Source organism: Nannospalax galili, unplaced genomic scaffold (genome assembly GCF_000622305.1).
Source record: "Nannospalax galili isolate Female #2095 unplaced genomic scaffold, S.galili_v1.0 scaffold54, whole genome shotgun sequence".
Taxonomy (NCBI): Eukaryota; Metazoa; Chordata; class Mammalia; order Rodentia; family Spalacidae; genus Nannospalax; species Nannospalax galili.
The window spans coordinates 5,078,226-5,148,445 of record NW_008341028.1 but is presented as its reverse complement, the minus strand read 5'-3'; the positions used below and the strand labels follow the sequence as shown (position 1 = coordinate 5,148,445).

The window sequence follows — 70,220 nt, the reverse complement described above, 5'->3', positions numbered from 1 at the left end:
AGTGCTGATAACTCCAGTTCCAGGGGATCTGACACCCTCTTCTGGCCTCTGGACACCTGCATGCACATTGTATGCATACAGACAAGCAGGCACACACACATAAACATAATAAAAATACATCTTTTAAAAAAAATTTTTTAAAAACTAAAATTTCTCTTACAGAGAAATTGTCAGAAGCTAGGAAAAAAGGAGATGGAGATGGAAATGAATTTTCAAGCATGAGTGAGCTAGGGGGGAGGGGGAGGGGGGAGAGAGAGAGAGAGAGAGAGAGAGAGAGAGCGCACATAAGAGAATGTTTATACAAAGGAATGATGATGTTTGAGGATACAGAAATGGGAATCATTCTGATCTGATCATTGCATATTACATACATGTCCTAAGTCTTCAATTATGTGTTAATTAGAAATTAGGAAAGTTTTAGGGTTGAGCTGTAGCTCAGTAGCAGGGAGTTTGCCTAGCATACCCAAGGGCTTGTGCCTGATCCCAGCATTGCAGAAAAACGAATACATTTAAAAACTAAAAAATATATTTTTTTTGCTAAAGTCAGGTTCACATATAGCCGAGGCTGATCTGATCTCAACTCAGACTTTGAACTTCTGATCTTCCTGTTTCTACCTCCCAAGTACTAGATTAGAGGTATAAGCCCCCATACGCAGCTATAAAATTTAAAGACATATTTAGTGCTGAAGAATGAAGCTTAGTTGGTAAAGTGCTTGCCTGGCATGCCGGAAGCCTTGGGGCCATCCCCAGCACTGCATAAACAAGTGTATTGGGGAGACAGAGGCAGGAGGATCAGTAGTTCAAGATCATCTTTGGCTACATAGTGAGTTTGAGGCTAGCCTGGGATATAGTAGGCTGTCTCAAAACAAAAACAACCTCCCCGTGGTTTAGGTGTGGACGTGCTTTGTAAACTGTAAAGCACTTTCATAGCTCTGCCTTGAGGCTCCTGGTTATGTGATTTGCTGTTTCAGTTCTCAGGAATCCAAAGGGGAAATGATACAAAGGAATAGCTTTAGTGGTGAAATTTCAGGCAAGTGGGGAGAGCCTCAGAACCAGAGGGCTCTGCCATACATGGTCTCACCCCTTCCCTAAATCATACCCTGAGTCATGCTGTTGGAGACAGAATACCTGCCTTCATGATCTGGGTGGCTTGGACGTGACCCCTCACCCCAACCCAAAACAAGAAGTTGACTGGGGAAGCATCACAACTTATGAAGGCTTGCTTCCCTTTTAGATGTGATTTGTGCCTTTTATCTTGGCAACTGCTTTGGAGCCAAGGGGGGATGAAAGCTGTTTCAGATGTGGCTACCCCGCTGCTGCAGGGTAGCACCTGTGGTTCCCAGGAGGGCATTTTTAAAGCATTAGGTGTCTTAGGGGCCTAGTGTGACCTGCTATAGTCATGCAGGGTTAGTCTCAGAGGCCTGGATATCTCATTCCTGCTCTGCCATACCCAAACTGTTGTGTGGGGAGGTCACTGGTCATCTCTGGGCCTATGTCTCCTGGACTGAAGCAATCTAAATTCAGCAAGGTCTTTTGCACGTGACATAAATGCCCACAGTTGGCTTAGTTGCCAGCCAGCCTGTCCATCTCTTTGTACCTGCAACTACTATTCTAGAACTTACAGTGGGGCAGGACTAGAGGCCCAGAAAGATTCCTTTCTTCCTGGGACGCTGACAGTATATCTGCATTTGCATTGCTTTCCCCCAGTGGGGAAAGCAGAAATCTCCAGGCCCTGCCAGCCCTTGCCCCAGAGTCTGTATTTCACAAGTACCAGGTATCTTTTGACTTTTTGTTGTTTTTTGTATTTGTCTTTTTTTTTTTTTTTTGGTCTTTTTTTGAGACAGGGTCTCCCTGTAGCCCCAGCTATCCTAGAACTCACTATGTAGACCAGGCTGGCCTTGAACTCCCAGAGATCTACCTGCCTCTGCTGCTGGGATTAAAGGTGTGCACCACCATGCCTGGCTGTATTTGTCTTTTTAGACAAGGTCTCTTATGCTGGCCTCCAACTTTCTAAGTAGCCAAGGATGATACTAAATTCTGGGTGTTGGGCCTACAAGATTGAGCCACCACACCCAGTCTTATGCTGTCCTGGGGCTCGAACCAGGGCTGCATTGCATGCAAAACAAGCACTTTAACAACTAAGTCACATCCATAGCCCCATAGATCTTTTTTAAAAATGAATGCTAGCCAGGCATGGTGGCGCTCGCCTTTAATCCCAGCACTCTCGAGGCAGGAGGATCTCTGTGAGTTCAAGGCCAGCCTGGTCTATATAGTGAGTTCCAGGCTAGCTGGGGCTATTGGGAGACCCTGTCCCAAAAAAGACCAAAAAAAAAAAAAAAGAATGCTAAATGTCCTGCCAAACCCTGAAACTGCTACCACAGCTGTATTTCAGGAAGCCCAAGCCTGTGAGGTTGCCATCCCCCACTAGGGAGGGGTGATCAGAAAAGACAATTCTCAGCATCACCTGTTTCCTGATTCCAGGCTGGGACACTGAGCTGGATAGAGGGAACAGCCTGTTGGTGTCTGGGGCTCTTCTCACCAAAACACAAATGACAGGACTGGGCTGGTGTCCTGAGGGGAAGAGGGTGGGGAGAAGAGAAAAATGCAGCCTGTGGATTCAGCTCCTCCCTGTGTGACCTTGGCCAAGTCCCTTCCCTGGTCTCTCCTTGTGTAAAATATGGTTTGCCTTCTCTTTGTTTTCTTTTTCCTTTCTGACTATTTTTCATTGCTGGGTCTGAACCCCAAGTTTGTGAGGCAAGTATTCTACCACTCAGTGTTGTACTTGGCTACATCTTCAGGCCTAAAATGCAGGTTTCTGAGGTCCTGTTTCAGACTTGGTTTGTCTGGTTGGTTGGGTTTTGTTGTTGCTGCTGTTGTTATTGTTTTGAGACAAGAGTCTTCCAGTAGCAAACATAGTCCAGGCTGACCTCAATCTCACAGAGCTCCTCTAGTCTCTGCCTCCTTAGTGCTGGGACTAAAGGCCCAGCTGTCTGTTTTGAGGTCTCATCTTGAACCCCTGATCTTCTTACCTCCACCTCCCTAGTGCTGGGATTACAGATATGTGCCACCTCTATACCTGGTTTTATCTGATGCTGGGGATAGAACCCAAGGATTTGAGCACGTCAGATAAACACTGCACCAACTACACTACATCCCCAGCCCCAAGACTTTCTGTCTTAACAGTTACAGAGAGGGACTCCCAGAAGGCATTTTGAAAAAGAGTCAGACAGGCTCTCCTGAGAGGTGCTATGATAATACAATGGGAACAAGATAGCCACTGGTCCCTGAAGGCCTGCTGAGAGCATTGTCCAGATGCAGGTCATGTATGACCTCATTTCATTATTCTCTCATTCAAAAGAGAGGACACAGGACCAGAGAGGTTAGGTGATTTGTCAAAGGTCACAGAGCTGGAAGGTCTATGTCAGGAATCCTATCTGTAGAAGAACTTAAGTATTTGAAAAAGGCTAAGAACTCTAGGATACCTCCAGGGCTCCAAAAAAGGGCAAAGTCCAGAGCTTCACTCTTCCTAGAGGCACTGGGGGACTGACCCTGCTCAGGCCTGATAGGTGATTCTGAGTTGAGTTCCTCTGAGCCGAGCTCCTCTCAGGGAAAAGAAGAGGACTGTTTGGCCTAGGCAGTCCGTCCTTTGCCCACAGACCAGCACGCTTCAGTGTCAGATCACTCATGGGGATTCTGGGGACAGGCCGGCCTGGGCCTCATTGTGGCCCAGCACTGGCAGCTCTTCCTTTCAGACCCAAGGCCACAGGCAAGGAAGGAAATGGAGGTGGACGGACCCCAGAATGCTGACTCAGCTGTAAGGTTTCATGGAGGGAGGGGCAGGAAAGGTTGACTCTGTAGATTCAGGGACACAGAAACCCAACCTTGGACACTTAGGCCAGCTTACAAACAGGAGGCTGTGGGGAAGAGTCCTGACTAAGTGTCTGTGAAAACTGTCCTGAACCCGGCTCCACTGCCCACACTATAGGCCTTTCCTGTTACTGAAGCTATGGGGTGGCTGGTGGGCAAAGAAATGCTTACATTTATTTATTTATTTCATTTTATTTTTTGGTCTTTTCTTGAGTCAGGATCTCCCTCTAGCCCTAGCTGGCCTGGAACTATGTAGACCAGGCTGGCCTCGAACTCACAGAGATCTGCCAGCCTCTGCCTCCTGACTGCTGGGATTAAAGGCATGCACCACTACGCACAGCTGTATATTTTTTTAAGATTTATTTTTACCTTTTATTTGTGTGTGTGTATTTGCAGATGCCCTCAAAAGACAGAAGAGGGTGTTTGATCCCCTAGAATTGGAATTTCAGGGGGTTATGTGCTGCCTGATGTGGGTGCTGGGAACCAAACTCAAGTCCTGTAGAACAGCAAGTGCTCTTAAGCACTGAGCTGCTGAGTCATCTCTTCAGACCTGAAATGCCTATCTTTTAAAATCTTTTTAATGTGTATGTATGTGCATGTGTACATATGTGTGCATGTACATGTGGAAGCCAGAGGAAAAAAGCAAACAAGGGAGCTGGAGAGAGTTCAGTGGATAAGAGTCCATACTGCTCTTGCAGAGAACCTGAGTTTGGTTCCCAGCACCCATATTGGATGGCTCATAATCGCCTATAACTCCAGCTCCAGAGGATCTGACAACTCTGGACTCTGAAGGCACTTGTACATATGTGCACATACACACATAGAGACACACACATATACACATAATTAAAAATAAAAATAAGTCTTAAAAAAGAAAGGGCTGGGCATGGTGGCACACACCTTTGATCCTAGCACTTGGGAGGCAGAGGCAGGTGGATCTCTGTGAGTTCAAGGCCAGCCTGGTCTGCATAGTGAGTTAGTTGCAGGACAGCTGGAGCCTACAAGGTCCTTTTTTGGACCCTGTCTCAAAAAGACAGACAGACAGGGAGAGGGAGAGGGAGAGGGAGAGGGAGAGGGAGAGGGAGGGAGGGAAGGAGGGAGGGGGGAGGGAGAAGGGGGAGAGAAAGAAAGAAAGAAAGAAAGAAAGAAAGAAAGAAAGAAAGAGAGAGAGAGAGAGAAAGAAAAGGAAGGAAGGCCTCTTTGCTTATGTGTAAGAGAGGAGCTGGATCCTTTTGGGGACAGGTGTCAAGGTCTCAGTGACAAGCCAAGTCATTCACTCTACAATCTGACCAGTTATGGTAAAGGGAATGTACATTGTTCATCTAGGTCACAGTTCTCAACTTCGGCGTTGCTGACATTTTGGGCCAGAGGTTGTGGGCTGATCGACACATTACAGCTAGACTGGCTGGCTACCATGTTTTGCCTTCTTATTAAAAGCCAACTTTTTAAAAAAATTTAAAGATTTACTTACATATTTATGTGTATGAGTGTTTGGCCTGCATGTATCTAAGTGCAGCCATGTCATACAGTGCCCATTAGAGATCAGAAGAGGATGTCAGATCCCCTGGAAGTGAAGTTACTGATGCTTGTTAGCCGCCATTGTGAGTGCTGGGAATTGAACCTGACTGCTGAGCCAGCTCTCCAGTCCTTTCCCCAGGTGGCCTGGAACTCACTATGTAGACTAGGCTGGCCTTGAAGTCACAGAGATCTGCCTGCCTCTGCCTCCAGAGTGCTGGGATTACAGGCGTGTGCCACCACAATCGGCTCTCTTCAGTCCTTTTTAAAAAAAACTTACTGGTTTTTTTGGTTAGGTGATTAGTGTGTATTTGCATACATATACACACAGAGGTCAGAGGACCTTGCTAGGGTCAGTTCTCTCCATCTACATGTGGGTTCCAGGAATACAACTCAGTTTATCAGGCTTGGTGGCAAGCGCCTTTACCCACTGATCCACCTGGCTGGACTGAGAAGACTAAATTTGTGCAAGAGACAAATGGGCTTGGCCTAACTCCCTAAGATTCCAGAGTTAGACTTAGAAGAACTCTGGACATCCTGGCCTCTTGCCAGTCACACTGTAGCCCTAAGTAACATTCAAAGCAAAACTCAGTGTGTTGTTAACAACTGTCTAGATGCTTGGGGCTGTCAGATCTGCCCAGAGCAATCCTGATACCACCAGACCCTCCAAGTAGTCACCACCCTCCACAATTCTGCTTCATCCCCAGAATCCTCATCCCAGGGAAAAAAAGTACCCCACATCCTCTGACTTTACCCTTTCTACATTCAGGAAGTATGCAAGGCATCCATTCCGCCTTCTAAGAGAACCTACCTCTTTACACTACCTGAAATGTCACCGTACCACTCAAGTCTTTACCACCCCTCACCTGGTCCACTGTAACCACCTCCTAGCTGGTTTCCTTGTGTCTAGGCTCCACCCTCCCACCCTTCACCTCCCCTTCTTAAAGCCCTCCAGGGCAAAGAGCAAACATTCCAGTCAATATCCTGACCTTCAGCTTTCTCCCACCTCATCTCCAGGTTTCTATCCATCCCTTTGCACCTCTCACTACAAGATACCTCACAATTTACCATAGGTCTAGATTCTCTGTTCACTTTGCCTCAGATGTCCTCCCCACTCCTGTTCTGTAAACACTTATCCCATAAGTCCCAGGCAAAGGTCACCTCCTCTGTGAGGCCATGTCTGGTTACCTTGGCAAAAGCAGCCAGGGATCTGTCTTCTGCTGCTGTAGAACTTGCCCAGAGCTTGTCCCACCATGTTTACAGTCTCCAGAGTGGCAGTGAGCAACATGGAAGAGGACTTCATGTTATTGCAGTCAACATCCAAAGCACATGCACATGAATGCTAGTACAAAGTAGATACACAGCAAACTATCACTACCCATTTACTAAGTCCCTACTATGTGACAGGCCCTGAGCTAAATGCCTTACCTAATTTATATATCTCATTTGATCCTCAAAAATCCTCCCTGAGAGACAAGACAGATTCAGGGAGGCCGAGTAGCTGGCCTAGGCCACACAGCTTATGAACACTGATGTTAGAGACCACTTCATTGTTACATGTGACTCTTAGGATGTGGCCTTGAATCAATGCCAACCCCAGGTGTAGTCTCCAGGGAAGCATCAATCCCATACATAACTAGTCCTGTGCAAGGAAAAGTCTTACAAGTTAGCAAGTTTGGATTTCCTTTCCTTTTCTTTAGCCCTCTTTTTTTAAAGTATCTCTCCCTCCCTCTCCCCCTCCCCCTCCCTCTCCAAGTGCTGGGGATCAAACCCAGAACCTTGTACATACTAGGTAAGCCCTCTAACACTGAATTGTATTCCTAGCCTGTTGGAGATGGACTTTGTGTGTATTTTTGGTCTTGGTTTTGTTTGTTTGTACATTTGTTTTTTTGAGACAAGGTCTCTGGTAGCCCTCCTGTAGCCCTGGCTAGTCTCCAACTCACTAGATGTCTGAGATGACCTTGAACTCCTGATCTGCTTGCCTCTACCTCCCAAGTTCTGGGACTACAGGCATGCAGCACCACGCCCAGCTCTGGTTTGCAATTTCTTAAAAAAGAGCTTTTAATAAGAAACCAAAGAAAAGCCAAATATATACCCATACTACACACATTTTTAGGAAGGCAGATAAGTAAGTTGGGGGTCCTCTCTTGAGCTGTTACTTCCTCCTCTAAAGCTAGTAGGTGATGCTTATCAGTCCCTATATCCTGTGATCCATAATTGGCTTCACAGCTGGACAGTGGAATGAATTCAGAGGACAGGATAGTACCCTAGTGCCATGAACTTCAGGACCAAGACAGAGATGCACTGTCAAATGATCTGCACCCACCCCCTCTTCAACTAGGAGCCTCCCTTAGGCCCCAGTCAGCTTAAACATCAGTAGGCTGCTGCCAGCCAAGCCCAGAGCTTGAGGTCTGGACCTCCTGCTACATGCTTCAAGATGGTGCCTGTCACTCTCTTCATTTAGTTTATGTCTGATCCCTTCTCTGAGCCCCCCACCCCTCTGGACCCTTCTCTGCAGTCCTGCCAGTGGGACCTTCTGGAAAGCCCCACTCTTCATTGCTGACACAGGACCACAGGACGAGGACTAAGGAGGCTTGTGGGTGGGTTCCTGCCGCTCTCAGCTGTAGCCCTTGGAGCCTCTGTCATTTCCCTTCCTCCGCCCACCCAGCTGGGAGGCCTAGAGCTTTCATCACAGCTAAATTGTTGTCCTTATAAGGGAAAGCCTCCTGAGCCACAGTGCAATCTCTCTGGCTGTGGCCTGCTCCTGCAGATGGAGAGCCAGATCCAGCCTCAGGGCATCCTCCAGATGTGGAAAGTGGAGATGCCCCAAGCCCAAGTCCCTGGGCTGAGCCTCTACCTGAAGTTACAGACCTTCCAGAGAAATAGCACTCTGTTGTGGGCCCATACCAAGCGCCCCTGGGGGTCAAATCCTGGGTCCAGATACTAACTTTTGTCTCCTAGGCAAGTTGCTTAAGCCTCAGTTCCCAAGCTTTACACAGAACATTCTACCTCTCTCACGAAGTTTCTGTGACAAGGACAGTCCAACAGGCCCAGCAAACAGATACTCTGTGAGGTAGAGTGCTGGCGTTTATCAACCATTCTAAGAGGTAGGTGGTAGGCAAAGGTACCCTATAGAATCAGTCCACTTTACAGATAAGAAAAACAGATAAGAAGCACAGTTGGCCTTGAATTTCTGATCCTCCAGCCTCCACCTCCTGAGTGCTGGGATTACCAGGGTGAGCTACCTTGAAGCGTTTTATGCAGTGCTAGGCACAGGAACAGAGCTTCATGTATGCTAGGCAAGTGCTCTATCACTGTGGACATCTTCAGCCCGACTCCTGGGATTTGAATCTAGGTGTGCCAGCTTCCAAATCTAAAGTCCCGTTTTTTTCCAAAGGTGAGTATCTGACTTAGTAAATTTTCTGCTGTATTTTTGACAGACCTACTGTCTGGGACCTGAGGAGAGAGGAAGGGGAAGATGAGACTTGAAGGAGGTCCAAAACACAGTGCCCCAGACACAGGGGTCTTCCGTGGCCCAGGCTCTGGTGGAAAGGAGTTAAGAGGGATGCCCCTTCTTACCCAGGCCTCATTGTTGAGTCCTGTCTAAAAGCAACCATGGTGTGGTTTGCAGAACTTTTTGCTGTCAATACCCACAGGACTTGGGACTCCTAAGGCGACAGCAGCATGTGTTCAAAAGGACCTTTTCTGTACAGGTCTCTAGTCCCCAAAGCCAGAGGGAAAGAAAGTTCTTACCACATCCTTTCTCAACCCTGTGGCTGGCCACCAGCACCATCCCAGCAGCTAGTTCCTGGGTCAGGGTTGAACAAACACTCATCAGTAAGGAAACTCAGATGAGGGCACCTCAACATATCAAGTGTCATCTGAGGTCCCCTGATTTCTGTAGACCACTTACCCTGTATGGATGTCGCACATCAGACTGGTGGCAGGGGAATTCACAAGGGTCATGGCCACAGATGACATCCCAGGTCAGGTGCTTCCTGTTATGTTGGCCACAGGGTCTGTCCAATGGCTTCATAGAGGAAGAAGGGAGCCAGGGTTTGGCAAGCACAGTGGTGCTTTCCCACACAGGGTACAAGCACAGCAATCTCCTACTGTGGGTGAGGAAACTGAGACATCTCCCCTGACTGAGACTTACAGGCAGTTCTTAGGTAGAACTAAAATCCTGGCATACTGAATGAACTGCACTGTCCACTGCCCCACAGCTTTCTGTGACCCCTGTGGGGCTGTGTCATCACAGGTCCAGGGTTATAAAAAAGGATCCAGATTTACCCCTAACCAGGCCCAAGCTCTTATGGTCAAACATCTAGAATCACCATTTTAGAATCATCATAGTAAACAGCTGTTCAACAAGACAAAATCTGAAGCCTTAAAAGAGGAATGGTCTTTGAAAAATGGGGGAAAGCCGGGTGTGATGATACATGCTTGTAATCCCAGCACTTCTGAGGTGGAAGTAAAAAAATAGGAGGTTCAAAGTTATCCTCTGCTATATGCTGAGTTCAAGCCAGCTTGAGGTACTTAAAGAAGGCGGAGGGAAGACAGGTGTAATCACACATACCTGCAACTCTAGCACTGAGGAGGCTGAGGCAAGCAGACTGAGAGTTTAAGGGGGTGAGTGGGTGGAGGAAGGACTGTATTCATCAAGAATGTCAATGCCAGACCAGCATTGTGAGGCAGGCCTTTAATCTCAGCACTTGGGAGGTAGAGGAAGGCTGGTCTACATAGTAAGTTCCTGGCCAGCTGGGGCTACAGGGAGACATTGTCTAAAAAAAAAAAAATATATGATGGGCATGGTGGCACGTGGTCCCAGCACTTGGGAGGCAGAGGTAGGTGGGCATAGCTATGAGTTTAAAGCTAGCCTGGTCTATATAGTGAGGTACAGGCCAGCCAGGGCTACATAATGAAATCTTGTTTCAAAACTAAAAAGAATTCAAAGTCATTCTCAGTTACATATGGTGAGTTTGAGGACAGCTTGGGCTACGTGAAATAACAAAAAAAGTCAATGTCATGAAAAATATACTGTGGATCTATTTCAAATTAAACGAAAGATAAATTACAATTAACTGGGCATGATGGCACTTTATGTAAGCCTGGCACTCTAGAAGTTGAGGCAGGAGGACTGCCATGGGTTTGAGGCTACCTAGGACAATGTAATGAGACTTTTTCTCCAAACACAGAGAAATGGCAATTATATGCAATACTTGACCCTAATTTAGAAAAGAAATCCAATAAAGGCTATGGGACCACATGAATGACAAAACTGAAATATAAACAATATGGGTCTGGAGTGACAGCTCATTGGTTAAGAGCACTTACTGCTCTTAAAGAGAACCTAAGTTTTATTCCCAGGATCCACAAGGCAGTTCACAACAGTGTGTAACTCCAGTTTTCAGTGGGTTTGACAAACTCCTCTGGTCTCTGTGGTTCCTGTATGCACATAGTGAACATAACCCATGAAGGCAAACCCGAATATACATGCATAAATAAGTAAAGATTAAAAAAAAAGAAGAAATAGAGGGCTGAGTGTGGTAGCATGCACCTTTAATTCCAATACTTGGGAGGCAGAGGCAGGCAGATTTCTGTGAGTTCGAGACCAGCCCTGTCTACATAGTTCTAGACCAGCCAGAGCTACATAGTGAGACCCTGTCTCCCCATCTCCCCACACCAAGAAAAATAAGAAATCATGATAACTAACTTTCCAATGTGCAAGCAAGTACTCAGAAGATAGTCTGAAGAGAGTGTACTGGTGTCCTTTATACTGTTTTTAAACAATGTGTTTTTGTTTTTTGTTTTTTCTGTTTTTTTTTTTTTTTTCTCTTTGGTCTTCTTGAGACAGGGTCTCCCTATAGCCCCAACAAGCCTGGAACTCGATGTGTAGACCAGGCTGGCCTTGAACTTACAGAGATCCATCTGCCCCGGTCTCCCAGGTACTTGGATTAAAGGCATGTACTATCATGTCCAGTTTAAACAATTTTTAAATAACTTATTTTACATTTACTTACCAGCTCCTTTGTATTATTTTTCACTCTTGCAACTTTTATTTTTTTAATATTTTATTTTTTATTATTATTATTTTTTAGGTCTTGAGACAGGGTCTCCCTGTAGCCCCAGCTGTCCTGGAACTTACTATGTAGACCAGGCTGGCCTTGAACTCACAGAGATCTGCCTCCCTCTGCCTCCCAAGTGCTGGGATTAAAGGCATGCACCACCACGCCTGGCTTATTATTTTTATTTTATGTTTATGAGTGTATTGCATGCATGCAAGTGCACCTGTATTGTGCAATGCCCATGGAGGTCAGAAGAGGGCGTCAGATCCCCTGGAACTGGAGTTACAGGTGGTTGTTAGCCACCATGTGGGTGCTGGGAATTAAACCCAGGTCCTCTGCAAGAGCAGCCAGTGCTCTTAGCCACTGAGCCATCTCTTCAGCCCTCTTCAGCCCCTCTTGCCCCCTTTTCTTAAGTTCAACCTATAATAGAAAGGGGGCCCAGAACTGGATTTTGGGGGTTGATGATGCCACTGATCAACTCCTACCAGCCCTGTGCTCCTCTAGAGCTAGCTCCTATACCAACACACAGGCCTGGGGCAAAGAAGTTTCATAAAAGGAGATTTATTGCCAAATTTCAAGACAGATGCTTTATATGAGGAAGACATGGAATGAATGCCTCCTCCCCTGGTGGCAAGCAGGCAGTCCTGTGAAGCCACTGTCCCTACCACCCCACCAGCATGGGAAGCAGTGACATTTGGCCATGAAGGCGGCCCTAGGACCACCTGCCCAGCTAGTTGCTTGATAGAAGAAAAAGGGGCTCTAATCCTGGCTGAAGTCCAGGCAGCCCTGGCTGCTGGTAGAGGAAGGTTATTCCCAAGGGAAGATGGCAGGGGATCACGTGACTGGACACCTGAGGCCATTTTTGCTCTTGTACAGGAGATGGAAGGAAGGGCAGGCTAGCATAGGAACTCAAGGAGTGTGGTTTGGGGAGGCTGATGGAAGGTGGGGGCTCACGAGCCAGGTCATTTCTATTTACTTCTGCCCAAGCTGGCCCACCTTCTTCAGCAAGAAAATGACAGTACAATAAAGGCATTGACCTGTGCTGGCATGCCTTAGTGGGCACAACTAGAGACTGGGGATGGGATGAGTGGAAAGGCCAGGTGCTGATATGACCGGCCCTTCTTTCCCAGTAAATGAAAGTGCACTTGCAGAATCCTCAAGGCAGATCCTAAGGGTTCCCTCTCCAAGTGCCTGGCCCAGGCTCCACCCTCAGTCCAGCTGCTGGTGGGTTAGAAACTGGGGAAGCTCCCAGAGCAAGGGACAATGGGAGAGGAGAGAGGGATTGGAACCAGGGATGAACCACTAAAGGGAGGGGAGAAAACACTCCTCCCGCTAGGAAGTTAAGGAGGGGCAGCCCACCAGGGGCCTGATGGAGGTGGGATGTGGTCACAGACTCCAGCATGTAAAGTAAGGGGGTAGGTACCAGAAGTGTCCGGCTGAGGAAGAATCACAGAAACCCAGATAAATCCCATCTGGGAGGCACAAAAGGTGGGGACTCTAAAGGTTGATTAATGTAATTACATACAGGGTTTTCAAATGCTGACACAGGGCCACTCTGGGGTTAACCTCTTCAGGAATGTGCAAGGGTGGACAGAAGCTGGCCCAGGAGCAAGAACTGCACCAGGAGGCCCTTTGAGTTCCTCTTCTGCCCTGGAAGCCTCCAGATCTGAGCATCTAATCACAGCTCACCAAAGGCCAGGGGGCGCTGCAGAAAATGCTCTTGCTTTGAAGAAAGGGAAACAAGCCACATAGCAAATGGCTCCTTCACAGATGCTTATCATCTGTCTCTAGGCTCCAGCTGAGGGCCAGATTTCACTCAGCTGACAGATGACTCTACAGCTTGGACCCAACAAGGCCCCTGCAGCTACTCAGAATAGGTGGGAGTGGCTGGATGGAGGCTGCAGCCTGGGGACCTTGAGGATAAGAAGCCCCCACCACCTCCACCCTCAGGCAGGCTCAGCTGTGCTCTACCCGGAAGTCGGAAGTCAGGAATGTAAACTGCTGGGGTGAGAACAGAGATGATGCCATCCTGGAAACCCCAAGTACAGTGCCAAAGCCCTGGGGCAGTTTGGAACAACCACAGAGCCCACAGGCTCCAACCCAAGCCCAGAGCCTGGAGGAGAGGTCAAACCAGAGAGCCAGACAGAAGCCTCTGGTGACACCTGGCACAACTGGCCAGGCCAGGGTGGAAAGGAGATCAGGAGTCTCAAGTCCTGGCCAAATCTGGTATGCCCCATGGCCCTTCTATAGTATGAGCTAAAGCTCATTTCTTAGCAGGGCTAGGCAGTGATACATGGGGGTGCTTGAGGATCAGACTCGCTCCTCAGGCTTGGCAGGCCTAGGGTGCACTTCTACGGTAGAGGGTCACCAGCTCCTTCCGTTTTTCCATTAGCCCAGGGGGTTCCTGGTTCAGTTCTCCCAAATCCCTCATTTCCTGCAGGACCTGGGTGGCCTGCCTCAGCTGCTCCACAGCCTGGCTGAGCAATGTCTCAGCACACACAGGGGGTGGTTCATTGCCCAGCACCTGGTTCAATAATTTCTCTGTCTGTTCTGAGGCCACTTTCACCTCCAGCTGGGCCCGATACAGCCGTTCCTTACGCTGGGGGCCTTCTCCAAGTAGACTCCCAAGGGAAGATGATCGCGGCTGGAACTGAGGTGGCAGGTCCCAGATGGGCAGTGCTGGGGACGCTGTTGCATCCTCTGGAGCAGTTCCTGGGGCGCCCACAGCCTGGGATAGTATGGCAGACTCAGGACTTTCATCCATGCCATTCACAGAGACCTGTGCTGAGTCTGGAGCAGAGGTCTCAGGACTCTGGACTGGACCAGCAGCCTCCATCCCACTCATACAGGCCTTCATCTTCTCTGTTAAGATCTTGGGTGGGGGTGCAGGGGGCTTCTTATTCTCCCAGTGGGCAGCCTCTGGAGTCTCAGAACCAGGCACCTCGGGCGGCTCTGCACTCTCAGAAACAGGAGGCTCCTCTGGAGTGGAATTCTCCCAGCTCACCTTCAGTTTTTCCGACAAGGGGGTGTTAGGGAGCCTCTTAAAGCCATTGTCCTCCTCTGCTGGGGTCTCTGCATCCTCTTGATTCTCAGGATGGGCCTCTGAGCTTGATGAAATGGGGGCTGTGGCTCTCTCTCCTGCAGGAGTCTCCATGCTGTCATCGAGGCTGGTAGTCTCTGGTGCTGGGGAAGGCTTGACAGGAGGCATGAGGGCCCGAGGTGTCTCCCGGGGCTGAGCTTCACTGACATCATTGCCAGGGGCAAACACAGGTGGCCCGCTGTCTGGGACATCAAGGTCTAGGCGCAAAAGCCCATCAGAAGCTGCACTGGCTACCTAGTGTTGAGATAGAATCCAGGTGTTATGTTGGCTGACTGTCCATTGTGTCAAATATAGGTTCCCCCCAAGTTGCCTCAGGTCTACCCACTTCTGTTTGCCTGGAGGCCTCTGTCTTGCCTCCCAGTCCTTCTTCAGTCCCTGCCCCTCACCTGACTCCAGGAACCCACAGAGATAGCATGGGGATCTTCCCAGGGAGCCTCAGAGGTCCTAGAGTAGGGTTGAGCAGGAAGCCTCTTCCAAGGTCCCTCAGATGATACTGGGTCCTGACTGGGATTCTCACTCCCTCTTATATACACAATATGGTCTAGCCAACACCACTACTGAAATAGGCTTGATTTCAGAGTCTCCTCTCCAAGGCTAGACCTCACCCTACTCCCATGATCTCCCTCCTGGATATTCCTTTCTGTTTCTCTTTGTGGCTCCTCTCCCCCAGATGACAGATAAGAACAGGTTGCTTAGTATAAAAAACAGACCTTCCAATGATCTTGTGTCCTTCCTGCCCTGTGGTCCCTCCCTTTGGAGGCTTATGCAGCTCTGTACCTGATGGCAGCCCTAAGTTGACTCAAAATATGCTGCATGCAAATGTGACCACCTACTTTCTCCTCAGTGCTGCCCTTGCTACTTGTGGCTGTCAGGTCTTGTGCTGATGCTCCCCAAATCCTATCCCCAAGTTATATCAAGTCTACCCACTTCTGTTTGTGCTTCTTAAAGACTTCTGTCTAGGCCACCAGCCTGCTCCTCTTAAAAAGCCCTCTCCTCTTCCTCTGCTGTTGCTGGCTGCCCCCAACTCCAGTCCCTAAATATCACTTGCTGAGGATTTTTCTGCCTCTAAAATCTCTCCCCATCAACTCTACTAGTCTTTCTGAGGTTCCTCCTTTCTTCTCTCCTCCACCCAAATCTTCTTCTATACTGCCTGTGTCCAGGGCCTCCTCCAACATGTGACACCTCTGGCCATCTTCCTGACTTTCCACACATAAGCCTTTTGCTTCCCACTGTCTCCCATCAACCTCTTCTTCCACCCCTCCTAGAACTTGGAGTTCCCTCTCCCCCTGATTCATTACAGGACCTCAGCCTTTCCCTTACCCTATCCAGGGCCTCAAACTGACCTCTGGAACACTCCCTCCTATCCTGTCCCCAACTCCAGCATTCTAGGACTCTATAATTTCCTTCCCACCCCACTCCTACCTTCTCAGCCTAATGACCAAGCCCAGAGTCCCTCAGCACACCCTTCTGTTCTGCCCAGTGTCTCAGCTCACACCATACCCTCCAATGGACTACCCCGACTCCTGTCTGTGAACTGAAGCCTGTGCTGTCCTTCAAGGGTCAGCTTAAATGCCAGGGACTCCTTCACAGTCCCTCCTGATCCCTGGCTTAGCTGACTTCCCACTGTCCAAGCTGAGGGAAGGCCTTACCTCTTTCAAATGGATTCTGGTTGGTGGCCGGCGCCGCTGGCCCCCTCGCACCCGGTCCCGTGTTACATGTTCCAGGGCATAGGTCTTGTCTACCTTTACCTGGGAAGGAGAAAGAAGCAGATGAGTCCCTGCCAGGTCTGGGGAAGAGTGGGAAACAGCTACTGCCCTGACTCACAGGGTCTGTACCCCCACATCCTTGCTCAGCAGGGCCAGCCCCTGATTACTGCTCCTTCTGAGATATCTCCATATTGTGGACCTCCTCTCTGTGCCTACACTGTCACAGGTGGTTCCTCTGCCGAGTCTAAAGCCCTCATTCTTAGCAACTATCCTCTGCCTCAGTCTCCCTGCCCAAACATGGGCTCTCATTTGTCTTCAGTCTAGGACAAATATCTAAGCAGGCAAGAGTTGTCTTTGGAGCTCAGTTGGGGTAGGAGGTGGGGTGCCAGACCACTATCCTCTGGCACTTGCTTGCATTAAAGGCCTATCCTGGCCTCTGCCACTCTCCCAAGCCCAGTCCAAGAGCAGAACCTCTGTAATTGGGCCTGGCTGTGGAGGCTTGTGGAAAGTGGCATTGCCTCTCTGAGAGTCAGAAAAGGGAGTCAGATCACATAGGAAAATCTTCCCAAATCTGAACTCTGAACCCCAGAGCTGCATGTTCCTATGAGGGGCAGGGCTCTCACTCCACTGAGGAACAGATAGACTCTGCTTTGCCAAGACTCTCAACTGACCTGTTAGACCATGGCCCCTGTGGCCTCCTTAATACCCACAATGTGGCCCAAAATCCTTTCCCTCAAACAGGAATGTTTTTCTCAGGTAGTGAAAGGCTAAAGATGACACAGTGACATGAGAGAACACAGGACCCACAGTTGGGAGTCAGGAGACTTGCTTGGGAAGGAGGATTCCCCTTATACTGGATAGCTTTAATGTCAACACCCGGGTTGAGGGAGCCTCAACTGGGGAATTTCCTCTATTGGACTGGCCTGTAGCCATGTCTGAGGGGCATCTTCTTGATGAGTGATGTGGGAGGGCCCAGCCCACTGTGGGTGGTGCCACCCCTGGGCAGGTGGGCTTGTGTTACATAAGAAAGCAGGCTGAGCAAGGGCAAGGGGAGCAAGCCAGTAAGCAGTGTTCCTCCATGGCCTGTGCTCCAGCCTCTAGGTTCCTTCCCTGAGATTCTACCTTGGGCTCCTGGATGAATTGTGTGACCTGGGATATGTAAGCTAAATAAACCCTTTCCTCCCCAAGTTGATAGCAGTCACAGCAATGGAGAGGCAAACTAGAACACCCCTCAAGTCTCCTCTTCTGCCATCCAAGGTTGTTTGCAAGTATATTTTAGCCCCAAATAGCAAAGGGCCCATGATATCAAAGACAGATCTCCCCTAGGAGATCCTGGCCCCAGGTGGTATCCTGCCCAGTCACTCCAAACCTGACTTTTGTGACCACTGCTGTCATAGCACAGGGACCTCAGAACTAGAGCTTCTTCACAGACAGAACCAACCTGGCCTGGACCTAATGGGGCAAACTGAAGAAGAAGCTTGAGCTCTCAGCTCACTCCCAAGCCTTTCTGGCTTAGAGCTGCTGCTGTTTGCCAACTGAAGCTATGCGCTAGAACTGAGGCATGGATGAATGGCTAAAGCCAGTTAATTAGTCTACTCTACCATACATGTAGTGCTAGAGATTATACCCAGGACCTATACAAATGCTCTATCACAGTTATGCTCCCTCACTTGCTTTTTTTTTTTGGTCTTTTTGAAACAGGGTCTCCCTGTAGCCCCAGCTGACCTGGAACTCGCTATGTATACCAGGCTGGCCTTGAACTCAGAGATCAGCCTGCCTTTGCCTCCTGAGTGCTGGGATTAAAGGCATGCATCACCATGCCCAGACTCACATGCTTTTTAATTTAAAACAAATTACTCAAGGGCTGAAGGGCTGGGGGTGTAGATAGAGTGTTTGTCTAGCGTGTGTAAAGTCCTGGCTCAATTCCCAGTACCTTACAAAACCAAGTGTGGTGGCATAGGCCTGTGATCCTAGCATTTGGGAGGCGGGAGAATCAGAAGTTTAAGGTCATCCTTGGCTATATAGTGATTTCAAGGCCAGACTGCATAATATGACATTCTGTCTCAAAATAAATAAAAATAGGAAGAGTTGGGAGTATGATCAAAATACATTGAATGAAATTCTCAAAGAATTAAGCCAGGTGTGGTGGCATATGCCTTTAATCCCAGCACTTGGGAGGCAGAGGCAGGTGGATCTCTGTGAGTTCAAGGCCAGTCTGGTCGACATAGTGAGTTCCAGGACAGCTGGGGCTATAGGGACCCCCTGTCTCAAAAAAAAAAAAAAAAAAATCTCGAAGAATAATAGTATTGTTTTTAAAAAGAAAATAATTTACTTAATTTCCTCATGTCTCAGTTTCATCCATAAAAATGGGATAGCATCACCCATTTTAAAGGTCTTTTGAGGGATTAAATGAAATATGACCAAGTGCTTGTAGTAGTGACTTAACTGATAGTCTGGGGTGATGTGGGCAGAATCCTTTCCTAATCCACACATGGTGACCTGGAGAACCAAGAACCATCCACAGGACCACACCCTCATACCTCATCAAAAGCTTTATTTTTGCCTCGGTTGATTCCTTCATTGAGGGCTTTGATCCAGGATTCCTTCTCTTCCCCACTGGGGGCCTGGAATTTGATGTCACTGACCTGTGAGAGAGACAGGTAGGGTGGATGGCAGATATATTTAGGATTCACATTTGGGGTCTTTAGGAAACATTCCAAATCAGATTCCAAAGTGAAACCAAAATGACCCACAATAGTTCTAAGGATGAGAAGGCAGGGGGCATTGGTGTGGGGGGGGTATTGGTGAGGGGGTGGTGTTAGATCCTACAGGAAAGGGGGCCCCTCTCCAGCCTACAGCTTTCAGAGGATTAGATGGAAAAATCAACCTTGCCCTGTGGAAAGATCTTGGATCCCATCCTGCTTCATTAGACTCTGTCTGAGGATTAAATAAATAAATAAAATAAAGCTACATGGAATAAGCCAGACACAAAGACAAAGACTAGACTCAGCAGTCGAGCACTTGCTGGCCTAGCAGAGGACCAGGGTTTTTAGTTCCTGGCACCTACAGAGTAGCTCACAACTGTCTCAGAAGAGGGATCCAACACCCTCTTCTGATCTCTTTGGTCACAAGGCATGCGTGTGGTACACATATATACGTGCACGCAAACACTCATACAGATCAAAACAAGTAAATCTTAAAAAAAAAAAGACAAAGACTGAATGTGTCCACCTTCAAGGTACCTGGAATAGTCAAAATCAAAGACAGAAAGTAGAATGGTGACTGCCTGGACTGGGAGAAGAGAGAATGGGAGCTGGTGTTTAATGGATACAATTTCAACTTTATAAGATGAAAAGTTCTGAAGGACAGTGGTGATAGCTGCATACATTATGAATTCATTTAATGCCTCTGAACTGTTTGCTTAAAATGCTTAAGATGACACATTTTTTAAAAAATATTTTATTTTTATTTTATGTATGAGTGTATTGCCTATATGTATGTGAGTGCACCCCGTGTCGTGCAATGCCACGGAGGTCAGAAGAGGGCTTCGGATTTCCCTGAACTGGAGTTAAGGACGGTTCGTAGCCATGTGGGTGCTGGGAATTGAACCTGGGTCTCCTCTGCAAGAGCAGTCAGCGCTCTTAACCGCTGAGCCATCTCTTGTGTCTGTTTGATAACTGTTTTTTTTTTCGGTCATTTTGAGACAGGGTCTCCTGTAGCTCCAGCTGGCCTGGAACTCACTATGTAGACCAGGCTGGCCTTGAACTCACAGAGATCCACCTGCCTCTGCCCCGGGAGGGCTAAGATTAAAGATATGCACTACCATGCCCAGCCTTTATTTAGCTTTTATTTTTAAAAGATTTATTTATTTATTTTGTGTTTTTGAGACAAGGTCTCCCTGCACCCCTAGCTGTCCTGGAACTCAGTATGTAGACCAGGCTGGCCTCGATCTCAAAGAGATCCACCTGCTTCTGCTTCCCAAGTGCTGAGATTAAAGGCATGCACTACCACACCCAGCCTTTCTTTAGTATTTTTATTTTGTGTGTATGAATGTATTGCTTGCATGTGTTTAAGTGCACCCCTGTCATGCAATGCCAGTGGAGGTTAGAAGAGGGCAAGAATCCCCTGGAACTAGAGTTATGGTTATTAGCTGCCATGTAGGTGCTGGGACTCGAACCTGGGCCCTCTGCAAGAGCAGCCAGTACTCTTAACCACTGAGCTGTCTCTCCAGTCCCTTATTTATTTATTTATTTATTTATTTATTTGAGAGGCTCTCACTATGTAGCCCTGGCTAGCCTGGAACTCACTATGTAGACCAGGCTGGCCTTGAACTCATCCACCTACCTCTGTCTCTCCAGTGCTCAGACTAAAGGCATACACCACCAGGCCCAGCTTATTTTGTTCTTTTTAAAAAATATTTTATTTTTATGTGTATTTGTGTATTGCCTGCATGTAATGTAGGTAAGTGTACCCTTGTTGTGCAATGCCTGTGGAGGACAGAAGAGGGTGTCGGATCCCCTGGAACTGGAGTTACAGACAGTTGTGAGCTGCCATGTGGGTGTTGAGATTCAAACCTGGGTCTTCTGCAAGAACATTCAGTGTTCTTAACTACTGAGCCATCTCTCCAGGCCCCTATTCTTTAAATTGTATGTGTGTGTGTGTCTGCCTATGAATATGTGCATGAGCGCAGGTGCTTGAGGAGGCCAGAAGAAGGTGTCAGATCCCCTGGAGCTAGAGTTACAGGTGGTTATGAGCTATTTGGCATGAATGCTAGGAACCAAACTTGGGTCCTTTGAAAGAATAGCAAGTGCTCTTAATCACTGAGCCATCTCTTCAGCCCCCTTGATCATAGTTTCTTTTTCATATGTGTGCATATATATGGATGTGCATGTTCATATGTGTGTTGGCACATGTATGTACATGTGTGTGTGTGCATGTGGAGGTCTGATATTGACATTGGATATCTTCCTTGATCTATCTCCATCTTACATACTGAGGCAGGGTCACTTGCTGAACTCAGAGCTTGTCATTCCAGCTAGTGTGCCTAGCCAGCTTGCATCATAGACTTCGTGTCCCCACCTCCCATGGGCTGAGATGATAGGTGAAATGCTGTACCCGCTTGGCTTTTATGTGGGTATGGGAGATCCAAATTCCAGGCTTCATGCTTATACAGCAAGCACCTTACCCAGTGAGCCATCTCCCCAGCCCCTAAATAGTTTTAAAAAGATATATCCAGGGCTGGGGATATAGGTCAGTTCGTAGTAGAGTGCTTGCCACCATGCACCAAACCCTGGTTTTTATCCCCAGCATCACATAAACCAGGTGTGGTGGTATATGCCTGTGATTCCAGCCCTGGGAAGGTGGGGGCAGGAGAATTAGAATTTCAAGGCCAACCTTAGATATATGAGATCCTGTCTCCAAAACAAAACAAAACAAAATAAAAACCTTTTAAAACTGAATCTGGAGCTGAAACAGAGTAAATGTTCAGAGTAGGAATTAATGTCACATTGCCCTTTATGTCTAGACAAACAGTCCCAGTTTTCTGATTTGTAAAATTTGATAACACAGCTAACTACTAAACAATGCTAAGGGAATTAAACACTATTGAAGCCAAGGCCCTAGCACATAGTAGGTGCTCAATAAATAGAGTGAATGAGCCAATATGTGAATGAACTGGCCTTACATTCCTTCCCTTACCCTGTTTCTGGACTGCTGCCTACTCTCTGACCTCAAGATGCCCTAGTTCTCTCTTGGTGTGGCTGCCTGCCCATCCCCCACCCTGGTGTTAGATAGCGCCTTCAGCCACTCTCCAGTTATGTAACACCACAGTGTGGTGTACTTGGCCTGGTCCCCTCAGCATCCTCATTATATAACTTCCTCCTGGCAGCACCACCTCCTCCTCATACAGGGCCCTGGTTGTCCCCCCCACCACCACCCCATGCCAGGCCCAGCCAAATGCTCATTTGCATGACCAGGGTAAATTCAATCCTGGCAGCAGACCTGCAGTTAAGTCAGAAACCCCAGGGCACCTTGGCAACTGCCTCTCCGCCCAGCCATCAGGGCTGCAGGGGCTGAGGGAGGGACGGCACTATATCTGAAGTGGGGAGCTACAAAAGTCACCCAATCCTGGGCTAGGGAATCTAAGGGTAGTCCCTCTGACCCCTGATGCTGCTCCTGTTGAGAAACTGAGTCCATGGGGCCCTGCCTGGTTCGTACAGGATTTGGCATCACAGAGTTGAGACATACACAATGGGAAGTCAGTAGAAGAGGCAAGGAAAACTCAGATGCTGAGTCTTGTTCTCTGAATGACTCTGGGCCTCAAAGGGGTAAGGACAGAACTACTGGACTCAACTCACACTGCATCACTTCCCCACTGGCCCAGCCCACTAGAGTCAGACTATAGGGAAGGTCCTTGCAACCTGGGAGGGATAGGGCCTCAGGGAAGACATATTATGCTGGCCGAAGAGCTCTCAGGGGTGAGGGAACACAAGGTTACAGGGACCCAGTTCTGCCCTAAAGTACTCTGCAATCCTGACTCAATGAGCTAGGCATTCCACAAGGATGACTGAAATAGGGAAGATTAGCATGAGCAACAAGAAGCTGTGTCCTGAAGGGCCACAGGCTACACAGTTCCCTGCTACAAGCCTTTGAAGAAGCTTAGGAACACAGGCTCTAGCAGGAACATAGATGCTAATAAGAACGACTACAGAAAAGCCCCACAAGGCCTGGCAAAGGGGGAAGGGCAGAATGGTAGAGGAAAGGGGGGGAGGGGAAGAGAAGAGGCAGGAAAGAGGAAAGGGCCAAGCTGGCCAAGACCAGCAGGGCAGCAAGGCCCAGCAGTGGCCACCCTGCTTCCTGGCAGCCACTGCCTGTGACCTCATGGACAGGGGCGTGGGGATGGAACAGCAGGGGGAGTGGGGCATGCAAGACACTGGAGTCTTTGTTTATTTGATTAGAGAGGAAAAAAGGCGGCCTCAGGACCAGACAGCCAGGGTCACATGACCTCCTGGCCGGCTGGAGGCCACAAGGAGGATGGGGAACACCCAGGGAGATGGGAAAGGCAGGCAGGCAGGCAGAGGATGTGCAGAATGAAGTGCTCTGGGTTAGTCCTGACCTCTGGGGAGACACCCCCCCCCTGCGTGAGCTAGAGGGTCAAGGGCCCTTGCTTCCCTACGGCCAGTACCATTGGCCCCACAGATGATCTCCTTAACTGTCCTGTTCCCAGAGTTATCCAGAACCAATCTCAACTCTTGGCAGGCTTCGAAGGGTGGGAGGAAGGGTGTTACCACAGAAGCTGAGAAGGCAGCTGTATAAACAGACCTCTCTGAGGATGATGTCCCACCCGAGCTGAGCAACCCACCACTAGCTGATTCTCAAAGCTGGGAAAGTAGGTGGCATAGGCAGAGGACAGAGAGGCAAGGCTCTCTCTCATCTCACATCCACATAAGACACATACACAATGACCCTGACAGAACCATGGCCAGGTGACACCTGCACATAAGGAGGAGTGTACCTAGGCACACAGGTGTTGACCTTCAGATTCAATGTGCTTTGTACTTCTCAAACATAGACACATATATAACACCAGCTCAGAAAGGCAGCAGAGTAAAGGCTCCAGGGCCTGAAAGACCCAAACTTCCTCAAAGTACCCTAAGTCAGAGATATCAAATGAATCTAGGCCCAGTCCCATAACCCCCAGGATACTAGAAACCTGCACCTGTCTTGGGTACATCCTCCAACTCCCCAGCATCTGAGCTTCACAGTCCCCACATCAATGTCTTGACTGCTTCTTTGTCCTACCCCCAGCAGAGTAGGACAACAGTCTCCTCCAGGGTTCAGGACCACAGAGACCACAGAGGACTGGGCTCCTGACTTCCAAAGCTGAGAGAGAAAGAGAATGGCTCCAACAGACCTGTTCTGCTCCTCTACCCTCTATGACTCTGTCATACTTTGACAGGCTCTTCATGATGTGGAAAGGTTAGGTGAGGTGCAGTGGGAGCTGATGAGAGGTACTGTGCACCTTGGCCAGCCTTGCATCTCATCTCCCTCCTGACATCTGTGAAACTACACCATGTGTCAACACCTAGCAGACTTCTGACAGGGAAAAGTGGCAGACAGCAAACTTCATCTGTACTCAGAGCAGCTCTGAGTGTAAGAGTCTCTCAGGAAAGAAAGGAAATCACAAGGGGAGAAAAATTAGGGCTATGGCCCTCCTAGCCCTGGCCCAAAAGGGGCCTGGGGGTGGGGGGAACCATATTCTTGCCTCTGCCCTAGACTCTTATGACTACTGAAGGCCTAGTGGGACAAAGACCTTGTCCATAGCTGTTCTGCCTCAGCCTGGGCTTCCTGCGTCCAGAATGCAGGAGAAAGAAAGTCAAGGGTCCACCTTCCAGTAGCTCCTCCTAAGGTCTTTTTTATTTTTTTTTAATATTTTATTATTTTTATTGTATGCATGTATTGCCTGCATGTAGGAAAGTGCACCTGTGTTGTGCAATGCCCACAGAGGACAGAAGAGACTGTCGGATTCCCTGGAACTGGAGTTACGGACAGTTGTTAGCTGCCATGTGGGTGCTGGGATTTGAACCTGGGTCTTCTGCAAGAACAGTCAGTGTTCTTAACCACTGAGCTATTTCTCCAGCCCCCTAGCTACAGTCTTAGGTCTTGGAAAGGGAGGGAAGTAGAGCTCTCAACAAAGCCCGAAACTCCCATCAACCAAGACTTGGGAGCCTCCAAGACAAAGCGAGCACAAGATCTAACCTGGGGCTGTTGCCAGATTTAAAGCTCAGCCTACCTCATAAGGACCCTGCAGACTGCTTGGAGGGGCCTAGCCTTCCTTCTGCCTCATGGTGATCTTCCCAGGCAGCTGCTAGACTGGAGGAGGGAGGCAGCCTCCAGGATCTCCCTACCTTGTTCCCTGGAGATCGCAGCAGGATAAAGCGGTGCTTCCGCTTGAGGACAGCACGAAGGTCCTGGCACTTCTCATAGCTGCCCAGTTCCACAGTCTCCACACACTTCTGCTCGTCCTGGGGAGAAAGAGAGATAAGGAGACATGGGCCAGTGAGAGCCGGCCATATAGCAAGATCTTCAACTCAAAGCCACATTCCAGGACCTGATCCTACCCACAGAGAACATCGTATCACCAAGATGCAATATTCAGATCCTGGCAAGAAGACAGTGCCAGAATGTGCTGGATGGAGGGTGTCCACAAAGCTCACCATCCTGTAAGAAATGAGGTACATAGCTTAGGGGTGGAAATGTGCCTAAAGGTTGTACCCAGTGGGCCTAAGGCCAGAGGCAGAAACAGGGGAAGCTAGAGAGGCTGAGAAAAGGATGGGGGGGGGGCGGTTCTGTGCAGGCCCAGTAGCTACATAGTGATTTTTGGAAGAGGGATACAGGATGCCATGAAATGGGGTAGGGGAGCTTTCTATGAGGAGCATGAACAAGGCACACTTGGTTTCTCAACCCATGCCTTCAGCACATCAATCTTAAGCAGCCCTCACCCCACTTGTCATTTTCCTGTGCTGACTCGGAGAGGAGCGCCTCCCCCAGGTTGAAGGCACAACAGAGAGGGAAGGGCTTGTTTCAGGGCACCCCTCCTTACCCTGCACTTTGTAGCCTCATCACTTAGGTGGCCAGTGGCCAAACAGTGTCCAAGCTCTTCCACCGACCAGGCTGCCTTCTCATCTTCCTACACATCAGCCCTTACGCTAGAGGGTTTTTAGCCCATGGAGCACCTCACAGGCAAGCTGCCTGGAATGAGTTCCTCCCTTAATAGTGGTCAATTGTTCCTCTTCTGAAGTTGGTACAACTTCCTGGGAAGCAGAAGCAGGTCCTCTGCATGTGCACATGTGTGCGTACATGCACACTGTCTGAAGACTGGTCAGCAAGTAAGACACTCTTGCTGATGTCCAAAGCAAGAAATTTGATGGCTAGTGAGGACTTTTGCATCCCTGATTCCCCTGAGCCTCAAAAGACCCCAGCAAGCCTAGAGCCTCAGGATCTGCCTCGATTGATGGATGGAGAGAATGAAGCCGCCAAGGGTCCTGATTTGGCCTCTAGGGTATGCATCATCATGCCCAACTAATCAGCATCTTCTTAATTGATTGCTCTGTGTCAGTGATCCTCCCAGTGTGGGACTTGGTGCTCTCATGCCTCCAAGGTCCCCTATGTCTTACTGCAGGGGGCATACAAACATCTACCAAAGCACTTGCCAGCAACATTAGCACCACCTGAGAACTTGCTTTAGAAATACAACTTTTTAAAAAATATTTTATTATTTTTATTATTTTATGTGTATGAGTGTATTGCCTGCATGTATATGAGTGCACCCGTGTCACACAATGCCACAGAGGTCAGAAGAGGGCTTGAGATTCCCCTGGAACTGGAATTAAGGACAGTTCATAACTGCCGTGTGGGTGCTGGAAATCGAACCCGGGTCCTCTGCAAGAGCAGTCAGCCCTCTTAACTGCTGAGCCATCTCTCTAGCTCTGAAATACAACTTCTTGAGTTCCTTCTGTACCCAATCATAAATTGGGGGGGGGGCTAGACCTGGCCATTTTAATTTGAACTTGCATGCCACGTGATCATGATGTATATATAACTGCTTTAGATCAGTGGTACTCAACCACAGCCTAGAGGCTTTTAAGAAACCCCAAACCTGCTGAAGACATCATGCACTTTGGTTTCAGGACAGAGAAATTGTGGAACTGAACTGGAAACTTCTTCCTTGCTGGCTAGCTTTCATAGTGATGGAAGGTGTCGTACAGACTATGGGAAAAGTCATCAACCGTGACTTTATTTGGCTGTGAACCCTTTGAGCTACAAACCAACTTGCTAGGCAAGATGTGTCCATTGGCTGCAGTAGTGTCATGACTGTTATGGCTATGACCAACCGCTTTCTGATTGGATTGGCAGCCTGCTCCATGGGAGAGAATTCATATCTGGTATAGTAAACCTGGTCCAAAGCTCATGGTTGGGGAAGTCACAGGCCCTAGTGGGGAAACTACTACTATTATTTTGTGAAAAGGACATGTTGTCATGCCTTCCAAGTATGTGTTTATACACATATATTAGTGTTACTCTCAGCCTTGGTCAGAGAATTTTCTATTTGCTATAGCAACAGTTAATGCAGAGACTCATAAGTGGTCAAAGCTGAGACTGCTGAGTGTACCTGTGTTGTGCAGTGCCCACAAAGGTCAGAAGAGGGTGTCAGAGCCCTTGGAACTGGAGTTAGGGATATTGTTAGCTGTCATGTGGGCTCTGGGAACTAAACCCAGGTCCTCTGCAAGAGCAGCCAGTGGTCTTAACCCCTGAGCCATCTCTCCAGCCATGAAACCCTGTCGTTTTTTTCAAAAAGAGGGACATACAGGGCTAGAGAGATGGCTCAGCAGTTAAGAGCACTGATTGCTCTTGTAGAGGAACAGAGTTCGATTCCCAGCACCTACATGGTGGTTAACAACCATCTGTAGCTCCAGTTCCAGGGGACCTGATGCTACCTTCTGATGTGGGTGCACTTATACACATGCAAGCAATACACTCATACACAAAATAAAAATAATAAATATTAAAAAAAAAAGGAGGGACATACAAAGGACCAGTTTGTTAGCACGGTACCCAGCCTAGAGCCAGACCTCCAAAGGCTTTCTGAGCATTCAGAGGAGAAACTCTAGCCACTACCCTATGATGTGGGTGCAATTATACAAAAGCAAGCAATACACTCATACACAAAATAAAAATAATAAATATTAAAAAAAAAAAGGAGGGACATACAAAGGACCAGTTTGTTAGCACGGTACCCAGCCTAGAGCCAGACCTCCAAAGGCTTTCTGAGCATTCAGAGGAGAAACTCTAGCCACACCTGCCTTATGTCCACAGGCCTCCCCAACTGGACAACTACTGGTCCAAATGTGCCTTCCTCATAGAACAAAAAGTCAGTCTATCTTCACCACCCAGTTCCCCAGAGCTATGTGGTTTGGGACTCCTCAACGCCAGAAATGCTGAATCATCCTGGGCCTTCTGCAGTTCAGAGAAAAGGATATAACAGCAGGCACTGGGTGGGGGCAGCATCTATGGAACATCAGCCTCTCTGACAGCAAAGAAACAGCCAAGAGCCATCTACACTCGCCTAGTTCCTTACATCAGAAAGAGGAATTTAGCTAATAAGCATTTCTCAATTCCTACTCCTGGGCCAAGCTCCCATCCCTGAGTGCTAAATTCTTGAGATTACATTTAAGTTTGTATTAGTAATTTTCTTTTTTAAAGTGTGATTTGGATTTTTCATGTTTGGAGAATGTAAAACTCTTCCTGGTTAAAGCTGTGGCCAGATATGGAGAGGCAGTCCAGGACAAGAAAGGCAGCGACTGATGGGCTGACAGCTGAGAGCCTATCTATCATTCAATTCTGCAGCAGCTGGCACTGGAGGAAACTGTGACAGCCCACTTTATTTATAAAAATATCCTTAGGCTGCCACTTTTCCAGCTGTGGCATATCCTAATTTGGTGTGTACAGAACATCTGGGGGACTGTCTGCACAAATTCATTCCTTGCCATTCTCCCACAACTTCTCTGACATCCTGACTGCGGGAGGTGGGGTCTCAGGCAGGACCAAGGAGGTGCTTCTCAAAGGTAGCTCCCTGAAATCCTTAGATGCAGGTTGCTAGGTCTTCCATGGCTTGGGTACTTGGTAATTTGAAAGCTACCCTGAAGGAGGCTGAGAGTTTGATAGACAAGAGGCCAGCTTCTTCTTCCACATATATGGATTCCAATTGCCAAAGGAATACCATATTACCCCATTCTCAGTGGATGGGTCCTCTGGTAGCCAGCACAACCCCAGCACCGAAAAGAGACCTTTCCTACAAGCATGGGCATGGTGGTGCACACCTTTAATCCCAGCACTTGAGAGGCAGAGTCAAGCGGATCTCTGTGAGTTCAAGGCCAGCAGGGTCTACAGAGTGAGTTCCAAGCCAGCTGGGGCTACAGGGAGACCCTGTTCCAAAAAAGAGAGAGACAGCCGGGTGTGGTGGCACATGCTTTTAATCCCAGCACTTGGGAGGCAGAGGCAGGTGGATCTCTGCAAGGTCAAGGCCAGCCTGGTCTACATAGTGAGTTCCAGGACAGCTAGGGCTGCAGGGAGACCCTGTCTCAAAAAGACCAAAAAAAAGAGAGAGAGAGAGAGAGAGACCTTTCCACCTTTCCTCCAAGCCTTCATCCAACAGCATTACTAACTTAACTCACAATTTTAGCTTTTTTTTTTTTAATTTTATGTGTATGCGTGTATTGCCTGCATGTAGGTAAGTGCACCCATGTCGTGCAATGCCCTCGGAGGACAGAAGAGGCTGTTGGATCCCCTGGAACTGGAGTTACGGACCGTTGTTAGCTGCCATGTGGGTGCTGGGATTCGAACCTGGGTCTTCTGCAAGAATAGTCAGTGTTCTTAACCGCTGAGCCATCTTTCCAGCCCCAATTTTAGCTTTTTTAAAAAAAAAAACAAAAACAAAAATGGTCTTATCCTGTAGCTGGGGCCAGCCTCAAACTTAGGGCAATCTTCCCATCTTAGCCTTCTGAGTGCTGGGGTTACAGGGGAAGCCTGGCAATTTTAGCACTCTTGGTTATCCAAATCATAAACCCACTGAAGCTAGGAGGGCAAAAAGAGTTTAAGTGGGAAGGAAGGAGGACTGCTAGAGGTGCAAAGACAGTCAGGTGCTAGCAGGGCTGGCAGAGGGCTCCATGCATTTGTGCAAATCTGACAACCTGAACTCAGATCCTTGGAACTCATGTAAAAAGGTATGGCGGCACAGGCCTTTAAGCCTAGCAGTTGAGAGAAGAAGCAGGCAGATCTCTATGAATTTGAAGCCAGCCTTGTCTACCTGGCAAGTTCAAAGCTAGCCAGGGCTACAGGGAGACACTGTTTCAAAAAAAAAAAGTCTGATAAATTACTCTGATCCCCAGGTAAGATTTTAGTATCAATGCTGACTGGAAGAGGCCTCAGGCCAACAGCACCTTCTACTGAAGAATGCAAAGATTATTGTAGAGAATTTCAATCAAAAATAAATTTGGGGGGCTGGAGAGATGGCTTAGGATAAAAGCACTGACTGCTCTTGCAGAGGACCAGGGTTCAATTCCCAGCACCCACGTGGTGGCTACAGTTCCAGGGGATCTGACACCGTCTGCTGACCTCTGTGGACGTTGCATGACATGGGTCCACTTACATACATGGAGGCAATACGCTCATATACAAAAATAAAAGCAATAAAATAAAATAAAAATAAATTTTGGAGTTTACTTGTTAGTGTCTCTCGATGGAAAGAGCACAGCATTCAGTTTTATGCCTGACTCCTCCACTCACTGTGAGATACTCAATTACCTATCATTTCCCTCACTCAACCCTGGTAATTCTTTCTTTAAAATACAACATGGTGGGAGCTGGAGAGATGGCTCATGGTTAAGAGCATTGGTTGCTCTTGAAGAGGACCTGGGTTCTATTCCCAGTACCCACATGGCAGATAACAACTGTCTGTAACTTCTGACCTCCATGGGCACAGCACGACATGGGTGCACTTATGCACATGCAGGCAATATACTTATACAGATAAAATAAGTAAATAAAATATTTTTAAAAATGTAACGTGGAGGTCACAGCCACGGGACCATTGGGAATATTATTAGAGAGGTAACTAAGAACTTGACACAAGCCATGTGAATGCTTGTAATTCTAGCACTTAGGAAGGCTAAGCAGAAGAGTTCAAGACCAGCCTGGGCTACACAGACTGTCTCAACCCAGGCATGGTGGCTCACATTGTAATCCCAGCACTAGAGAAGTTGAAGCAGTAGGACTGCCAAGTTTAAGGCCGCCTGGGCTACATAGTGATTCCAGGCTAGCCTGAGCTATAGAATGAGACCTTGTCTAAAGTCAGAGAGACAGGAGGCTTGATGGCACACACTTTTAATCCCAGCACTGGGGAGGCAGAGGCAGGTGTATCTCTATGGGGTTGAGGCCATCCTGGTCTACATAGCCAGTTCTAGGCCAGCTGGGGGGCCTACAGGGAGACCCTGTCTCAAAAAAAGAGAGACAGAAATAGAGACAGATAAAAATCTCAAAAATGTAGAGTGCTTGCCTAGCATTCACAAAACTCTGGGTTCAATTCCCAGCAGCCCAGCATCACATAAAACCTGGCATGGGGGCCAGGCGTGGTAGCTCATGCCTTTAATCCCAGCACTTAGGAGGCAGAGGCAGGTAGATCTCTGTGAGTTCAAGGCCAGCCTGGTCTACATAGTAAGTTCCAGGACAGCTGGCGCTATAGGGAGAAAAGACCGAAAAAATAAAAACCTGGCATGGTGCTTATAATTCCAGCACTTTGGAGGTGGAGTTAGGAGGACCAAGAGTTCAAGGGTACCCAAGCTACATATTAAGTACAAGGTCTCCCTGGGCTACATGAAGCTCTGTCTCAAAAAAAAAAAAAACAAAAAAGAATACAAAGTGGAGAGCTAATTATTATTTTTAGTACCAATGCTGACTGAAACAGGCTTCAGTTTTCTAGAATATTTCTTCTATGGAACCTTGGTCAAAAACAGGAAGTTGTAGCATACAGGTAGATAGTTGAGACTTGTATACTAGATGCACATATGGTTCACAGAACCTTCACCCAGGAACCCTAAATTCCCCCTAAAAGTATCATTATCCCCATATTACACAGAAAGACCCCAGGGAGATTAGACACTGGTCCAGAGTGTCATAGCACCTCAAAAGCAGACCAGGTCTTTCAGCCCCAGTCTCAGGGTGCTCCTGCTGGCCTGGCTGCCCCACTTTGTACCTGCTTTCAGGGCCAAGCAAGTCCTACCTCATTCTCATAAACCAGCAATTGGGCTTGGCAAAGGAGCAGGTAGCGGTCTTTCCAGAAACCCAGTAGGCCCCCACTGCTCTTCTTGATCCATCCAGCCTTGTCTGCAGTCCGTGCTCCATGAGGCTTCTCACTCCCCTCCTTTATATTCTGTAAGACAGCACCAGGACACATCATGAGGCCACATGGTCCAGAGACCATACAGGGAATGTATCCAGTTCTGGGTACCTAATAACATCACCCTTCATGAAATTCCCCAGAATCCCCAAAGCAGATATCAGAAATAACAGTAATAGTAGCAGCAGCCACCTTATGTGGAGCCATTGTATTGCTTTTCACACACAGTCTCATTTAATTCTTACAACTACCGTCTAAGACAGCAGCACCATTATCCACATGCCGCAGAAATCTAAGGCTCAGTCAGAAAATAGAGATGACTTACCAGAATCACAAAGCTAGAAGGGCAGAACCAAAATTTAAAGTACTTTTCATTGACCTGCACATTCTTCACATTCTACCCTTGTTTCTCCTTAAGTTTTTTATTTATTTATTTTTTAGTTTTATGTGTGTGTTTGACTGTATGTATGTAAATACACCTTGTGCATGCAATGCCCACGGAGACCAGAAGAGGGCATCTGATCCCCTGGAACTGTAGTTACGAATGATTATTAGCCTGTGCAAGAACAGCCAGTGTTCTTAACCCCTGAGCCATTTCTCCAGCCCCTTCCCTTGGTTTAATTATTAAACTAGTCAACAAATGTGCTGAGCCCTTACAATGTTACATGTCACAGAGGAATAAAAGCAACACATCTCTGCCCTCATAAAGCTTACAGTTGGCAGATGGAGGAGCTGAGCAAATAAATGTCCAGAAATGCACATATTAATCAGTATAAAATGTTATGAAGGGGCAAGTGAGATGGCTTAGTGGATAAAGCACTTGCCATGCCAAGCCTAATGACCTGAGTTCAGTCTCTGGGACCCACATAGTGGAAGGAGAGTACAGACTCCAACAAAGCTGTCTTCTGATCTCCACGTACGCACTGGGGTACAAACTCACATATACACACAAACAAAAGTCAGCAAATGCACCAGATGGTGGCCAGGCATGGTGGCACACACCTTTAGTCCTAACACTTGGAAGGCAGAGACAGGCAGATCTCTGTGAGTTCATGGCCAGCCTAGTCTACACAGTGAGTTCAGGCTAGCTGGGGGTACAGAGAGACCCTGTCTCAAAAAGACTGAAAGAACAAACAAACAAAAAAAAACAACCAGATGGTGAAATGTGACCTTCATGGCTTACTGCCTGTTGTACTGTGGTGATGTGGTTCCCAAAAATGTCAATGCTGCCATTGCCACCATCAAGACCAAGTATACCATCCAGTTTGTGGACTGGTGCCCCACTGACTTCAAGATTGGCATCAATTACCAGCCTCTCACTGTGGTGAGATGTGGTGCCTGATGGAGACCTGGCTAAGGTACATACTGTGCATACTGAGCAACACCACAGCCATTGCCAAGGCCTGGGCTGGTCTAGACCACAAGTTTGACCTTATGTATGCCAAACGTGCCTTTGCGCACTGGTATGTGGGTGAGGGCATGGAGGAAGGGGAGTTCTCTGAGGTCCAAGAGGACATGGCTGCCCTAGAGAAGGATTATGAGGAGGTTGGTGCAGATAGTGCTGAAGGAGATGATGAGGGTGAAGAATATTAGCCTGTATGCTGCAATTTCATTGTCTTAAAATTCGTGTGTGTGTGTGTGTGTGTGTGTGTGTATGTATATATGTAACTGTATCAATAAAGTTTTTCCACTAGGAAAAAAAATAGAATAAAAAGTTATGGCTGGGTGTGATGGCACACACCTTTAATCCCAGCACTTGGGAGGCAGAGGCAGGTGGATCTTGTGAGATCGAGACCAGCCTGGACTACATAGTGAGTTCCAGGCCATCTGGGGCTATAGAAGTACCCTGTCTCAAACACATAAACGAAGGGTGTAAAGGATACAAACAGGTACCAGTGAGAGGACAGTGGGGACCTGGTCCAGGCTGAGGTGGCTCAGAAACCTCCCAGAAGAAAAGATATTTAAGCAAGTAATGCCTGGAAAGACAAGAGGGATCAGGCAGGCTGCATAGAAATCTGACTGCTCCCCTTGACCTTCTAGAGAATCCATTCTTTAGCCCCAACTTCCTTCCCAAAAGCAAGCAGACTCCTCAGTCCTCATCTGCACCCTAGGCCAGGACTGGGGGTGGGATTACTTCATGTGGTGAGGGCTCTGAGATCTGCTTCTTCAACTGCAGGCTGGTATAGAAATTAAGTTCCTGTCCTTTTACACATAGTAGTCAAACTGCAGCCTCGGGGCCAGTCATCTTGCGCCCCATCCATTACCTGATCAAGTGGCTGGGTGTTGGGCAAGTGGGTTCATGCATGTCTATATGCCAACTAAATGGTGTCAGATTCACCTCTGGGCCCTAAGCACTCAACCTTGTTCTTTGACATCTAATGAGAACTCAAGATGTATTTTCAAAATGAAAATAAAAATATATTCAATTTGCTACCCACTTTATTGAACGTACTGGTACTTGGGATAGTGTTAAAGGAGGGTGGGTAAAAGAGGGTCAAGAGTGTGTCAGAATCTATAAGACACTAGAAGGAAATCCACACTAATTTCCACTATGCTATAATTTACATAAAGTTCAAGAAAGGGGCCCAGTTAAGAGGCACACCTCTCCCCAGAGATACCTTGTGGCCACAGCTGTCTTTGGAACGACAAGCCCAGGCAGATATAAGTGTGGTGAGCTGTCAGGAGCTGGGCAGGGCCTAGCTTCCCTCCTCTATCAAGGCAGAGAGGCTCCAGACAGCTTCTCACCTCTTAGATTGGTAATTGGGAGGTCCAACTTTGGAACCCAAGTCATACAGACCAGGGGCAAACCATGCAATCTCTTTCTGTCCCTCAGTTTGTTTACCTGGGAAATGGAGATACCAACAGTAGCTGTGAGAAGTAGGATTACAATGTTTCTTGGCCTTTTGGTTAAGATCAAGTGTAGAAACAAGACTCCAAGAGGGGAGTCTTGAAGATAAGGTGTGCAAGCAGCTCATAGGATACCCTGACTTCCCCAACTAGAGCCATTACTCCCCTCACTGTTGTCAATGCTACCACCTCTGATTCTCAGGGGCTTTCTCTCTAGGTCTAGTTTTCAATTCAGAGCTATGGCTGGACTACAGGTGCTAGCCCCAGATATCCAGGAAAGTGGGGAACCCCCTCAGAGGTTCTCTCTAACTTGTGGATAGCAAGAGAAATGGGGAAGTGGGATGGTGCCAAAAGATCTTCCTGGATGCAGGAATGAGGATGCATGAAGCTGGCCAGTTATGAGCCATCCCCCTAGGGGAAGGAAGGCAGAGACTTCAGGGCCCTTTGACAAGAACAAGGAGGTTCTCCCATTCAAACATGTACCCAACTGCCCCTCCTAAGTCACTGCTGATACCATGTGTTCCATTCCCATGGTCTGCAGATGCCCAGGAACCTAAGGCCCTCAGTGACCCATGCAAGTTGTCAAAAGGCCCAGGGCTAGAAGGGAAGAACTAGGGAGTAGGAATCCCTATACCCACATTCCATAACTCACTTTACCATCAACTCCAGCACTCCTGGCCACCTTCTAGGCCCTGAAATCTGTTTCTCTTAAACCAGAGGGTGGAGACTGTGGAACATATAGCTGCTGCCCAGATCGCTCACTTCTGAGCTCCAAGTTCATCTTCTAATTTCAGGGGGCCCAACCCACCATCCCGGGGGATCTCACACCCCTTTCTAAACTGAATCCACTTGTGAGCTCCCCTACTGACCATTCCCACTGCCTGACATATAAAAACTTCCCACCTGCTGGCGGCCAAGGCCGAAACCTAGGGCCTTGATCACTGTCACCTCTGCCCAGGGTGTAGCACACCAGTACCTAGTGAATACCATGACTAGATTAGCTATGGAAGCTAGTCCAAGGCCTGCAAGGATGGGTGGGACCAGGATGGGACTGTATTTTGGGATAGGGGAGGGGACAGTTGAGGGGCTGCAGATGGTATGAAGCAAAACCCAGCCTTCCTACAGGAAGCCTGGCTGAAGGCCAAGGGTCCTACCTGCCTCCACCCTCTACCCAGCCCCCTTCTGCCCCTTAGACCTCCTCCCATCAGGGGGTCTGGCTATACCCCAGTAAGTTTTAACAAGGCACCCCTCCTCTTGGCAGGGTTCACAGGAGAGGTTTTGTCCTGCTCAGCCCAGTTTCTCCAGCTCCTCTCTTCTTATTGACCAGCTGACCACTGTTTCTGTTCAACCCTTCCTCCCATCCATTCTCAGCAGGCCCTCTCCTGCCTAATACAGGCAGTTCCTAGGGTCCTGAAGTACCTCCCGGCATCAGTCTGTCTCCCTAGATCTCACATGGGAGACAAGAGAGTGTCTCAGAGCCATTCTTTAAAATAGGGAAAAAAAAAGGTCACCCTGACCCTGTGTACAGAGGGGTTAGATATAAAATTCCAACATTGTGACAGAGAGACAGAGACTAGCGGAAGAAACCTGGCATGTCACATCTCAGGCAGCTTGTGATGACTTCAGCCTTTGACTAAACTCAATGATACTTTGCCACAGTGTTAAGAACCCACTCCATCAGTCTTTTGATGGGTCCAAAGGGAGAAGCAGCACAGGCTCTGCCCTGGGAGATCTTCTAGGCTAATGGGGACAACTCAGACCCTGCCTAAGGGAAGCCCCTGGTTTAGAGGCTGGGGGGGGGCTATCCCCTCCTTAAGGGGAACTCCTATGTGCTTGGAAAGTCATGGCACTTACCCTAGAGAGCTCCCATCCCAGCTCTCTGCTGGGGCAAAGGCCTGGGATTAGCTAGGAAATCCTTTCAGAAAGTAGGGGGAAAGTGGAGATGTAAAGGCAACAGTGTTGAAGTCTTCACACTCTTGCCCCCTACACTACAGAAAAGGAAAGCACAGTCCAGAAAGGGCAAGGGGTTAGGTTAGCCCCATGTCACAAAACCAGTGCTGTGACAGGACACTTCCCTGCCTGGCACAATAATGGTGAGAGCAAGTAGGCAGTCTAGAGCTAGGGAAAGACATGACTTTTGGAGGGCAGTGGAGCAGAACCAAGGAAGCCTAGAGCCAAGGTTTGTCTAACCTTACTCCAGAGTCAGCAACAACACCTCTATTGAAATTTGTGGTTTTCAAGGCTTTGTATATACATTATCAAAATTTTGGATAACCCACCCTTCATTTTACAGTTGGGAAAACTGAGGACCAGAGAATGCAAGTAGACAGATGCTTAGGGATCAATACTTCTTCACCAAGCATTAGCCTTATAGAGACCAACTATCATCCCACTGCCCAGAGGCTGAGGGGGCTTAGCTCCAGGGTAGCTGGGACCCAGGAAGTAAAAAGCCAGCAGGAGAGCTCAAAGCAGCCATGTGGAAGTGAGGTGATGAGGTAGTCTGAGGTCAGGGGCAGACCAAGTGATCATGAGCTAAGAGGTGTTTTAGAGAAAGATGTATAGAGGTCTAGAGAAACAAGGGGACATTAGAAGTAGGTGAAAACATGAGTTAGAGATGCCAGGGGGAGGACAGGGACAGAGAACCCCTAGATGTGTGGGGTGAGGCTGAGGGTTAGGGGAGGAAGTAAAATGGGCCAGACTGAAATGACCCATATACTTAAGGAGCTTTTGGTATCTGGAAGTCAGAAAGTAGCAATGTTAGGGATTACGGACCAGAGGGAGCACAGAGCTGGACTGAGCCCAGGAGGCCCCAGAACTTCCTTTAATTGGGGGCCAGAGCAGATCAGGAGATGGAGTAACCCTGATCCACATCCTCTGGGAGCATGGGAGGGGCCTTGGCCAAAGAATCCAGCCCTTGCAGCAGCAGGCAGCAACCCCACCCATGACAGTAAGAAACCACAGCAAATCACAATGGCCTGACTTTGCTCCCCTACCTGGGTCCCATTCTGAAAGTAGGGACCACAATCATACTGTGCCAGACCTAGGGGAGGAGGTTAGGCCCTGTATTTTATAGAAGAGGAAATGAAGGCTGAGAGGGGAAGTGACTTATCTACCATCCCACAGAGGAGAAGGGCCTAGCCTAGAGGGAACAGACAGGCAGCCTAGAGGGAACAGGCAGCCTCACTGCTCCTGAGCAGTGGCTTCAGGAAGTGGAGATGAGGACACTAGCTTAACACAGGCAGCTGAGCTCACTCAGGGCTCCCCAGCTGGCCGGGGTGGCTCCAGGAGGGAAGGCTTCATCTGTCTTCTCCACCCATTCAGGCAAAGACACGTTCTCTTCCTTTGAGCTTCAAAGGGCAGAAGCTGGGACCCTTCAAGGGACAAGAAAGTCATCTTTTTATCCATTCCACAGACTTTCGATAAGTGACTCTTGTATGCTGGACACTTGGATGATGGGGCTGCAAGGGAGAATCAAGTCTGCATATAAATGACAGAGGTCACAGGGTACCTGATCCCACCTTGAGAGGGTAGAGGAGGTTCAAGGGGCATTGCTGTTCCAGCCCTCTTGCTACCGGGAGAGTTAGTTGACCAGAGCCTGACCCCTCAGCTAGTGTCCTCAGACGGGTACCAGGCAAGGGCAGTGGGGACTCAGATTTACACAAGGGAGACAAAAGCAATTTTTTCAGTCCTGCCACCAAGCTCGATTACAGCCTGATTCCTTGAGACAGTGGCCCAGGAACCTGAAGAACTTCCCTCCACCTAGCACACATGCATAAGCGGTCTGACCCATCAGGGGAGGACCCAACGGGGACAAGCACCGAAAGCCAAGGAAGGGTAACAGGGTTCAATGAAGCACAGCAATCCAAGCCACTTTATGCAAGTCATCAAACTCGCCAGAGCCTCAGTCTCCCCATCAATTCAATGGGAACAATAACAGCCACTATTTCCAGTTGGTGAGAAAAGCCCAAAACATAATGAAGGATGCTGTCTGCGAAGTGCCGGAGGCGATCTCCACCCAGCCCCAGTCCCATCGGTCGAGGGTTTGCCCAGGAGAAGGAACGGAAAAGGGGATCCCGAGATCGGTGGGAGTGGGGCGGGCAGGATGGAGGGCCCGAGTCCAGGACCCCAGTCCGGTGCGGGGCTCGCAAACCCCAGCGCAGCGCCCCGTTCTGCCTGACTCAGCCCTCACCTCTTCCATGGCGCGTCCGTGAAGTACGGCCGCTCCGCCGTTCACTGCCTGCTCTGTGCAGGGTCCGCCAGCTCCATCTACGCGCAGCCGGGCGGCGGCTCTCTACGCTCGGTCCCGCCGACCGCCCCGGACCCAAGAAACTTCGGGGGGCGGGGCCGGGGGCGGGCAGAGGCTTCCGGGGGCCGGGGGCGGGGCCGGGGAGGGGTGTAGCGGGCCTCAGGGCACCCCTCCCTGAGCAGCGAAGTGGGCGTGGTCGGGCAGGGACGCGGGGGCGGGGCTGGGAGGATTCGGGGCGGGGCCGGGCCAGGGCCCCAGGACTGGACGGAAGAGCTGGGGCGGAGCTGAGGTCGGAGGAAGAGGGCGGAGAGAGGTTTCCCGGACCCTGGGAGAGAGGGACTAGGAGTGGGTACGGACGGTGGGGGAGGCGCGGAGAGGGGGGGCTTCCGGCCCAGAGGCGGTGGCGAGGGATGCCGGCGGGGCTCAGGGGCGGGGCGGGGGCGGGACACACCGAGCAAGCACTGAAGGCGGTGGGGTGGTTGATGCCTTTAAGGTCGCCTGACCAAGTGGGCTGAGGTTGCGGGACTGGATCCAACTGCCCAGGACGGCCTCGAAATGAGTGCACAAAGAGATTCCTCCTCTTTCCTCCCCTACGTCGGGGCAGTGGCGATGGTCCTCTGCTCTCTGGAGCTTCTGGGCGGGGCCGGGCCATGGGTTTGGGGGTTTATGTCCAGTGTCATGTAACAGGAAGACCCAGGGGTTGGAGTCTGGACTCTGAGGTTCTTTGTGGGGAGGTCTGCCCCTGGCTCCCGGGGGTCCCCAAATGCAGTGCTCTCCTGCCTTGCGTGGGTATCGTTCAGTCCCTCTTGTTCCTGTGTACTGGGCCGACTCCTTCACCTTCACTCCATCCAATCCTGATAATGTTGCTGTCGTGTAGTGTAGGGACCAGTAGAGAAATGCTTTAAATTATACCTTGCACTTTAATTTTACACTGGAGAAAAAGAAACTCAGAGAGTGACTACCTCCGGCACCCCCACCCCCACCCCCGAACACAGAAGCTTTCCCGGTCAGGCCCGTCCGGTGCCACAACGCAGAAAATCACATGTTCACGGGATCAATGGTGACCTCCTTTGGCTCTTGCTGCCATAGCAGCAGTTACACTAGTTGATCAAGCTCCCCTTTCACTGCCCTCTGCTGGTTCTATGGCTCCCAGACCAATTCCAGCTCTACATTGAAGAAGGCAATAGCCAAGGTGGAGGTGGTGAAGAAAATAAAGCCCCAGGACCTGAGGCAGTGGGTATATTTGACAATCTCTTACAGTAAACACATGGCTATTTTTTCCATCTTCAGAGATGTACAGTGGTGTACCCCTTACCTGAAGACTCAGGAGAGCTTGTATTTGGAAACTCAGGTTCCACCTACAAGAGATCAGAGACCAGAGAAATCTGTATTGTTACACAGAAGCAGTCCTGTTAGGCAGTGCAGTGAGGCCAGGTGGACTTTGATATCCAGACAGGTTCTGTCACTTTGGGGAGGGAACCAGTGGTAACCACTCTGCCCTCAGTTTCCCAACCTAGCCTGAGCTGGCTTTCTGATTATTGCTTCCACACTATGTATTTTGCTATTTGAGGCAGGATCTTGTGTAGACTGGTGGCCTGGTACTCATAGATATATAGCTCCGGCTGACCTCAAATTCATGGCGGTTCTTCTGCTTCAGCCTCCCCACTGCTGAGATTACAGGAATGCAGCACTATGTCTGGGTTACCACATGCATTTATTCATTTGACACAAACATTTTATTGGTTGTCTGTCAGGCCCTTCACTAGTGGAAGATATGGCAGGGCTCAGGGACCTTGTTTTTTATGGATTTATGTCTTTCAAAAAGAAAAACCCACTGTGGAATGGATTATAAAAGGGCAGGATGAAAGCCAGGAATCTAAGTCATCCTGATCTTCATAGCAAATTTCAGGCCAGTTGAGGCTACAGGGAGACCCCATCTAAACAAACAAAAAAACAACAAAGCTCCTTACTGGAGAAAGTGAATGTGACATTCCAATTGACATTTCATGTGCAGATTTTAGGAAAGACAAGTGAAGATATCCTATGTAGATCCAAGGAAGGACAGACTCAAGGTAAAATATTCACGGTCAGCACATAACTGATAATTAAGTCATGAAATTGGAAGAGATAGGGACAGAGAGGGAGAGGCTGAGAGACAGGCAGACAGACAGACTGGGTGTTTTGTTGTTTAAGACAGGGTCTCACACTGTAGCCTAGGTGGGCCTCTATCTCAGCATTTTAAATGTTCAGATTAGAGGTGTAAACTACCATGCCTGGCTAGTGCTCTGGAAGCTACAAAATCGTGAAATAAATACTTCCCTTGCAAGTTTCAGGCAGCAAAAGCTGGAAGGCAAAGGCTAGGAGAGAGAGGCTCTTAAGGTGGAAGGGTGGGGCTTTTAAAGTATCACATGATACCGCCCTTGGCTAATGTTATTGTTGTTTATAAAGAGTGAGAGAGAGGACTGGTACCTCCCAGTGACAGAACAACAAGACTTGGAAAGAAGTTTCATAACTAAACAAAGTCAATACCCCTAAGCGTTTGTACCAAACCAAGATTTAGGTTTAGAAAAGGAAATCCTCAAGCAGCGTTGAGCCTTCCTCGGAATTGATCTTGCAGTGGCAGCGCAGCCGAGCAGCGAAAATGCGCAGAACAACCCAAAGCCGCAAAGGAGGAAGTTGCACCGCAAATGTGAGGACTTCCTCTGGCCCCGCCTCTCTCCTCCACCCTCCAATCAAGACCCAAAACAGAAGACAGCAGCGCAGGAGTGGGGAGGAGGGCGGAGCCCAAGGGCCATTAAATTTCCCAAAAGGCGGAAGTCGAGTAGAACAGTGAATTTTTTCTCTACAAGTTCTCACTGTTGCTGCTTGTAAATGCTTGAATTGGAAAAAGGTCTAGAAGGGCCTTCTCTTTTAGCAAAGATCGAGCAGGATCAAATTGTACTGAATATTACTAGAATTTCTTGCCTAGGTATTTATTAAAAAGAAACAAAACCCGAGCCGGGAGTTTGGGAGGCTGAGGCAGGCGGATCTCTGTGAGATGGAGGTCAGTCTGGTTCCCATAGAGAGTCCAGGCCAGCTGGGGCTGCAGGGAGATCCTGTCTCCAAAAGACGAAAAACAGGGCTGACTCAGTGGTTAAGAACATTGGCTGCTCTTGCAGAGGACCCGGATCAATTCCCAGCACCCACATGGTGGCTAACAACTAATTTATTATTTTTACTTTGTATGTATGAGTATATTGCCTGCATGCATGTAAATGCATTTCTGTTGTGCAATGCCCTTGGAGATCAGAAGAGGCGTAGGATCCCCTGGAACTGGAGTGGATTGTTGATAGCCGCCGTGGGGTGCGGGGCTGGGAATCATACCTGGATCCTCTGCAAGAGCAGCCAGTGCTCTTAACCTCTGAGTCATCTCTCCAGCCCTGGTTTTATTTTTTAAGTGTTGGAGATGGAACCCTGGTATGTGTTATGCAAGTGCTCTACGACTTGCCTCAACCTGGAATCTCAAATTGACATAAATGAAATTCAAGTTCAGTGCTCAATAGCTACATGTGGCTAGTGGCTACTACACTGGACAGCACAGACATGCAACAATCTTCATTGCCTAAACTTCTAAAAACATCACTACCTAGAAAACTCCCTCACACCCTTTCCCAGTCAATCTTAACCCTAAATCCTCAGAGACCTTCTGTTTTTTTCACAGATTATTTTATTTTGCTGTAATTTGCAAGTGGAATTATACTTGTATTCTTTAGCACAATGCTTTCTTTCATTCAGCATTATGAATTTAGAGACATATCTATTGGTTCCTTTTTATCTCCAGGCACTGTTACCTATTGATGCACATCTGGGTTTTCTCATTTAGGTTTAATTTTTTTTTTTTTTTTTTTTTTTTTTTTTTTACACAAATAATTTTTTTTTTTTTTTTTTTTGGTCTCCCTGTAGCCCCAGCTGGCCTGGAACTCACAGACATCTGCCTGCCTCTGCCTCCCGAGTGCTGGGATTAAAGGCGAGTGCCACCACGCCTGGCTTAATCTCTTTTTTAAAAAAATTTTATTTTGGGCTGGAGAGATGGCTCGGCGGTTAAGAACACTGACTGTTCTTGCAGAAGACTGGGGTTCAAATCCCAGTACCCACATGGCAGCTAACAACTGTCTGTAACTCCAGTTCCAGGAGAGCCAATGGCCTCTTCTGTCCTCCATAGGCATTGCACGACACGGGTGCACTTACATACATGCAGGCAATACACGAATACACATAAAATAAAAATAATACAAATTTTTTAAAAAAATATTTTAAGAAGAAAACCACAGTTATACATGTGGAATAGATACATTATACACGTATCTTAACTTGTCACAGTTGCTCTAATGATAACCAAAGATTTGTACACTTTATTGTATAGAAAGTTACATTGAAATATAAACAGGGAAGGCCGGGCAAGGTGGCCCACACCTTTAATTCCAGTACTTGGGAGGCAGAGGCAGGCAGATCTCTGTGAGTTTGAGGCCAGCTTGGTCTACATAGTGAGTTCCAGGTCAGCAGGGGCTACAGGGAGACCCTGTCTCAAACATGGAGCCAGGCATGGTGACACACACCTGTAATCCCAGCACTTTAGAGGCAGAGCCAGGAGATTTGATAGATAATTCAACCTGCTGCATAGCATGTTCTAGACCACTTGAATAGTATAGCAAGATTATCTAAAAAAATCCAGAGCAAGACAAAACAGGGACTGGGGATGTTGCTCAGTGGGAGAGCATTTGCCCAGCTTGTGTGAAGCCCTGACTTTGATCCTCAGTACAGCCAAATAAATAAATAAGACGGGGCGGGGGGGGGTACACCATTACAAAAACAACTAAAAAAAGGGAACCTATTAGAAATAAAATGTACTGATGCCTGCAACTTTAAAATGTATAACAAAAAAATAGATTAATGTGTAGAATGATAAATGTATAGACATGTGAAAAAGCAAATACTAACTAGAACTGTGAGAATGGTGGTAGGTATATGAGTTTTTGCTGTAAAATTCATTTGACATTTCTGTATTTTATTTGCTTGAGTATTTTCATAGTAAAATGTTGGGATACCAGGGTCTGAGAATAGGGAGAAAGGCTGAATTATTGTCTCAATAAGTGCAATGTTTCCACATGAGGATGAAAAAGTTCTGAAATAGTACGGGCATGGTAACACGTGCCTTTAGTCCCAGCACCCAGGAGGCAGAGACAGGCGAATCTCTGTGAGTTCAAGGCCAGCCTGGTAAAATTTTGAACACAGGGCATAATGATGTTTCTATACTTTTTAAAAAAGATTTTTAAAAAGATTTTATTTATTATTTTATGTGTATGAATGTTATGCCTGCATGTAGGTAAGTGCACCGTGTTGTGCAATGCTGGTGGCCTCAAGAGGCTGTCAGATCCCCTGGAACTGGAGTTACGGACAGTTGTTAGCTGTCATGTGGGTGCTGGGATTCAAACCCGGGTCTTCTGCAAGAACAGCCACTGTTCTTAATCGCTGAGTCATCTCTCCAGCCCCAGAGATTTTTATTTTTATTCATATGTATGTGTGTCTCTCATGCAAGTGCTGGTGCCCTTGGAGGCCTGAAGAGCATGTTGGATACCCTGGAGCCAGAGTTACAGACAATTGTGAACTAACTGCCTTGGGTGTTGGGAACTGAACTTGGGCCCTCTGGAAGACAGCAGCAAATGCTCTTAACCACTGAGCCATTTTTCCAGCCCTTGTTATTACATTAAAAAAAAAAAATCCAGAACAGGGGTGGCACATGCCTTTAATCCCAGCACTCGGGAGGCAGAGGCAGGCAGATCTCTGTGAGTTCAAGGCCAGCCTGGTCTACAAAATGAGTTCCAGGACAGCTGGGGCTACAGGGAGACCCTGTCTAAAAAAAAAATCCAAAATGTGTTTATTGGTAGATTGTTTCTCACTCATCTCCATTCAGGGTGCCACTTCCTCCTGAAGAAGCATCCTTCTGTAAGCCTTGCTTTTCCACCTGTAGGCTGAAAGAAGACAGCCAGCACACACTATGGCGATTCTATAGCATCATGGAAATGTCATATCCATGAAGTAGGAACTAGACTTCTGCACCAGGTACTATTTTCCTCCTCTGGAGAGGGATGAAGGAAATCTATTGCAAGAGAAATGTTCTCATAGGGTGGTTGTCACCATCTACATTTTGAAAAAAAATATTACAAGGCCAGGTGTGGTGGCGCACAACTGTAATCCCAGTACTTGGGAGGCAGAGGCAGGTGGACCTCTGTGAGTTCAAGGCCAGCCTGGTCCACACAGTGAGTTCCAGGACAGCTGGGGCTATAGGAAGACCCTGCTTCAAAAAGACAAAAAAAAAAAATTACAAGGCCGGGTGCCGTGGCGCACACCTTTAATCCCAGCACTCGGGAGGCAGAGGCAGGCGGACCTCTGTGAGTTCACAGCCTGGTCCACTCCATAGTGAGTTCCAGGACAGAGGGGGCTACAGGGAGACCCTGTCCCAAAAAGCCAAAAAAAAAAGATACAGAAAAATAATACTTTTTTTTATTATTTGTATTTTATATAAAATATACCTAAAAAACTGGGCTTGGTGGCTCAGGGCTATAATCCCATCAACTCAGGAGGTGGGGGCCAGAGAGTCAAAAATTTAAGATCATTCTCAGCTATACAGCATGTTCAAGGCCAGCCTGGGATATAGGACAACCTGAAGAAAGAAAGAAAGAAAGAAAGAAAGAGAGAGAGAGAGAGAGAGAGAGAAAGAAAGAAAGAAAGAAAGGGAAAGAGAAAAGGAGGGAGGGAATGAAAGGTAATTTAATCTATAGTGACTATCATTATCTGTAAAATGAGCTGACTTGACTCACATGGAAGATCCCTTCCAGCTATGCAATGCCAAGCTCCAGTGAAGGAAAAATAATAATTAAAAGTAAGTTCTCAGAGCTGGGATGGTGGCAGGTGCCTAGGGTCACAGCTACTTAGGAGGCTGAGGGAGGAGGATCCATTAAGCCCAGGCATCCAAGGCCACCCAAAACAGTGTAGCAGGAACAAGTTTCAAAAATAATAAATAAAATTCCCTGAGCAGCCAGTACAACAAGAGGAATAAGAATTCTCTGAAGACAAGGACTCACTCTTATACCCTCTGGACACTGGCTTTGGTCTCAAAGTTCCTTACCCATAGGCAGGTCAGGTGACACACGCCTTTAATCCCAGCATATAGGAAGCAGAGGTGGGTGAATCTTTGAGTCCTTGACCAGCCAGGACGACATAGGGAGACCCTGTCTCAAAACAAAAACAACAAAAACAAACAAACAAACAAAAAACAACAACAAAACAAAACAGTTTCTTACCCATGATTCTTAGCAGGTCAGAGAAGGTTGGAAAAAAAAGTTTGAGGGACAAAGCAGCAGACCAGGCTGGCTCTGAGGTGGCCTGCCCAGGGAACAATGGTGTGAGGGATGAGACAGATCTAAGGCTAAGCACAGTCACCGAACGCGGGCCAGAAGGAAAAGGGTGTGTGTTGGAAGAATGGTTTTCAGATCTCCAGAGCAGCGTGGGATGACAGCACGCCACGCGCAGCCAGCCTCAGCCTCTTCCTTTCCCCACCACGCCCACTCATTTAACCTCTCCTCTAACACCCTAAACTCCCTTCCTCCCGACTGCGATTGGTTCAACCCAGACCTCAGGAGTTGGAAGGCCATGAAAGGCACGCCCGTGGCCACGCCCCCTTCCCTGATTGGCTGGAGAATTTAAAGACCAGGCCCGTGATAGGGTAATTTTCCTATTCCTAGTATTTGAAAGTTCCTTGTGTTGCAGCTTTGCTGCCTGCCGTTCAGACCTGCTTCTTCCTCTGAAAGCAGCCACAAGTGAGTCTGCCGGATATCTGAAGTGATGGGGAGGCGAAAGGACGCGATTCTTTTAGGGGTCCCCGCCGGGAGAGGTACAGTCGAGTGGGTCAGACCGAGCACGGATTCCTGAGCCAAGGAATTCCGTAAATTCCCTAGGTAAACACTCACAGGTCCCGGAGCCCTAGAATCACACTGACCCTGATACCTACTAATTTTTTGGCTTATGAAGAATGTGCCTAGCTCCCCTGTATCCACCTCTGTAACAGTGAAACCTTCCTGACTCTGTAGAAACCTGGAAGACAGAGGGCATCTGTCTCCTTCCCGTCTCCCCACGTGTGACCTCTGTTTCCTGGTCTCTGCGGATTCCCGTGCTGCCCTGGGTCTCTTAAAGCAGGAATCTTTTCTGGGCAAGGACGTGGCCCTTGCAGGACTTCCAGGCTTTTGACGCTGCGGGGCCCACCGCTCCGGGAACCGCAGCGGACGGCATTTTTAGAGTGGGTTTTCTGTTCGCCTCGGGGCGCTTGTACTATCTCTGCGGCCTCCTGTCTCTGTTATCAGTGACTACCTCCGTGACCCTACGTGCGCAGAGTTCTCCGTCCCGGCATCCATTCCACTACTATATCCCGATTTTCCGTGCTTCTGTGTTCGGGTCTCTGCACACCCGCAGAGGCCGTAGCCATGCTCTCCGGTACGGAAGCTGCGGCTGCAGAATGTGACGACGCGGAGCTGCGCTGCCGGGTGGCGGTGGAGGAGCTGAGCCCCGGCGGGCAGCCTCGGAAGCGCCAGGCCCTGCGCAGCGCAGAGCTGAGCCTTGGTCGCAACGAGCGCCGCGAGTTGATGCTGCGGCTCCAGGCGTCGGGACCCGCGGGGCGTCCACGCTGCTTCCCTCTGCGCACCGCGCGTCTCTTCACTCGCTTCGCCGCGGCCGGGCGCAGCACCCTGCGGTTCACAGCAGACGGCGCCCCTCGGGCGGGCTCGGTGCAGCTGCTGCTCTCCGACTGTCCCCCAGACCGCCTGCGCCGCTTCCTGCGCACACTGCGTTTGAAGCTGGCGGGCGCCCCTGGTCCCGGACCTGCGTCTGCCCGCGCGCAGCTGCTTGGCCCGAGACCCCGAGACTTTGTCAACATCAGCCCGGTGCAGCCGGAGGAACTGCGGCGTGCAGCGGCTACCCGGGTTCCAAACTCCACGCTGGAGAAGCGACCAACGGAATCCAAGACGGAGTCCAAACCTAGCAAGGTGAGGACCAGAAGAGTCGGTGTGCTACTCTTAAAGATGGAGGAGACCCAGGAGGCCCAAGGTTGGGGGAAACCGGTGATCTGAGCTGCCCATCGGACATCTCAGTATGGCAGAAACGTGGGAACCCACCGTGCTCGTAGCAAAATTTCCAAGATTGTGGTAAACTGAGAACAGAAAACCAGGTTCCAGGCCACTGTGGAAGAAAGGGCAGGAGACCAGGCAAGGAAACTAAAGAAGGAAGAACAGGAGTGTGATAGGCCCAGCAGAGAGCAGCTTTGGGAGACAAAGGAGAGGGAGCAGGTCAGGGGGTAGCCAACAGCCCAATCACCTGAGGAAAAACCATCTGGTGGGTCTGGCTGTGGTTGTAGACTGGAGCAGGTGTGGTCGCTAATAAGAAGGGCCTTGGTATTGAGCTGGTAAAAGGCTAGAGATGGGGGCTGGAGAGATGGCCTAGCGGTTAAGAGCCCTGACTGCTCTTACAGAGGACCTGGGTTCGATTCCCAGCACCCACATGGCGGCTGCGAACAGTCCTTAACTCCAGTTCCAGGGGAATCCGAAGTCTTCTGACTTCCACGGCATTGCACGACACGGGTGCATTCACATACATACATGCAGGCAATACACTCATACACATAAAATAAAAATAATAAATAAGGGCTGGAGAGATGGCTCAGCGTTAAGAACACTGGTTGTTCTTGCAGAAGACCTGAGTTCGAATCCCAGAACCCACATGGCAGCTAACAACTGCCTGTAACTCCAGTTCCAGGGGATCTGACAGCCTCTTCTGTCCTCTGCCGGCATTGCACCACGACACGGGTGCACTTAGCTCCACGCAGGCAATACACACATAAAATAAAAATAGTAAATTTTAAAAAAAAGCCAGAGATGGAGGGTGGGGATGTAGCTCACTGGACCAGGTGCTTGCCTAGCATGCATGAAGGCTGGGGTTCCATTCCAGCACTGAATAAACTGGGTGTTGGGGCACAGGCTTGTAATCCCAGCACTCAGGAGGTGGAGGCAGACGTTGAATATCATCCTCGGCTACACAGTGAATTTGAGGTGAACCTGGTCTACCTGAGATCCTTTAAAAGAAAGAAAAGAATGAGAGCAAGAAAGCACAAAGTGGCACAGTGGGGCATTTGATACCAGGCAGGGTTTTTTTTTTTTCGTTTTTTCTTTTTTGGTCTTTTTGAGACACAGGGTCTCCCCGTAGCCCCAGCTGTCCTGGAACTCACTATGTAGACCAGGCTGGCTTTGAACTTACAGAGATCCAACTGCCTCTGCCTCCCGATTGCTGGGATTAAAGGTGTGTGCCACCATACCCAGCATGATACCAGGCAGTTTTAAGCCAGCCTGGTCTACATATCAAGTTCTAGGCCAGACTAGTGAGACCCTGTGTATAAAAGTTTAAAAATATTTTTAATTTAAAAGAGAACACAGGGGCCTGGTGTGGTGGGGCACACCTTTAATCCCAGCACTCGGGAGGCAGAGGCAGGCGGATCTCTGTGAGTTCAAGGCCAGCCTGGTCTACATAGTGAGTTCCAGGACAGCTGGGGCTACAGGGAGACCCTATCTCAAAAAGACCAAAAAATAAAAATAAAAGAGAACATAAAGCTAGTGGAATGAGACAGAGCTCTGGCTAGACAGGGATTTGTTGCTTGGGTGTTTTGAGATGAGATACAGGTTTGTGATAGGAAGAAAAGTGAAAAGAAAAGCTGAGTGATAGAACCAGAAAAGTTAAAGGAATCCAGGAGAGGAAGCAGAGAGAGGATCCAGACACACTGACTAGGGATCCTTGGGGCACAAGGAGAGACTTAGACCACAGTAGTTACTGGCATGAGCTCCTGCCCAAGAGTTCCAAGGAGTGAAGTCAACAGAGTGGCAAAGGGCTACCTGGCCTGCATTGCATACAGGCCAAGCAGCATGGCAGGAGGCTCTGAGACAACCCTGTTTTCCCCCAGGAAGCTCCAAGGTGGCCCCTGCCTGTGAAGAAGCTGAGTATGCACCCCACCAAGCCACAGCTTTCTGAGGAGCAGGCTGCTGTGCTGAGGATGGCCCTGAAAGGCCAGAGCATTTTCTTTACTGGGAGTGCAGGTAGTAGAGGCAGAGTGGGCCAGGGGGTTGGTGGTAGGGTGGGATGAAGGAACAAGGAGTCCTGACTCTGCGTTCTACCTAGGGACAGGAAAGTCATATCTGCTGAAGCGTATTCTAGGCTCTCTGCCCCCCACTGGCACTGTGGCCACTGCCAGCACTGGGGTGGCAGCCTGCCACATTGGGGGCACCACCCTTCATGCCTTTGCAGGTAAGTGGGAGCCCCTGAGCTTGAGTTAAGAGCAAGTTAGGCCTTTGAGAAAGGAGGGATCAAGGGGCTAGGGTCTCAGCCCAGGCTGAATAGTTTTATTTACAGGCATTGGCTCAGGTCAGGCTCCTCTGGCCCAGTGTGTGGCCCTGGCCCAGCGGCCAGGTGTGCAGCAGGGCTGGCTGAATTGTCAACGCCTAGTCATTGATGAGATCTCCATGGTGGAAGCAGACTTGTTTGACAAGCTGGAAGCTGTGGCAAGGTTAGTATATGCAATGAGGGTGGTCACTGAGGCTGGAGTCTGGTGGCTTCAACAAGGAGCCTGCCCACTCAGCCTCTCTAAAGCACTCCCTGCTCCCGCTTCCAGAGCTGTTCGGCAGCAGAACAAACCATTTGGAGGGATCCAGCTCATCATCTGTGGGGACTTCCTACAGTTGCCACCAGTGACCAAGGGCCTCCAGCCCCCTCGATTCTGCTTTCAGGTACCACTTACACCCTGGTCCTCAACTTATGTGGGATACAAGGGTTGGGGGGAGGGTGTCTGCTTTGTTCCCTAACCCACACCTATCCTTCCCTGCCAGGCCAAGAGCTGGAGGAGGTGTGTGCCAGTGACTGTAGAGCTGACTAAAGTGTGGAGACAGGCAGACCAGACCTTCATCTCCCTGCTGCAGGCTGTGAGACTGGGCAGGTGAGTTCTGGAGGATGAGAGGGACCATGAGATGAGGATTCAAGCATGGGTCTGCATTGTTTGTCTGTTGTTGAGGGAGGGGATATCTCATGTAGCCTAGGCTAGCCTGGAATTTGCTATGTAACCAAGGATGACCTTGAACTCCTGACCCGCCCCTGTCTCCACCTCCTTGGTGCTAGGGATTGATTACAGGCTTGCAATTAAGAGCACTGGCTGTTCTTGCAGAGGACCCAGGTTTGGTTCCCAGTACCCACATGGCATCTAACAACCATCTGCAATTCCAGTTCCAGGAGATGTGATGCCCTCTTCTGGTCTCACAAGCATGACATGCACATAGTATACTTACATACATGTAGGCAAACACGCATACATATTAAAATAAAAGAAAAAAAAATTAAAGGTGCAAAGCAATTCAGGAAGACATACAGCACTGATCTCTAGCCTTCATAAGCATGCACACACATAAGCACCTGCTTACACATACACACACACACACAGACACGTACATATACACACATTCCCCTACACACATAAATAAAAAGAAAACTCAGGCTAGCTATTTCAGCCAAGGCAATAGACAAGTGGCTAGAAGACTGTACCCTGATCTGATGACAGGGTACCCAGTATTACAAGGTTTCAACACTAACCTCTTGTTTCAGATCTGCAAACATCTAGCCTGTGCTCTCACTATATCCAGCTTTGTAGATAGCACTGTGGGGTTGGAGGTAGCCAATTCCTCCTGGGGGTAGTGTTCTTTTTGGGTCCCAAGCCTTGACCTGTGGCCTGCTGCTCAGGCTGTACTGCTGCCACCTTCTCTGGTGTCCAAGGGAGCTCTAGCCTGACAGCCAAGTCCCCACAGATGTTCAGATGAAGTGACTCGCCAGCTCAGGGCCACAGCTGCCCATAAGGTAGGGCAAGATGGAATTATGGCCACGAGACTCTGCACCCACCAGGATGATGTGGCCCTTACCAACAAGAAGTGTCTGCAGGAACTTCCAGGTAAGTGGAACACTAGGGCTGGGCAAGGACTGGCTGAGAGGGACTGTTAGACAGGTATACCCCTCATCCCCACACACATGCCTGCCCCTGGCAATCCAGGCCCAAACTCTAAGGCCAAAGCCTTTACATTTACAAATATATCTGTGACCTACAAGCTGTGGTGAACTGATTCCAAGGCCCCAGCTAGGCCTGAGCTGTCCCAGGTTCACCTATCTCCCTGCCCCACACCCTGATCTAATACATTTTGGAAGCTGAGGCCAGAGGTCAATGATACCTAATCCGTTTTCCTAACTCTTTTTTTCCAGGTGAGGTACACAGCTTCGAGGCTATGGACAGTAACCCTGAGCTAGCCTGGATCCTGGATGCCCAGTGTCCCGTTAGCCATGTCCTTCAACTAAAGCTGGGGGCCCAGGTGAGTGTGAAGCAGGGCTATCCTACATGGACCTCCCTGATCCTTATCACTCTACCTAGACCACTCTGTAGCCAGTGGGTGTAGCTATGACCACTTTCACCTGCTTTTTTGCCCACTTATCTGTCTTCAGCTTTTACTGCCCTCCTAAACATCTGGAGATCTCTCAGGCAGTGTCACTTTGGGCAAGACCTTTCCCTTGCCAAAGCTCAATTCCCTGGTGGAATGATTCCCCCATGGTGTTCTGTACTACTGTACCTTGTAGATTGGCAAGTCCTGACCCCTCCTTTCATGGGGTTGGGCAAGAAGGGGAGACTTTCCTCAGGGGTCTCTGGGCACTCAAGGGAAAATTCAAGCATTCTGGCTGAGAGGAGTAGCGGGGCCTAGGGATCATCCCCCAAGACTTGTGGTCCCCTTAATAGATCTACCCTTTTTCATTCTCCTTCTCTCTCTTATCTTTTCCTTCCCTTTTTTTTTGTTTGTTTCTTTGAGACAGGGTCTCCCTGTAGCTGCAGTTGGCTTGGAACTCACTATGTAGACTAGGCTGGCCTTGAACTCACAGAGATCCACTTGCCTCTGCCTCCCGAATGCTGGGATTAAACCTTCCTTTCTTTTTGAGATATCTTTTTTTAAAAAATATTTTATTTATTATTTAATGTGTATGAGTGTATAGCCTACATGTATGTGAGTGCACCCATGTTGTACAGTGCCTCAGAGGTCAGAAGAGGGCTTCAGAGTCCCCTGGAACTGGAGTTAAGGATGGTTCGTAGCCGCCATGTGGGTGCTAGGAATCGAACCCGGGTCCTCTGCAAGAGCAGTCAGTGCTCTTAACCACTGAGCCATCTCTCCAGCCCCTCTTTCATTCTTTTTAAATAGGGTTTCACTACGTAGTCCCAGCTGGCCTTAAAACTCCCTGTGTAGACCAGGATGGCTTCAAACTCAAAAGAGATCTGCCTGCTTTTGCCTTCATGCCTAGCTAGATATAACCGTTTTGAAAGCCCTGTAATGTAGATTACCCTACTGGCTTTACCACCTTCTTCTGAGGCAATCTGATAAATACTATGCCCCTTTGACACAAGATAAAACCAAGATCCAAGAAAATAAGGCAGCTTGTCCTAGAGGCCAAAGTCAGCTGGTAGTAGAGCTAAGGATTGAGATTCATTTCCATGATAGTCCCACCTCAGCCTCTGAACCCTAACTGCTAGAGATGAGCCAGGCACAGAAACAGAGTCTGTCTCCATCTGTGTACTTACCCTTCCCCTGCAGGTCATGCTGGTGAAGAACTTGGCGGTATCTCGGGGCCTGGTGAACGGTGCCCGGGGAGTGGTGGTTGGGTTTGAAGCTGAAGGGAGAGGTAAGTGATGGTGGAGGGGGGGGTCATACTTCTTGGGTTTGTTTTGCAGCACAGCAAAGCCACGGGGTGGCTAGATAGAAAGTGGAACTTCTCCATGCCTTCCTCAGGGCTGCCCCAGGTACGGTTCCTGTGTGGTGTCACTGAGGTCATCCGCACTGATCGCTGGACGGTACAGGTCACCGGGGGCCATTTCCTCAGCCGACAGCAGCTTCCCCTCCAGCTGGCCTGGGCAATGTCCATCCACAAGAGTCAGGTGACTACCTAGTGCAGGTATGGGCAAGACAGGGCAGACAGTGGGCAGGATATGCCTGGAGCATCCTGGAATATTTGTCTTAAACAGGTCAAACTTTCCCTAGATGGAAAGTTGAGATCAGGAGAAAAAAACCTTCCTTCCTTCTTTGCTTTCTTTTTTTCCTCCTTCCTTCATTACTTCACCAGGGTCTCAGTAGCCCAGGCTGGCCTCAAACTTGTTATGTAGCTGATGATGACCTTGGACTTCTGATCCTCCTGCCTCTACCCTCTGAGAGCTGGGATTACAGGTGTGTGCCACCATGCCCAGTTTGTGCAGTACTGGGGACTGAACCCAGGGCTTTGTGCATGCTTGAATGCTAGGCAAACATGCTACCAACTGAGCCACATCCTTGCCCTAAGCTTTTCTTTAGTGCATTTCCTAGCTCATGTCTTTCTCCCCTCTGCCATCTCCTGGCCATAATCAGAATAGGCTGATCCTAATAACAACCAGATGAAGTATTGATATAATAATCATTAAAGTTACACAGAGCAGAAAACCAAGGTGCTAAGACACACAGCGGAGAGGCAGAGCTAGGATTTGGCTCCATACCTGTATGACCCACAGCTTTTTCTGATCCTGTCCCTCAACCCTTATTCTGGATTTTGTCTCCTGGTCCCCCCCTGTATTCAAACCTATCTAGTACCCAGCTTTCCTTTGAGCTGGAAACCCTGGATAGGTGAGGCCATCTAGGTGCAGTGGCTAGGCTGGCTAGTAGAAGGTCACTCAGGCTCAAGAGACTTAAGGCTAAGCTGGCTTTATCTGTCCCTCCATCCCCCAGGGCATGTCTCTGGATTGTGTAGAGATCTCTCTGGGCCGTGTGTTTGCCAGTGGTCAAGCCTATGTGGCCCTCTCTCGGGCACGTAGCCTACAGGGCCTGCGTGTGCTGGATTTCAACCCTACAGTAGTTCGCTGTGACTCCCGAGTACTGCACTTCTATGCAACTCTCCGGCGGGGCAGAAGCCACAGTCTGGTAAGAGTCACCTAATGGTGAGCCCTGTGGCTCGGGGCAAGCTGGGAAGGAGGACAAAGGGAAGACCCAGTAGGTAGAACTCTAGGGTAGCAGAGCCTTCATACTGATTTCGTTGGGGTTGAGGCAAGGGCAAAGAGGAGCAGGCCCCCAGCCTGTGGCCCTCAGGGATCAGCACAAACCTGTGACTGGCGTTTTGGTTCTGACCCAGGAGTACCCAGATGTTGATGAGGCAGACTCAGACCAGGAGAACATGGATCCAAACCTCTGACCTTGGTTGCAAAAAGAAGACAAATAATGGACTTCCAGCTTCTTCATGGTCCAGGACTGGGGTTGGGGAGGGTGGCTGTATTCCTTTCTTCCTTCAGCCTCCTGGTAGGGTTAAGGGACATTGTTTCCACCCTGCTTATCAACTGTGCCACAGTTTCTCCCTTTCCCAGGGCAAGTTGCTTCCAGGAATGATGACTGGTGTCAGAGGACAAAGCTTTCTACAATAGCTGGACACCTAGCCACAAAGTTCTAAGCCACAGAACCCAGAGGAGGTAAAGACAGGTGTTCCTCTGGCAGCATGAGGCCCCATGGGAAGGCTCTATCTTATTTTTTATTACATTGTATTTATTTATTTGTGTGTGTGTTTATGTGTAGCATGGCATATTTGTGGAAGGCTTGGTGGCAGGAACTTGGACCCATCAAGCCATCTCACCAGCCCCAGAGTCGATCTAAATCTGCTTTGTGTTACTATAACAAAATATCTAAGGCTAGATACTTTATAAAGAAAAAAGTTTATTAAGGTTACTTTTGTGGAGGATGGAGACTATGGGACCAGTATCTGCTTAGCTTTGCTGAGGCTTCATGGCAGATGGTATGACTTGGTAGGGACACATGCAAGAGTGAAAAACAATGTTTAAGGGACTGAAATGGATGTTCTCAGGTTGTATTTACTTAGAACAAATAACCTTGTGAATTGTATAACTGTGTCTCCTGCCTGGTCTCTCTCCTTCACTTAGCATGTGCACAGAGGTGTTTGTTTATGCCACAAAGGCCCACCCAGACCACTAGCACATTTGTGTGAGGTTTTGTTGGTAGCACCTGTCATTTGCAAAGCTGAGTTATCTGAGGTTGGTGACAAACAATGAAATGACAGGGTGAGTAACAGTCACCTAAGAGTTAGACAATGACACACTAACCTCCTCAGTTTGGGCCCAGCAGAGAGTCTGGTTTGAACACTGAACAAATGACCTTCAGTTTCTCAAAAAGCATGATAGAGGGGCTGGAGACATGACTCAGCAGCTAAGAGCACTTGCTGTTCTTGCAGAGGACTCAAGTTCAGTTTCCCACCCCCATGTTCCAAGGGATCTGTGCCTCATTTCTGGCCTCTACAGGCACTACATGCATGTGGTCCATTTACATACACTCATAAAAATAAACTAATAATAATAAAATATTTTTTTAAAAAGCATGATAGCAATTAAGCAATTAAGAGGACTAGAGGATTGGAATTAGATTCTCGACACCCACATGAGTAGCTCACAACTGCCTCTAACTCCAGTTTCGGGGGATCCAATGTCTCTGGCCTCCATCTGCACTCACCTACACATACCCACACATGGACAGATACTTTAAAATAATTTTTTTGAGATTATTTTTTATTTTATGTGTATTTACCTGTTTGTGTGTATGGGCACCATGTTTGTACGGGTATCTGCAGAGGTCAGAAGGCATCAGATCTTCTGGAACTAGAGTTACCCAGGTGATTGTGAGAACCCAAGTCCTCCTGCAAGAGGAGCAAATGCTCTTAACTGCTGAGCCATCTCTCCAGTCCCAATGAAAATAAATCTTTAAAGTTGCTCAGAAGTCTTTGAAGGCAAGCAAAAACTGCCAAGGTTCTGTTATGAATAGAGCAGTTCTGAGTGGTACATATAGTTATTATGGACATATGTATTGGCAGGTATGGATACCTTTGATTAACAAGAGACTGAGGCTGTGGAGATATGGCATGAGTAAGAGCACTTGCTGTGCAAGCATGAAAACCTGAGTTCAAATCCCTAGCACCCATAAAAGTGGATCATGGAACCAGCCAGATGACTCAATAGGTAAAGGTGCTTGCTAACAATCCTGAGTAACTGAGTTCAATTCCCAGGACCTACATGGTAGGAGAGAACTGATTCTGCAAAATGTCCTCTGATGTCCACATGTATACTGTGACACATATACACACACAGTAAATGTTTCAAAAAAAACATCCAGGCATGGCTGTGTGTGCTCATAACTCCAGCACTGGGGATGGAGATGCCAGATCCAAGAGCCCATTGCCAGCCAGCCAGCCAAAATAGTGACCTTCAGGTTCAGTAAGAAATCCATTAGATGCCGGGCATGGTGGCACACGCCTTTAATCCCAGCACCCAGGAGGCAGAGACAGGCAAATCTCTGTGAGTTCAAGGCCAGCCTGATCTACATAGTTCCAGGCCAGCTGGGGCTATAGGGAGACCTTGTCTCAAAAAGACCAAAGAAAAAAGAAAAGAACTCCTGTCAGAGACTAAGGTGGAGAGTGACAAAGGAAGACGCCCATATCCTTTTCCATATCCTTCTCTAGCCTTTGTATGTGCACGCATGAACATGTGTACCTACACACACGTATATAACACACACATAAAAGAGCCATGGCTACTTAAGTGTGAAGTCACCAATGGAGCCAAGAATAATATAGCCATGCTGGTTGCTGCTGAATGCAAATTGTGGGTACTCAAAGGCAAGTATCCTTGTTTCCCAAAAAACAGCAGAGGCCCCAGAGCATAGTGTGTGGGTGATCAAGTGGTGGAAACCATTGAAATGAAACCTCGGTATTATTGTGGTTAAGAGGGAATATGGGCTGAGACCTTCACTGTGGGCTTTGGGGAAGAGGGAGATCAAAAGTCTTTTGAGAGAGGCCAGAGAAATAGCTCAATTAGTAGTGTGTTTGTCTAGCATGCATGATGCCTTGGATTTGATCCTTAGCATTACATAAACCCAGCATGGTGGCACACACCTATAATCCCAGCACTTGGGAGATGGAGACAGAAGGATCAGAAGATCAAGGTCATCTTAGACTACACAGCAAATTCAAGGCCAGTCTTGCAACTTCTAAGAGGTTTTCCTTATCTATAAATTTCTGATCATAACTGTAATTTCACATGGTGTTAGTGTTGTTACAAAGTCCAGCAGGCGCTTGAGGTATGGCTCAGTGATTACCAAGTACTGAAGAGGGATAAAAGAGGGGGAGAGGGGTTGGAGAATGACTCCGTGGTTAAGAGCACTGGCTACTTTTGCAGAGAACCTGGGTTTGGTTCCCAGCTCTCACATGATGGAAAACAACTATCTGTAAATCCACTTCCAAAGGATCTGATACCCTCTTCTGCTCTGCACATATGGGTAAACTTACATACATGCAATCAAAACACTCATAAAAGAAAAAAAAAAAAGTGTCTGGAGAGATGGCACCTCCCACTCTTGCAGAAGACCCAAGTTCAGTTCCCAGCATCCACATGGAGGCTAACAACTGTAACTCCAGTTCCAGGGGATCTAACAACCCTCTTCTGGCCTCCACACACATTGCACACATGGGTGTACTTACATGCAGGCAAAACACTCATACACATAAAATACGTTTAAAAAATACTTTTTTTTTTAGGAAACAAAGGGATTTATTGAGCTTCCTAACAAAGCATAGGGTGGCAGTGAGGGGGTACATATAAAGGTATGAGTACCCTTGGGCTTTTTTTCCCTACATTTTGGCTGTGGCTTCCTAACTTGCATTGAGCCAGTCCAAGATGGTGAGGCTCTTTCCCCTCCCTGTCTTCCCCTGTCCCTCTCCTTAGTCCCTCCCCCTCATGCAGTTAAGGCTGGTTGGGAGGGTGACTCTTCCTCTGCCCCTCCCTTCCTACAGAGGGTCTTGTAATCCAATTAGTTTGAGGTGATTGAAGCAAATGGGTGAGAAGCTAGAGAAGATGACTTTTATCTGTTCATTACTTGCCATTCAGAGGAGAAGCTCTTCTAACGTTCTGTCCCTTCCTCTGGCTCTCACAATCTTTCTACCAGCTTCTTCCAAAAGAGAACATAAGCTTTGGAGGGGGTGACAAATGCAAGATGGTCTTTCTTCTATTGTGGGGAAATATTGAACTCTTGGGCCTTCTCATCATTTGTTTCCAAAACATGGCTTAAAGGTATGGGCACCCACTGGGTGTGGTGGCGTATGCCTTTAGTCCCAGCACTGGGGAGACAGGCTGGCAGATCTCTGTGAGTTCAAGGTCAGCCTGGTCTCCATAGTGAGTCCCAGGCTGGCGGGGCTACAGAGAGATCCTGTCTCAAAAAGACTTAAAAAAAAAAAAAAAGAGAGAAAGGAAAGCCAGTCTTGTGGCAAGGCAGTTGTGATCACTAATGATCACTATGAAGCCTACAGAGCACAGTCTAGTGTGCTTCCTACACTGGCTCCTCCAGTAGACGATATGGAGAGCTCAGAGGACTGCCAGCCTGGCCCCAGTCCTGGAGAGCCCAAGCCTGTCTGGCTCTTAAGCCCAATACTTTCCTGTAGTATGATCTCTGCTCCAGTTGAAAGACATTCAAGAACAAAGCCACACCCACCATGCTCATCCCTAAAACCATGAAGATGGGTCTTTTTTATTTTCCTTTGTTTTCTTTTTTAAAAAAACATTTTATTTTTGTCTTTTTTGAGACAGGGTCTCCTTGTAGCCCCAGCTGCCCTGGAACTCACTATGTAGACCAGGCTGGCCTTGAACTCACAAAGATCCACCTGCCTCTGCCTCCCAAATGCTGGGATTAAAGACGTGTGCCACCATGCCCAGCTATTATTTTTATTTTATGTGTATTTTATGTGTGTTGCCTTCATGTAGGTAAGTGCACCCATGTCATGCAATGCCTTCAGAGCACAGAAGAGGCTGTCGGATCCCCTGGAACTGGTTACAGTTGTTAGCTGCCATGTGGGTGCTGGGAATTGAACCCGGGTCTTCTGCAAGAAGTCAGTGTTCTTAACTGCTGAGCCATCACTCCGGCCCCCGTTTTTCTTTTCTTTTTTTTTTTCTTTTTTTTTTTCTAATTTTTTTTTTTTTTTTTTTTTTTTTTTTTTGTCTTTTTGAAGCAGGGTCTTCCTGTAGCTCCACTGTCCTGGAACTCACTATGTAGAACAGGCTGGCCTTGAACTCACAGAGATCCGCCTGCCTCTGCCTCCCAAGTGCTGGGACTACAGGCATGCACCACCCCACCTGGCTTTTTTTAATGTGTATGAGTGTATTGCCTACATGCATGTCAGTGCACCTGTGTCATGCAGTGCCCACAGAGATCAGAAGAGGGCGGCAGATCCCCTGGAACTGGAGTTTCAGACAGTTGTCAGCTGCCATGTGGGTGTTGGGAAATCAAACCCAGGTCCTCTGCAAGAGCAGCCATTGCTCTTAACCCCTAAGCCATCTCTCCAGCCCTGAGGATGGGTCTTTAAATGTGGCCATTTATGGGTCAGGATGTTTCCAATCTACCCATATAACAGCCCTCCTTCAAGGTCCCACTGTGAGCAGGTCTCACAGAGAGAGGCCCTGCTGTCAGGAAACTCAGTCTTGTTGCACGTTGCTGCTTTCACTTTCTTTCCACTTCCACACTTTGAGAACCGTTTGATTCAATCCAGACAGCACTGTCTTGTTTTCTAATACCCTTTCTGAATCCCTTTGGGTTCTTGGATGGAAACAGGAGAAACTGGCTCAGGATAACTGAAAACAGGAAAGGAAGCCCATGAAAGACTGACGTACAAAACTAAGAGGAAGTCCAGAAGACTAGACTGGCAAGCAGGAGCTAGAGAGGCCAGAACCACTGGCAGGAGCAGAGCTGGGGGCACCCATGCCATCAGGACCTCTTGGTCACCAGACACAGTATAGCCCAGGGGAGGAAGTTCTTAAGTCTGCTACTTCCTCCTCTCAGTCCATGAAGTATGTCTTACAGCCACTGGCAAAAAGCTGAATATGCAATCAAAGTGTAAGGAGCCGTGCTTTTGCTGGAGGACTGGTGGAGTTCTGAGGGATCTGGTGAGGCACTTATTCTGCATGCTGTCCTAGGACTCTCCTCTCTCTGAGCCCATCTTAACACATACTGCTGAGGAATCTCTCCACCCCCACTATCTCTTTCCTCTCACCCTGGGACTGATTTTAGCTATCCCTGGTATCATGGCTTGTTTTCTGCTGCTGTGATAAACACCATGACTAAAAGCAACTTGGGGAAGAAAGGCTTCACTTTATCTTACAAGTTACAGTCCATCAAGGGAAGTCTAAGCAGGAGCCTAGAAGCAGAGACTGGAGGAATGTTGCTTGCTGACTTGCTTCCCCTGCTTCTGATCAGCTGCTTTTCTTACACAGCCCAGGCCCACCTGCAGGCTCACAGTGCTTGGGCCCTCCTTCATCAATTAGCAATCAAGAAAATGCCCCACAGACATGCCCATAGGTCAATCTGATGGAGGAAATTCCCCAATTGAGGGTCCCTTTCCTCAGGTGACTCTAGTTTGTGTCACGTTGAGGAAAAACTAACCAGCACATCTGATCTCCTATGTAACTGCCTTACAGATTGGGCATAACCATCATTGTCTTGAATCAGAACAGTTGTGTTCACGTGTACCAAACCCTCACAAGATCACCTGTTAACATTCTATTGTGGAGGGAGTGGCATGCTCACAGGACTCATGAAAGTCTCACAAGGCCTCTCCCCTCCCTGAGGTTTATTATAAAGCAGGTAGAAAGTTAATGTAGGGTTGGGACTCTGGTAGTTGTAGCTGCCTGAACATTACCAGGGTGGGTGTGGGATGGGGATGGGGATGGGGGTGCATATTCAGTATTACAGCTTTTCATCTGTCCATGGTGTAGGTGGGACTCTTCAGTGGTACAGTTTGAATACCCATGTTCCTATAAGCAACCCCAATAAAGTCACTGGTTCACCAAGTTGGACTTGGAAAGATCCTTTCTTTGGTTTGTAGGTAACTTCTCTATCTGCAATGAATACATGTTTAAGATTTATTTTAATTATATGTATGGGTGTGTGTCTGTGTGAGTTCAGGTGCCTGAAGAAGCCAGAGGTATTGGATTCCCTAAAGCTGGAGTAACAGACAGTTGTGAGCTACCTGACATGGGTATTGGGAACTGAGGTCCTCTGCAAGAGCAGTACATGCTCTTAACTGCTGAGCCATCTCTCCAGCCCCCAATAGATGTTTCTCTTTCCAGGAAATTCACATGAAACCTGCTTAAAGATGTCTTCACCTGAGACTATCTGGGTACCTGAAGTTCATCTCCTTAGCAATCTTCTTGTGAAGACACTCCTGAAAGGTCTGGAGAAAGGCAGGTGTGTACCTGAGAGGACTGCAGATAGTTTCTGAGGCATGCATAAAACCTAACACTTCTTTATTTTCTTGACATCTAATTTAATCTCTCCTGGACCATGTATCTCTAAGAGATGTAGTGAAACCTCAGTTAGAATTCAAGGCTCTCCACCCTCAGGATGACCTCATCTCCAGGGCCTGGTGGTGACTGCTGACACCAGAACTGACCAGCATCTATGGACAACAATGAGGCCTGGTGTAAAAGGAGGAGGGCCAGCCCATCTAGGTTTCTCACACTACTGTAGCCCTGTCACTTCTCTGGGTGCTCCCAAAGAATTCTTCCCAACCTCAGGGCCCCTCCTTTCTGCCTCTTCCCCACATCATCATCTCCTCAAGGAACTGGACCTAGGAAGCAATCCAGGAAAGACTGTCCTCAGGCAATTTAGGACTTGAAACAAAGAAGCCAGTGCAAGGCTTGGTGATTGGTTTAGAATAGGGGAGAAGAAGGGGAGTAGGTAGAAGCCAAAGGCAAATATATCCCCAGTAGTGACCTTATCACAGGTGATAAAGGACATTACCTGCCCATCTTGTGTGGGCATCCATTTATTTTTTCATGAACATTTATCAAGTGCCCCTAATATGTTTGGCTCTGAGCTCTGCACTGGAGATTTCACAGTACACCAAGTTAACAGGGTCCACCTTAGGATGTTGAGGGAGCTCTCCTATAAAGGAATTGGAAAATAGTCTTAAACTATGACAATACTACATAACCAGACAAAATAATAACATAATTCCAGAGTTTGCTTATATACTGGGTCACTGGGAAAGGGACTCTGTCTGAAGAGGGGACATTTGAGCCAAGACTAGGATGAGCTAATGAGGCAAAGCAGATGGCAGGGCCAGCAGAGAGGGAGCTGGTGTTCATGGATGCCCTCTCCCACCCGACTAGTTTCTAGCCTGAAATATCCAGACTTGACTCAAATACCTCTTTCATTTTGGGACCCAGGATTTAGCCTTTCTAGACAGAATGGTCCTTTCCTGAGTCTGAGTACCCGTACTGAGTTGTCACTGCTATGGGACTGTCTCCATCACCTGAAAACTTCTCAGGTTATCACTGGGGCCCTGCCTTCCTGGAGCACTGGTGTACAGCAGCACAAGGAGTGGGGCAGGCAACAGCAAGGGCATGAATAAAAGAATGGAGGAGGTTACAGTTAAGGGAGCCCGAAGCTGCCAGAGAATGCTGCTGCTACTAGGGGACATCACCCCTACTTCTGCTTCCATCCTATTAGGGGACTTCCTATTCCCACTCTCCAATAGGAAGTTGGACACTGTCAGGTAGATGAGGGAGAAAAAGACATTAGGATGTCAGAAGTGCCTGGTGCCTGATGGAGTTCAATGATCTACTTTTTTTTTCCCCCTTTACTTTCCGCTTTAAAATCTAGGCTGGTTTTATATATCCAAGGTGACCTCACATTTAGAGCAGTAGGATGACCTTGAACTTTGGATCTTCTTTCTTCACTTCCTGAGTCCTGAGATTACAGATGTGCTCTACTAGGCCAGGTTAAAGTAGTCTTGGGATGGAACTCGGGGCCTCCTGAATGCTACACAAGCACCCTACCAACTGAGCTATACTCCCAGTGATGGTCCACTTTCAAGCAAGAGATAACAGAAGCTGGAGCCAACATGCCTGTCCCTCAGGGGTGACCCATGGGGCTTGGCACAAGGTGAGCCAGTGTCTGGTTAGGAGGTAGGCCTGGGGCTGGCGCTTGCCACAGTCTTTGCTACTTAATACCTCTGTAAGGGAGTGAGACCCACTTTCTTCTGCCCGCTCCCTTGCCTTGGTGCTCCCTGGGGTTTGCATCTGAGGGTAGCCAGCAACTTCTAAGTTGTCTTTCATCTAGAATAAGACTGATCTCCTGGTCCCAAGAGACCTGGCTTAGATGTCTTTGTGTCCCTACAGCTCTCAGAACCATTAAAAAAGTGAACACTGTAGACATTGCATAGATTGGTGGAGTGCATCCCTTCCATCCTGCCTAGGTGGGTGTTTAGCTTTGCAGGATGCTATGCCTTCTAAGACCCTAGTATATTTTACCCATCCCTACTGGGACAATGGTGACAGCCAGACCTTCCCACCATACACCATGCACCACTAGGGGGCACCAATGAGACATTCGAGTCCTTTCTGGAAACTTGGCAAATCCTTTGTCCCAAGCTCCAGCCACCGTGGGGCGCACCTACAACCTCAGGAGCAGAGACTGGGTCATTGTTGAGCCTGAAGTTTCCTTTGTTTAGAAGCTTCTGCTGGGTATCTGCGGAGGAGCTCATGTTTGGGGTTTATTAGCCCTCTTTGTTATTCACCAGAAGCCAATGTGGAACAGCTGTTGTCTCCACTTTATTTATTTATTTATTTATTTATTTATTTATCATTTATTTATTTTTGGTCTTTTTGAGATCTCCACTTTATGAAGAGAGGACCCTAATGTAATGCCAGCCTAGGTGACCTGGCAAAGACTATGTTTGTAAACTGGGTTTGGAACTAAAGGCCCAGATGCAGGGTTCCCCAAGGACTCGTTCTTGTCTTTAAAATAGCGCCATCACTTCTGGACTGTGACACTGGAGATTCTGCTTAAAGCTTCTGAACCAACCTTGGTTTCATCACTAGTGAAATGGGGTTAACAGCCGGTCGACAGAATCGCAAAGATTAGGACTGAGGAGGTAGCTCAGTTGGGTGTGGTGGCAGGAGGATCAGGGGTTCAAGATCAACTTTGGCTACATAGAAAATTGGAGGTCAGCCTCCAATTATTGAGACCTTTTTAAGTTTTTTTTTTTTTTTCTTTAAATAAAAGTTAAAAACAGCTGAGCATAGTAGCACACAACTTTAATCCCAACACTTGAGAGACTGGCAGGTGGATCTCGGTGACTTCCAGGCCAGCCAAAGCTACATTTGGAGACCATGTCTCATAAAAAAAATTTTTTTTTTTTAATTAAAAGCAAAAAAACCAACAAAGAGGGCCAGAGTGGGCAGGCATTAGGCAAACACTGAAGGTTGGCTCTTATTACATTTACTTGAAGGGGTCCCCCCCCACATCCTCCCTCTACTCGGTACTACATCCACCCCCTAGGTGGCCTCTGAGAATAACAAAAAGAATTAGCATTAGCCAGGAATAAAGGAAAGCCTTCCTTCCCATCTGGCCTCCTGGAAGGCCAGACTGTGCCCACCTACTTTAGGGTGAGGGAGAAGCAAGTTTGGTCTCTCTGATTCCCCCAACCTATGGGAGGTCTCAGCTCCCGTCAGTGTGTTCCGCCCTGGCCTCCTTCCTCTTGCCACCTTCCCCTCAGAGTGTCACTGAATAGGAACTTTCAGACTAGTTGACAGAGGAAGGGATTGAGGGTGGGCAGGCCAAGGTGACCTGACTGAAAATAGCAGAGCGAAGAATGGGCACCTTGTCCTCAGGGCCATAACAAAAAGGACCTTATATGGAATACTTTCTCACCCTCTAGCTCTGTCCCTTAAACTCCTCAAAAAAGATGTCATTTCTCTCTGCTTCTCTCCTTCCTCTTCTCCTGAGTGCTTGGACAGTATACCCAGAAAGACTCCCATTTCTTCATGATTCCAAGCGTATTCACCTGCTAGAGACAAGAGAGCCTGTAGGGGCTGCAGCAACCCTAGATGGGAGGGGCAGGGATGGGAAGGCAGCCTTGGGTAGGGAATAATTCCCTTGATAGAGCCTGACACCTGTGCTTGCGTTGTACCCCAGCCCACCTTCCACTCTGCACCCCCCATCGTTCCAGCTCCCTCCTTCAGCCTCAGAGCATCCAGGAGGATGCTTGCTCCATCCCCAGGAGTGGCCCCTCATCTTTCTCCCAGCTGGTGTTGGATTCAGTAAACAGAGCCCCAGCTCACCTGGGAAGGTGCAGAGTGAGGAGGGCGTCCAGTTACAAGCTGGAGTAGGCTGGGGCAGCCCAGCTATAGGAACTGGTGGGACGGGTGTCAGGGGGAGGCCCCACAGTCTGGCCTCCATACTTTTTGCCATCCCTGCCATGAAATCTGTGGGAAAGTGGGGCTGTGCTTGGTGACCAGAAAAGGGCTATGCATAGCCCTAGGGAGGCTGCTATCCTCTGCTGAGCCCTGCTCTTTTCTTTCTTCTACCAAAGTGGCCTTCTCCCCACCCCTCACCCTGGGCCCTGGCACAGCACGCCATGCCTATTTAAGGCAAATCTCCTAATCTTCTAAATAACATTCTCTCCTGTGGAGAAGGCTGGCCAGCCCTGGGCTTGGGAAAGGGGGAAAACAAGATTGGGGGAGAACATATGTGAATTTCTCTCTCCCATTGGCTGCTTTGAGAAGGTTTTGAGCCCCCTCTCCAGCCTCACCTTTGGTCCCTATCCCCAAAATTGGCTCTGGAAGGGCACTCCCAGAATGCTACAGTGCAGTTCTTGCTGGATAGGGGGTAGGGTATGGTAGGATTCAGAATGCAGGAGCGGTGGATGCTTGGGTGAAGGGACACAACCAGGGTGACTGGCAGGGGAAAAGGGGAAAGTCTGAAGGAGGACTGACTACTGACCCTCAGGCCAGTATGAAGGATGAAATACAATTGCTAGTTGATTCGAGAACTCAAGGTTCAGAGGCACAGAGAGGTCAAGAGACCTGACAAGGGCAACACAGCTAGTAAATAGAAGGGTTTGAAACCCAGGCTGGCAGCCTCCTATTTTGATATTTTCTCCCCTTCCTTTCCAGGTCTCCTTTCCCTGGGACAGTATAAAACACATAACAGTGACCCTTATCACAGGCCAGTCATCATTCAAAGCCCCTCCCAACCACCCCAGACCCAGCCTTTGTTTTCATAGCTCCTTGCAGGCCTTCTCTTCTGGCTCTTTACTCTTCCAGCAGGCTCACCAGACCAGCCTTTTCCTTCTCCTGTATGCCTGCCCCCAGGGTACTCTGCCCTTCCTCACCTCCCATCTCTGCACTGCCAATCTCCCTGGGGACCACACATGACTGAGATGCCCTTTCCAGGGTTCAAAAAAAAGACATCAAGGATCCTTTACAGATCATATTGCCTTCTAGGGACCTGCCACTCACTCCATAGGCATGTGAGCACCAGAGGGCTGGCCTCTTCCTTGTGTCAGACTGGACTGGGGCTGGAGACCAAGGGGAGGAAAGGTCCTAGCTAGGCCTTCCTCTGGTCACTTAGAACTGAAAGAGCCATCATAGTGGTCAGCTGGTTCAAAGACCTCCTAGCACAGATGAGTAGGCTGTAGCCCTGAGAATGGGGAGAAGGCCCTGGGGTCTGACTGGCATCACAGATAACCTCAGGTGAGCTTTGTTCCCTGAGGGTTCCCTATGGGAGGTTCAGTTGTCTCAATGCCTGTGTTAAGAGGCAGAGTGTGCTGGGCTTGGTGATGCCCACCTTTAATTCCAGCACTCGGGAGGCAGAGGCAGGCAGATCTCTGAGAGTTCAAGGCCAGCCTGGTCTACATAGTGAGTTCCAGGCCAGCTGGGACTACAGGGAGACCCTGTCTCAAAAAAGACCAGAGGTAGATGTGCGTGTGTGTGTGTGTCTGAGAGAGAGAGAGAGAGAGAGAGAGAGAGAGAGAGAGAGAGAATAGCCACAAACACTGTGTTTTATGGGGGTATATCCTTGAACTCAGGGTCTTTCTAGTCTGGCCCTACTATAACCTCTTTATGTCCTTGGACAATGCCCTTTCCCTCTTTGAGCCTCAGTTTCCTCCTGCCACTTGGGTGTGTTGTGTAGTTTTGTTTGGTCTTGAGATAGGGTCTCCCTGTAGCCCAGTTGGCCTGGAACTCGGTATGTAGACCAGGCTGACCTCAATCTTACAAAGAGATCCATCTGCTTCTGCTTTCCTAATCCTGGGTAGCCAGTCTACCTGGCTTGTTTTTTTGTTTTTGTTTTTTTTGGCTTCTTGAAGTAATGTCTCCCTGTAGCCCCCGCTGTCCTGGAACTCACTATGTAGACCAGGCTGGCCTTGAACTCACAGAGATCCGCCTGCCTCTGCCTCCCAAGTGCTGGGACTACAGGCCTGGCCCACCACGCCCAGCAAGGCTTGTTTTTTTATGTTGTTTTTGGTTTTTTTGAAACTGGGTCTCATATAGCCTAGGCTGCCTCAAACCTAATATATGACCTAACATATAACTTTAAACTTCCAATCCTCCTGCCTCCACCTCCCCAGTACTAAGATTATAGGCATGTATCAAGATGCCCAGTTTATATGATACTGGGGTAACCACAGCTGGCCTGGATTTGCTATGGAGACCAGGCTGGCCTCGAACTCACAGAGATCTGCCTGTCTCTGCCTCCCAAGTGCTGGGACTAAAGGTGTGTGCCACAACGCCCTGCTATTTTTTTTTAATTTTATGTGAGTACATTGCCTGTACATAAGTATATGCATGTACATAAGTATACCTGTGCTGTGGTATTGTGCATTGCCCACAGAGCTCAGAAGAGGATGTTGGATTCCCTGGAACTAGAGTTATGGATGGTTGTTAGCCACCAGCAGGGAATTGAACTCAAGGCCTCTGCAAGAGCAGCCAGTGCTCTTAACCGCTGAGCCATCTCCCCAGCCCCCTTCAATGAGATTTCTCTAATGTCTCTGGCCACCACTGTCTTCCCTTTGATAAACTACCTTACACATCACCCAAATAACTCTTTAGGCTTTGGAACCCTCTGTGGTTCCCCAGAGCTTCACAAATCTACCTCGTCATCCCACATCCAGCCTGCCTTCCTGGACTGAATTTCCTCATCTATGGGAGGGCAGAAACAATCCCTCCCTTGGGAGATGGAGAGATGGCTCATGGGTTAAGAGTGCTTGCTGCTGTTCCAGAGACTGGGTTTGGTTCCCAGCATCCACATCAGGCAGCTCATAATTGCTTGTAACTCCCCCTCCAGGGGATCCAGCCTCCCAGGGCACCTGCACACACATGCACACACATGCATACACACAAACACATACACACACACACAAACAGAAGCACACACTCATACATAAAAACAAAATAAATCTGGCTGGGCATGGTAGCACACAACTTTGATTCCAGCAGTGGGGAGGCAGAGGCAGGTAGATCTCTGGAGTTCGAGGCCAGCAGCCTGGTCTCCATAGCAAGTCCAGGCCAGCTGTAGCTACAGGGAGACCCTGTCTCAAAAAGATTCCCCCCCCTAAAAAAATAACCCAAAAATCAAAATAAAACTTTAACATTTTAACTTATTTTTATTTTATATGTATGAGTGTGGGGGTTTTTTGGGTTTTTTTTTGGGGGGGGGTTGGTCTTTTTGAGACAGGGTCTCCCTGTAGCCCCAGCTGACCTGGAACTCGCTATGTAGACCAGGCTGACCTCGAACTCACAGAGATCTGCCTGCCTCTGCCTCCCAAGTGCTGGGATTAAAGGCGTGCGCCACCATACCTGGCAATGTATGAGTGTTTTGCCTGTGTGTATGTAAGTGTACCACATGAATGCAATGCTCACAAAAGCCAGATCCCCTGG

The 70,220-nt window shown here is 48.5% G+C and overlaps 2 protein-coding genes and 1 long non-coding RNA gene across 4 annotated transcripts; 1 reads left to right on the top strand and 2 right to left on the bottom strand.

Annotated features, from left to right (window-relative positions):
* Positions 1 to 12,322: 12,322 nt before the first annotated feature.
* On the bottom strand, positions 12,323 to 39,399 carry Plekho2 (pleckstrin homology domain containing O2). Its single transcript, XM_008836303.3, has 6 exons — positions 39,242 to 39,399; positions 32,089 to 32,238; positions 25,160 to 25,276; positions 18,794 to 18,898; positions 16,197 to 16,295; positions 12,323 to 14,781 (listed from the first exon to the last, which is right to left on the bottom strand). The coding sequence occupies exons 1-6, from the start codon at positions 39,248 to 39,250 to the stop codon at positions 13,786 to 13,788; spliced, it is 1,476 nt and encodes a 491-aa protein (XP_008834525.1). The 5' UTR covers positions 39,251 to 39,399; the 3' UTR covers positions 12,323 to 13,785.
* A 374-nt stretch (positions 39,400 to 39,773) lies between these two features.
* On the bottom strand, positions 39,774 to 41,947 carry LOC115070919. The gene is made up of 3 exons (XR_003850022.1): positions 41,828 to 41,947; positions 40,614 to 40,656; positions 39,774 to 40,164 (listed from the first exon to the last, which is right to left on the bottom strand). It is a non-coding gene; the product is annotated as an uncharacterized LOC115070919 (long non-coding RNA).
* Positions 41,948 to 47,131: 5,184 nt separating this feature from the next.
* On the top strand, positions 47,132 to 55,660 carry Pif1 (PIF1 5'-to-3' DNA helicase). 2 transcript variants are annotated; one of them, XM_008836302.3, is made up of 13 exons: positions 47,132 to 47,292; positions 47,695 to 48,372; positions 50,334 to 50,466; positions 50,549 to 50,674; positions 50,780 to 50,933; positions 51,039 to 51,153; positions 51,253 to 51,359; positions 52,219 to 52,358; positions 52,664 to 52,770; positions 54,034 to 54,121; positions 54,229 to 54,374; positions 55,192 to 55,383; positions 55,592 to 55,660. In XM_008836302.3, the coding sequence occupies exons 2-13, from the start codon at positions 47,815 to 47,817 to the stop codon at positions 55,649 to 55,651; spliced, it is 1,926 nt and encodes a 641-aa protein (XP_008834524.1). In that variant the 5' UTR covers positions 47,132 to 47,292; positions 47,695 to 47,814; the 3' UTR covers positions 55,652 to 55,660. The 2 variants fall into 2 exon arrangements, with proteins under 2 accessions (XP_008834524.1, XP_029420848.1); XM_029564988.1 differs by lacking the exon at positions 50,549 to 50,674 and having other exon boundaries at positions 47,132 to 48,372.
* The last annotated feature ends 14,560 nt before the right edge of the window (positions 55,661 to 70,220 follow it).

Coding starts and splice junctions, on each gene's coding strand:
- Plekho2 (XM_008836303.3), bottom strand. Junction 25,277..32,088: donor TGCTGGTTTATGAGAATGAG/GTAGGACTTGCT, acceptor CTTTCTCCCCAG/GACGAGCAGAAGTGTGTGGA. Junction 14,782..16,196: donor CCAGAATCCATTTGAAAGAG/GTAAGGCCTTCC, acceptor TCTCAACACTAG/GTAGCCAGTGCAGCTTCTGA.
- Pif1 (XM_008836302.3), top strand. CDS start 47,815: ATGCTCTCCGGTACGGAAGCTGCGGCTGCAGAATGTGACGACGCGGAG. Junction 48,373..50,333: donor CGGAGTCCAAACCTAGCAAG/GTGAGGACCAGA, acceptor GTTTTCCCCCAG/GAAGCTCCAAGGTGGCCCCT. Junction 50,675..50,779: donor CACCCTTCATGCCTTTGCAG/GTAAGTGGGAGC, acceptor TTTTATTTACAG/GCATTGGCTCAGGTCAGGCT.